The sequence below is a fragment of the Aegilops tauschii genome, chromosome 5 (assembly GCF_002575655.3).
Source record: "Aegilops tauschii subsp. strangulata cultivar AL8/78 chromosome 5, Aet v6.0, whole genome shotgun sequence".
In the NCBI taxonomy this organism is placed as follows: Eukaryota; Viridiplantae; Streptophyta; class Magnoliopsida; order Poales; family Poaceae; genus Aegilops; species Aegilops tauschii.
Genome location: NC_053039.3, coordinates 464,310,166 through 464,382,254, shown reverse-complemented (window position 1 = coordinate 464,382,254; position 72,089 = coordinate 464,310,166).

Sequence of the window (72,089 nt, the reverse complement as noted above, 5' to 3'; positions counted from 1 at the left end):
AAGCACATTATTATTATTACTGTTGACCCATAGTGTGACCGACACGAACTGGGCCCATATCCGCGGGCGCGGCTATCGATAGATTTAACACACACACGCACACTCTACAGAGGTAGCGCACTGTACCCACACCACGAAACCCATGGCCTCACACTCCCATTCGGGTGGACCAACGGCGTTCTGACAAATCCGATCTATTGCCATGGCACTCTCCCGGCCACTCCGACCAACACCCCTTTTGGGTTCAGTCCTGGGTGGCCCATGCCTACCAAAGGTCTTACGGCCACCGTCATGGCAAAAACGGTCCCAAACGGGGACAAAGCGTGCAAACAACTCGGGTTACCTGGCCAAGGTAGCGCCCGCGCATAACCTTCCCTACGTTGGAGGCACCAGCGAGAGGCATGACAGTAGACCCGTTAGGGCCTTTCCCATACACAAGGCAAATGTGGTTGCACTGGTCAGCTCGATCTGGTGGCACCATGACTCAGCCAACAGTTGTTCAAGTTCAATTTAATCCGGTTAAACTTGAATGCAATATGCTGAGCCATGATAAAAGTAACATGATACAACTACAATGCATGAACATGATATCAGCATGAGCATGGGGGTGCAACATAATCAACGAGCATAATAACAACATTTAATCATTTAACCAGATGAGCATGGCATACTAACGAGCATGAATATCACAACTAGAACACTACTCATAACATGACATGAACACTAGCATCAATAATAAATATCATGCAAACGATAAAACTACCATGCAAATATTTAACCAACTCGGTGCAAAATAACATGCATAACAACGGTACTCGGAACAGACGATAGTCATGCACCGAAGATCATCACCAACATGTATTATTACCAAGCATGGCCAATATTAAAGTAGTACTAGCATGAAGAACATAATAACATAGTGCAAGAAAAACAAAGCATGACGGTAAACACCGATCCATAAGCATAACCGAAATAACGACAATAGCAGCAAAGCAAACAAACAGTTATTTAAGATTCAAGTTGAAAACCAATGCTTCTGCATGGCTATCACGCAAATGGTGGTTGTGGCTTGCCTGGGGATGGAGAAGGCTCCGGGGAGAAGTGCGGAAAGATCGCGGAAGGAATCGCTGGAAAGGATACTCTCTCGGAGGGGGCTGATTAGGGGCAAGGGAAAAATGGTCATTTTCAGAATGTTGAAACATGGTGAAAATGGTACCAAAAGTTCGGGCTCGAAGAGACGAAGACGTGGGCGTTGGTTTCACCTCGTTTGGAGTTACGGTTGAAAAGATGTGAAGGGTTGAAGTTCAGGGACCATTCTGCAAGAATATCACCACAAATAGGTCCCTGAGTGGATAAGGCAGAGGCGCAAAATTAGAAATACGCTTTCTGACTAAGAAAACACATTCTAGGCTGAAACAGAGGGAAATACGCTTTCAATAAAGGAAAACGTACTTTGAGATGAAGCAGAGGGAGAATACACTTTCGTGTGGGCGAGACGTCTTCTACAGAATACGCCTCCACTTAACCCAGTCAGCAGAGGCGGGACCGGGGCGTGTGACGCTGACGTGCGGGTCCCGCGGGGCTGGGGCCCCTCACTTATCCACGTGGGCAGGCGGGGTCAACGCGGGGCTGGCTCCGGTGTGGCTGACTGGTGGGGCCCGCGCACCTCTCTCTCCTCCCATCTCCTTCTTCCTCTCCTCCCGACACCGCACGCAGAACAGAGGCGGCCGCCGGCGCTGGCGCTCGCCTAGCCAGCTCCGGCTACCGTTCGTCAAGCTCCGACCACTGGCATGCTCGAGGAAACGAGGCGCACCCGCCGGTGCAGAGCACGGGCATCGAGGAGCCCAGGGGAAGGAGGAGACGGGGCTGTGGCGGAGGGTGTCGTCGGGCTCCGGTGGACTCGCGGCTGCAGGCAACGGAAGGAGGAGAAGGGCTACGGGGTGGCTTCCTAGAGGTGGGTAGAGGCTCTGGTGGAGAAGAGGAAGAGTGAGGGGTGCTGGCTCGCTGGAATTTAGCCGGTGCCGAACGGCGGGCATGGCGGCCATGGAAGGCAGAGAGGGGCTCTGGTGCTCGGGCAAGTAGCCAGGGAGGGGTAGTGGAGTGTGGTGAGGGCGATGGAGTGCTCGAGAGGCGAGGGGAGTGGCTATATATAGCCGGGGCAAGGTGGTTCGCACTCGGTTGCCACCGCGGACGCGTGTCCGGCGCCGCGGACGCGTGTGCTCGCGGCCAAGCTCGAACAACGACGAGGGGGAAGTGGACGAGGGTCACGGAGACGAGAGGGGCTCGGGGACAAGAGAGGAAGAAGCCAACAGAGGAGAAGACGATGGTCGGCTACAGCGTGCGCACTGTGCGGCGAGGGGGACGGCTCACCGGAGAAGAAGACGGAGGGGGCAAGGGCTCAGGGCGACGCAGTCGATCACGAGGAAGCTACTGGACAAGGCTACGGGTCGAGACGAGGGGAGAACAGACGGGCACATCGCCAAGGTGGAGCCAGAGCGCTTTTTCTGCATCCAGAGCACGCGCAAACGACGTGGTCACCACTATGACCAGCAAGGAGGGGACGCGAGAGGCAGGGAAATGTTGTCTAGAGTTTAGTCCTTTCATACTAGAGGCCGAGGGAGGTGATAGATCACGCTGAAGTGCAAAGGAGAGATGTGAGTGATCGCCTGAAGTTTGCTGTATCAGTTTTGGCTGAGTACTGTTGATCAACAGGGAGATGATTGGGTTAAACAGAGTTGTCTGGGGTGTTTGACTATGGAAGGACTACGATCCTGGAAACTATGGAGGGATTTGGACCAATATTTGATATAGTTGCTTCACAACTGCCTAAATTGGTCCAGAATAGAAATCATGATGATGCACTCAAATGGTGAAGCCACTTGAGCTAAACTTGGGCAGGGCAGAATTATTTGGTCATATGAAGATGCTGAAAAAGGTTTCACACCATTTGGATAAACCAAAATGGTACTTTCTTCACAAACCTCCCCACTGACCAGAAGCTTCCAGAAACTCTAGAGGGAAAATGGCTAAATGGATTGAGCCGCAACTTGCTGGAGGGAGTTTATATGGATAGGAGAAGGCCTAGAAAAATTTACAGCCATAATGAAGCAAGATAAAATATACTTGCTTCACAAACTGAAATTTTGGACAGAATCAAAGATTTGAAGCTGTGCTCACATGGAGGCATTAAATGAGCTCAACTTTGGTGGAGGGATATGATTTGATGATATGAAGGACCATGCAAAAGTGCAACTCATTTGGATATGCCTAGCTTGTACCTCCTTCACAAAGTTTCTTTCTGGACAGAAACTTTGGAAAATCATAATTAAATGACTACTAGGCAAATGAGGTTGCATTTTGGCATGTGGCAATGATATGGATAGGAAAAGGTTTCCAAGGAGTTTGAGGTCAATTGGTCAAAGGAAAATAGCACTTGCTTCACAATGTTCCATTTAGGGTAGAATAGGAAATGAATTATTTGAGCATGATGATAAACATGGCAAATGAAATGTTTTGCTATATTTGATGAAGATATGACCCCAAACAATTTATGAGAATTATTTGGGAATTTTAGGGGTGATGGAAATATAGGTTGCTTCACAACCTAGGGCAAAAAGGATGATTCCTTTAATAGAAAAGGAATATTCCCAATAAAAAGAATATTGGGATTGGGCTAGGATGGAAATGATATGATCTAGGGAAGGATTTGAGGATGACAAGCCACTCTGGAAATAAAGAAGAGGTCATCTTCTTCAGTTTCCAGACCACAAAGCCACGGAAAAAGAAAACTCAAGCAAAAACCTCAGAAAATCAAATGAAAAAGAAAGGGCCAAAGTGACAAAAGTAGTCTTGAACGGGATAGAGCTGCAGCAATTACCCTTCCGGTCAGTACACGGAGGAACGCTCCAATGAAGCCCACACACCATCCTAAAGGTGTATATGAAGTAACCGAGATTGATTTAAAGTCCTGGGCTCCAACTAAACCAGATAAAGCACGCATGAGGTTCAGGAGTGTGTGTGGATTTGTTGGCAGGGCAAGGCTCAACATTAATCTGCCGGGGTTTCGGAAGGCTGACACAGAAACACGGCGAAGGATAGTCCAGGAGATCATGGATCACTTCAACGTTCCAGAGCAGTGGAGAATGCAGGTGGAACACGCTGCACTGAAGAAGGCTAGGGATGCTTGGAGAAACTGGAAGCACGTGCTGTACAAGAAGTACCTGAGTGAAGGCAAGGACCCAATCCCCGCATACCCCCAAATTACAAAGGCAAGCTGGGCAGAATTCAAAAGGGTCAGGGCGACTCCAGAGTTTGCTGCGAAGAGTTTCAAGCAATCGGAACTTTAGAAGAAGAACATACACCCCACCGTATGGGTGTGGCAGGATACTACGGCATGAAACTGATATGGGAACAGGAGGACAAAGAAGTAGTAGCGGTGGGTGGGAGTCCGTCCTTTAGTGAAATCAAGGGCGAACGCGCCAGAGACTACTTGTGGGCACGTGCAAAGAGGCGTGATGACGGAACTTATTACTTTGAAAACGCACGTGACGCCAAATTGTATGAAGTGATGGTAGAGGCTTCCAAGATCCCTGGAAGGTTCTATAGGAACTCAGGGCCATGTGACATTCTGTCCATTGCTCTGGACACAAAAGAGCCCCCTGGCCGTGCAATCGGTATAGGCGTTAATGTCCCGCACAAGAGGGCTTTCACACTCAGCAAAGAAGAGAGGCTCAGCTTGAAAAAAGCGAGGAGTGAAATGAAGCAGAATGCATTGTTTGAAAAGTTGAAGAAGGAGATTTATCCGGTTGTTCAAAAGGATGTTGAGGAGTCAATGATGATGATGCAGAAGACTCTAACAGTGACAGATAGCCAGCAGATGGGAGGGGAGGCGGGCATGGATGATGCTGCTTATTGTGCCACAACACTGCACAAGAGTAGCTGTGCATCAGCTGACCCCAGCGACACCGAGACTGCAGCTGCTCGTGATGATGCTATATCCGATCTATCTGGAATGAAAGAAAGACTGAAGGGCGTGCTTACACATTATGAAGGTACATTAAAATGTGCAACAGCCTGGGTTTGCCCACCCTTCTTAGAAGATGGCCTCTTCTTGGACAATGTGCCATTGAAGCCGGGTTGTGTGAAGTGCTACGTGACTGAAGTAAAGCCTGGATTCAATGAATTTGCCCTGAAGAATGTCCTAGGAGACTTCGATGAGCAAAGGACCTTGGGAGAAACACTGTTACATCACATCCAGTGGCCACGAAAGGAAATAGAGTTCATCGATGAGATTCCTGAAGCCCCACCAAGAGCAACCACTGTCGCCCCTCAACCGGTGAAGCTCTCCTTGCCAGAGCAGCTCTCGCGGGCTGATGCATCAACCTGTGATCAGCCGGACCGACTTTGTGGCGTACATGCCATGTCATCCTCCGCCCAAAGCAGCTAGTGGCAAGGCCTACAACTGCTGATGACGCACCACCGGTTCAGTTGCCGGCCGCTGAAGCAGCGGGGGGAGACCCAGCTGCAGCACATGCTCAGCAGACCAACCTGGTGGAACAGACTGCTAAGCAGTCTGATGCTTCGGAACCGCCTGCTAAGCAGTCTGTAGGTCCAGAACCAACTGCTCATCAGTCCGTCGGTCCACAGGCGCGTGATCAGCATACCAATGCGTCAGCACTTCCTGCTCAGCAAACCAACGCGTTGGCACGGCCTCCTCAGCACACCGACAAGTTGGCACCACCTGCGCAGAAACCCGACATAGCTTCAACGCATGGTCAGTAGTCCGATGCCTCTGCTCCTACAGCCCAGCAGTTTGTCATTGCAGCACTGCCAGCTCAGCGGTCCGGCATAGATAAATAGTCTGCTAAGAAGTCCGTCCAAGCTTCACCATCTGCTCGGCAGTCTACCGTGCAGGCAACCAAGACGTTCTGCCAGAAATGCTTCAAGTACCTGTTGAGTAACGTATTAATTTCAAAAAAATTACTACGCACACGCAAGATCATGGTGATGCATAGCAACGAGAAGGGAGAGTGTGTCCATGTACCCTCGTAGACCGAAAGTGAAAGCGTTATGACAACGCGGTTGATGTAGTCGTACGTCTTCACGATCCGACCGATCCAAGTACCGAACGCACGACACCTCCAAGTTCAGCACACGTTCAGCTCGATGACGTTCCATGAACTCACGATCCAGCAGAGCTTCGCGGGAGAGTTCCGTCAGCACGACGGCGTGATGACGGTGATGATGTTGCTATCGACGCAGGGCTTCGCCTAAGTACCGCTACGATATGACCGAGGTGGATTATGGTAGAGGGGGGCACCGCACACGGCTAAAAGATCAATGATCAACTTATGTGTCTTGGGGTGCCCCCCTGCCCCCATATATAAAGGAGGGAGGGGAGGCCGGCCGGCCTCTCTAGGCACGCCAAAGGGAGGAGGAATCCTCCTCCTAGTAGGAGTAGGATTCCGAATTTTCTAGTCCTACTAGGAGGGGAAAGGAAGGAGAGGGGGAGGAGAAGGAAAGAGGGGGCGCAGCCCCTCCCCTAGTCCAATTCGGACTAGGCCCATGGGGTGCGTGCGGCCAGCCCTCGTGGCTTCTCCTCTTTTCCCCCTAAAGCCCACTAAGGCCCATATGTACTCCAGTATTCCCGTAACTCCCCCGGTACTCCGAAAAATACCCGGATCACTCGGAACCTTTCCGATGTCCGAATATAGTCGTCCAATATATCGATCTTTACGTTTCGACCATTTCGAGACTCCTCGTCATGTCCCCGATCTCATCCGGGACTCTGAACTACCTTCGGTACATCAAAACACATAAACTCATAATACCGATCATCACCGAATGTTAAGCGTGCGGACCCTACGGGTTCGGGAACTATAGCGGAACCTGGATGCTCATATTGGCTCCCACATATTCTACGAAGATCTTTATCGGTCAAACCGCATAATTAACAACATACGTTGTTCCCTTTGTCATCGGTATGTTACTTGCCCGAGATTCGATCGTCGGTATCTCAATACCTAGTTCAATCTCGTTACCGGCAAGTCTCTTTACTCGTTCCGTAATTCATCATCCCACAACTAGCTCATTAGTCACATTGCTTGCAAGGCTTATAGTGATGTGCATTACCGAGAGGGCCCGGAGATACCTCTCCGACAATCGGAGTGATAAATCCTAATCTCGATCTATGCCAACTCAACAAGTACCATCAGAGACACCTGTAGAGCACCTTTATAATCACCCAGTTACGTTGTGACGTTTGGTAGCACACAAAGTGTTCCTCTGGTATTCGGGAGTTGCATAATCTCATAGTCATAGGAACATGTATAAGTCATGAAGAAAGCAATAGCAATATACTAAATGATCAAGTGCTAAGCTAATGGAATGGGTCAAGTCAATCAGATCATTCTCTAATAATGTGATCCCGTTAATCAAATGACAACTCATGGCTATGGCTAGGAAACTTAACCATCTTTGATTCAACGAGCTAGTCAAGTAGAGGCATACTAGTGACACTCTGTTTGTCTATGTATTCACACATGTACTAAGTTTCCGGTTAATACAATTCTAGCATGAATAATAAACATTTATCATGATATAAGGAAATATAAATAACAACTTTATTATTGCCTCTAGGGCATATTTCCTTTAGTCTCCCACTTGCACTAGAGTCAATAATCTAGTTCACATCGCCATGTGATTTAACACCAATAGTTCACATCACCATGTGATTAATATCCATAGTTCACATCGTCATGTGGCCAACACTCAAAGGGTCTACTAGAGTCAGTAATCTAGTTCACATCGCCATGTGATTAACACCCAAAGAGTACTAAGGTGTGATCATGTTTTGCTTGTGAGAGAAGTTTAGTCAACGGGTCTGCCAAATTCAGATCCGTATGTATTTTGCAAATTTCTATGTCTACAATGCTCTGCATGGAGCTACTTTAGCTAATTGCTCCCACTTTCAATATGTATCTAGATTGGTACTTAGAGTCATCTGGATCAGTGTCAAAACTTGCATCGACATAATCCTTTACGACGAACCTTTTGTCACCTCCATAATCGAGAAACATATCCTTATTCCACTAAGGATAATTTTGACCGCTGTTCAATGATCTACTCCTAGATCACTATTGTACTCCCTTGCCAAACTCAGTGTAGGGTATACAATAGATCTGGTACACAGCATGACATACTTTATAGAACCTATGGCTGAGGCATAGGGAATGACTTTCATTCTCTTTCTATCTTCTGCCGTGGTCGGGCTTTGAGTCTTACTCAATTTCACACCTTGTAACACAAGCAAGAACTCCTTATTTGACTGTTCCATTTTGAACTACTTCAAAATCTTGTCAAGGTATGTACTTATTGAAAAAACTTATCAAGCGGCTTGATCTATCTCTATAGATCTTGATGCTCAATATGTAAGCAGCTTCACCGAGGTCTTTCTTTGAAAAACTCCTTTCAAACACTCCTTTACGCTTTCTAGAAAATTCTACATCATTTCCGATCAACAATATGTCACCCACATATACTTATCAGAAAGGCTGTAGTGCTCCCACTCACTTTCTTGTAAATACAGGCTTCACGGCAAGTCTGTATAAAACTATATGCTTTGATCAACTCATCAAAGTGTATATTCCAACTCTGAGATGCTTGCACCAGTCCATAAATGGATCGCTGGAGCTTGCACACTTTGTTAGCACCTTTAGGATCGACAAAACCTTTTGGTTGCATCATATACAACTCTTCTTTAAGAAATCCATTAAGGAATGTAGTTTTGACATCCATTTGCCAGATTTCATAAAATGTGGCAATTTGCTAACATGATTCGGACAGACTTAAGCATCGCTACGAGTGAGAAAATCTCATCGTAGTCAACACCTTGAACTTTGTCAAAAACCTTTTTTGACAAGTCTAGCTTTGTAGATAGTAACACTACTATCAGCGTCCGTCTTCCTCTTGAAGATCCATTTATTCTCAATGACTCACCGATCATTGGGCAAGTCAATCAAAGTCCATACTTTGTTCTTATACATGGATCCCATCTCAGATTTCATGGCCTCAAACCATTTCGCGGAATCTGGGCTCATCATCGCTTCCTCATAGTTCGTAGGTTCGCCATGGTCAAGTAACATGACCTCCAGAACAGGATTACCGTACCACTCTGGTGCGGATCTTACTGTGGTTGACCTACGAGGTTCGGTAGTAACTTGATCTGAAGTTACATGATCCTCATCATTAGCTTCCTCACTAATTGGTGTAGGAGTCACAGGAACAGATTTCTGTGATGAACTACTTTCCAATAAGGGAGCAGGTACAGTTAACTCATCAAGTTCTACTTTCCTCCCACTCACTTCTTTCGAGAGAAACTCCTTCTCTAGAAAGAATACATTCTTAGCAACGAATGTCTTGCCTTCGGATCTGTGATAGAAGGTGTACCCAACTGTCTCCTTTGGGTATCCTATGAAGACACATTTCTCCGATTTTGGGTTTGAGCTTATCAGGATGAAACTTTTTCACATAAGCATCGCAACCCCAAACTTTAAGAAACGACAACTTTGGTTTCTTGCCAAACCACAGTTCATAATGTGTCGTCTCAACGGATTTAGATGGTGCCCTATTTAACGTGAATGCAGCTGTCTCTAATGCATAGCCCCAAAACGATAGTGGTAAATCGGTAAGAGACATCATAGATTGCACCATATCTTATAAAGTACGGTTACGATGTTCGAATACAACATTACACTGTGGTGTTCCAGGTGGCGTGAGTTGTGAAACTATTCCGCATTGTTTCAAATGAAGACCAAACTTGTCGGGGGGATGGACCCCGGGCAGGCAACGGAACCCGGATCCTCTTCAAAAACAACGGGGCTAGCACCGCCCCTCAATACTGGCGCGCGCCTGGCCGGGTCGCTCGACGCGGCCAAGCCCCGCAAGCCGGCCAGACTAGCCGACCCGGCAAGACACGTCGACTCGGCCCCAACAAATGGCGCAAGACAGCCGAACCCGGCACGGCCAAAGCCTCCTCACCAAGCCAGCGCCACCCATTGCATGCTACGCAATCCAGCCGCAGGTCAACTCCCGTCCCATCCAGGCCGTATGATGGGGATGAGACTTCAATCAACGATGACCAGGGCAACAGTGCCCCGCCCATGCCTCTGGTCAGCAGGAACGTGGCAACAGTGCTCCTCACCTACCCGCTGACCAGGGCCGGCGTGGCAACAGTGCCCCCACCCTCACCGCTGACGACAGCAAGCGGCAACCTGACGGAGAGCACTGTACGCGGCTCAACTCGGCCACGCCCTGACGATCGACAAGACGGCGCACAGTCCCCCTAGGCTTGCGGGGCCCGCGCCTAGGGGAACCCAGCGAACCACAAGCCCTCAGCGGGGCCCAGCCCGGGACCCCGGACACCGACAACACGGACCCACCGACTTGTAACATTACCATTGTACCCCCGGGGGGTTGGACTATAAAACCCCTCGGGAGCCCACGATCATTCAAGAGGCGAAGCAGGAGGACTAGCCACAAAATAGCAACACCAGAGAGAAGGAGCAGCCCAAGCCTTGGCCAGCTTCCTACCTCCTCCAGACAGCTCCAGGAGCAACATTGTACTATCGATCATCCAACTACACTCGGCAGGACTAGGGGTATTATCTCTCCGGGGAGCCCCGAACCTGGGTATGTCCGGCGTCCCGCGCCCGCTCATGCCAACCTCGCCTCTCGAGCCCACCAGCGCCCTCGAGCTTCCTTCTCTCTTTAGCTATCCCTTGGCATCTGCCGTGCGCCCACCATGACAGTTGGCGCCCACCGTGGGGCAGCTCGAGGAGCTGGCCGGGAGCATGCTTCGGACGGGGCCCTTCTCCTACGCCGATGAGTCCGTCGCGCTGGCGGACGACGTCGTCGGCGCGCTTGTCGCCTCCTTCGCCGCGCTGCGCATCTCTGATGCGTTCGCGATCGACGAGTACCCCAGCGAGGTGCTCAGCTACTCCGACTCTCCCCTCTCCCTCGGCGGCGGCGTCTCCGCCGGGGCAATGGATGTCCATGTGGAGGTTTTCGTCACCGGCGACGGTGCCTCCTCCTCGTCGAGCAAGACAAGGAAGGCTGCCGAAGCCAGGGCCGCAGCGGATCGGATCGAGCCGTCCGATCCGTTGCGCGCCGTGATGCAGAGCCTCCGCATCCCCATCGGCACCGACGTCGACGCCACCAACATCGCTGAGGCCCGAACCTAGCTCGAGGAAAGGCGCCAACAGATGCTGGACCTATCTGAGACGCTCGCTGCCACTCAGCGTCGCCTGGACGCCGCTCAGCTGGAGCGCGACGCCGCCTACGGATTCACGCCCGCTACGGCCGAGCCAAGCCGGGTCGCCGATGTGCGTGCCCGGGGAGGAGCGATCGGCCGGGCCCTCGGCGCCGTCCCGACCGTCTAGGAGACCCCAACGAAGAACATGCACGCCGCCCACGCAGCCGCAGTCGGCCTGGACCAGCTCGCGGGTGAGGAGCTGAAAGAGCGCATCGGGCGGATGCGTGAACTCCTCCACGCCGCCAATACCCAGCAGGACCGCCTCAACCAGCTCGCCAAGCCGGCGGGATCCGGCTCCGCCCGCCTTGGCGGGCCCGGCGAACTTCTGCACACCGCTTCCTCGCCACCTGGCGAGGCGCACTCCGGCCGAGCCCGGGCTCGGCGCGATCCGGCAGCCACAGCCGCCGGCGGATTGGGCGGCGAGCCCGTCCTAGAGACCCAGCGCGGACCCGGCCAGCATGGCCGGCGCCCGGCTCCAACCGAGCCGGGCCCCCGTGGCCTGGCCGCAAGTCGACTCGGCCCGCGCGCCATCGACGACACCGACGCTCGTCACCGCCTCGATCAGCTCACTCGCTCCCTGGAGGTGGAGGAGAGCGGCGCTATCGGGCCAGCGTGCTTCGGCCCGCGCATCCGGGAGGAGCCCTTCCCCAAAGGATTCATGCTCCCCTGCGACACCCCCAAGTACAACGGGACGGTGAAGCCAGAAGACTAGCTCACCGACTACACCACGGCCATTGGCATCACCGGTGCCAATCGTCGTCTCGCCGTGCGCTACGCACCGCTCATGCTCCAAGGGTCGGTCTGCACGTGGTTGAACAGCCTGCCGATGGGCAGCATCAACACATGGGTGGATTTCGAGGAAGCCTTCGTCCGCAACTTCACGGGGACCTACAAGCGACCCGGCCGCCCTAGCCAGCTCGCCATGTGCGTGCAAGGGCCTACGGAGACCGGTCGCGAGTACCTTGCACACTGGACCGAGCTCCGGAACGGCTGCGAGGGCGTCCTTGAAGTCCAGGCGATCCAGTACTTCGTAAGCGGGTGCCGAGACGACACCCTCCTCAAGCACAAGCTCTTACGCTCCAAGCCGGCCACCATGGCCGCGCTCATGGTGACGGCGGACAAGTACGCCAACGCCGACTCCGCCATGAAGATCCAGGTGGCGCTGGATAAAGCCGGCAAGGCGAAGCCGGCCGGCGAAAGCAGCCGACAGCAGCATCACCAGAACAACAAGCGCAAGGCCGACCAGCCGCCGCCGCGTCACGACAACCGGCTCATCGCGGCCATCGAGCCCGCGGCGGACCCGACGGCGAAGCGCCGGCAAACCGGCAAGACGGCATGGCAACCCGCCATGAGCTTCGAGCAGATGCTCGACGCCCCCTGCAAGCACCACAGCGGCGCAAGACCCTCCACGCACACGCTTCGGCAGTGCGCCATCACCAAGCGCATCATGAGGGGCGACGTCCCGCCCCCTCCGGCTCCAGGCGCGGGACAGCCGCCTCCGCCTCCACCGCCGCCTCTAGCTGGCGGCGCGATGCGCGACGATGCCTACCCGCCGGACCAGAGTGCGGCCTACGTCGTCTTCACCAGCCTCGGCGACAACAAGCGCAGCGAGCGCCTCCTTCGGCAGGAGGTGAACACCGTTGTCCCGGCCAAACCGGAGTTCATGCATTGGTCGGATCGCCCGATCACCTGGACCCGGGAGGATCACCCGGCAGTCATGCCGAGCCCGGGTGGTTACGCCCTCGTCCTCAACCCCACCATCGTCGCGCGGCGCACATGCAAGTTCTCCCGAGTCCTCATCGACGGCGGCAGCAGCATCAACATCCTCTACCGCGACACGATGACCAAGCTCGGCCTCAAGGCCGAGGACCTGGAGCCAACCAGAACGATCTTCCACGGCATCATACCCGGCCTCTCCTGCTCACCCATTGGCCGGGTCCGGCTAGATGTCCTGTTTGGTGACAGCAGCCACTTCCGGCGCGAACCGATCTGGTTCGAGGTGGTGGACCTGTCCAGCGCGTATCATGCATTGCTGGGCCGGCCCGCGCTCGCCAAGTTCATGGCGGTTCCCCACTATGCGTACCTGAAGATGAAGATGCCGGGTCCCAAGGGCCTCATCACCGTCGCCGACGATTACCGCAAGTCCCTGGAGTGCGCCCGAGACGGCGCCAAGTTGGCCGAGTCGCTGGTCATTGCCGAGGAGCGGCGCCAGCTCGACCGGATCGTCGCCCTGGTAGGCGAGGCCTCCACCGCGTCGATCCCGACCCCGGACCCGGCCGACGCGGCGGCCTTCAAGCCCTCCAAGGAGACCAAGAAAGTGAAGCTCAACCCAGAAGACCCCAGCTGCAGCAAGTACGTTGTCGTAGGCGCTCGCCTCGACAGCAAATAGGAAGGCGAGCTCGTCGACTTCCTCCGTGAGAGTCGGGATATCTTCGCATGGACCCCCAAGGACATGCCGGGTATCCCGAGGAAGTACGCCGAGCACAAACTTCATGTCCGCAAGGACGCCAAGCCTGTGCGTCAACCCCTACGACGATTTTCCGAAGAGAAGAGAAGAACCATTGGTGAAGAGGTCGCCAAGCTTTTGGCGGCCGGCTTCATAATGGAAGTGTTTCACCCCGAGTGGCTGGCCAATCCAGTCCTCGTCCTGAAGAAGAACAAGACCTGGCGCATGTGTATCGACTACACCAGCCTCAATAAGGCCTGTCCCAAGGATCCGTTCGCCCTCCCGCGGATCGACCAAGTCATCGACTCGACCGCCGGGTGTGAGCTCCTGTCCTTCCTGGACGCTTACTCCGGCTACCACCAGATCAAGCTGGACCCAGCCGACGCCCTGAAGATGTCCTTCATCACACCCTTTGGGGCGTATTGCTACATCACCATGTCGTTCGGCTTGAAGAACGTCGGCGCCACCTTCCAGCGCTGCATGCAGAAATGCCTGCTGCTGCAACTCGGCCGCAATATCCACGTATACATGGACGGCATCATGGTGAAGACCAAGCAACACCTCACGCTCCTCGACGATTTAAAGGAAACCTTTGCCAAGCTCCGCGAATACAAGGTCAAGCTTAACCCGGAAAAATGCGTCTTCGGCATCCCGGGCGGAAAGCTACTCAGCTTCCTTGTCTCGGAACGCGGCATTGAGGCGAACCCGGAGAAGATCAAGGCCATCGAGCGCATGCGCAAGCCGACTCGGCTGCGCGATGTCCAGAAGTTCACCGGATGCTTGGCCTCGGTCAGCCGGTTTCTAAGCCGGCTGGGCGAGAGGGCGCTACACCTGTACCAGCTGATGAAGAAGACGAGCCCATTCGAATGGAACGGCGAGGCAGACGAGGCCTTCCAAGACCTAAAGCTCATGGTCTCCACCGCACCAGTCCTGGCCGCGCCGACCGACAAGGAGCCGCTGTTGCTCTACATAGCCACGACCTCATGGGCGGTCAGCATGGTGCTGGTGGTCGAGCGACTAGAGAAGGGCAAGATCCAAGCCGTCCAGTGCCCAGTCTACTACCTGAGCGAGGTGCTCTCCATCTCCAAGCAGAACTACCCGCACTACCAGAAGATGTGTTACGGCGTGTACTTCACCGCCAAGAAGCTGAAGCAGTATTTCCAAGAGCACGTCGTCACCGTGGTCAGCACGGCGCCTATCGGAGAAATCCTCGGGTGCCGGGATGCCTCTGGCCGGGTTGCCAAATGGGCGATCCAGCTAGCCGGCCACACCATCCTCTATGACTTCCTCGTCGACTGGACCGAGACCCAGTACTTGCCACCGCCTCCCGACTCGACGCATTGGCGCATGCACTTCGACGAGTCCAAGATGTGACTCTGCTTGGGGGCCAACATCGTACTGTCGTCCCCGAAGGGCAACCGGCTCCGCTACGCGCTCCAGATCCACTTCGCCGCCTCCAACAACGTCACCGAGTATGAAGCCCTTGTGCATGGCCTCCGGCTTGCCAAGGAACTCGGCATCCGGTGCATCCTGTGCTACGGCGACTCGGACCTGGTGGTGCAACAATGCTCCGGCGAATGGGACGCCCGCGACTCCAACATGGCAAGCTACCGCTTCCTCGTCCAGAAGCTGTCCGGATCCTTCGAGGGCTGCGAGTTCCTCCACGTCCCGCGCGCGGAGAACAAAGCAGCCGACACGCTCGCCAAGATCGCCTCGTCACGACAAGCCATCCCGTCCGACGTCTCCCTCGAGCACCTGCGCAAGCCGTCCGTCAAGCCATCACCGGACTCCGAGTCCATCCATGTTCCAGACGACCCGGCCGCACCTCAACCCGGCCCGGGGACTGCTGAACCCGGCCCGGGGCTGCTCAGCTCGACTCGGCCACCATCGTCCCAGACCCGGCCATCGCCATCCCCGACCCGGGGGCTGCCGACTTGGAACCCACCCTGGTGGCCGTCTTCGCCGTGGTGACAGCTCCATCTTGGGCCCTCCCAATATCAGAATTTTTGGAGAACGGGGTTCTCCCCATGGACGAGACCGAAGCTCGGCAAGTGCAGCGCCGGGCGTCCGCCTACAGCATCATCAACAACGAGCTCGTCAAGCGCAGCTCCATCAGCATTTTCCAGTGCTGCGTCGAGAAGAAGCGAGGCATCGACATCCTCCTCGACATACATCAGGGCGAGTGTGGGCACCACGCCGCATTGCGATCCCTGGTAGCCAAGGCGTTCCACCATGGCTTCTACTGGCCCACGGCCCTCCAAGATGCCGAGTCACTCGTCCTCAAGTGTGAGGGATGCCAGCGCTTCAGCAAACGCAGCCACCAGCCAGCATCAGCACTCCGCACCATACCGATCGCCTGGCCCTTCGCGGTCTGGGGACTCGACATGGTAGGACCCTTCAAAACCGCTCGAGGCAAGACCAATCAAGAAACTGGACGGGCCAACAGCCGTCCGGTTCATCAAGAACATAGCGGTGCGCTACGGCATGCCGAACAGCATCATCACCGACAACGGCACCAACTTCGCGAAGGGCGCGCTCGAGCAATACTGCTCCGTCTCCGGCATCCGCCTCGACCTGGCCTCCGTTGCGCATCCGCAGTCCAACGGGCAGGTCGAGCGGGCCAATGGACTCATCCTGTCCGGCGTCAAGCCGCGACTTGTCGAGCCACTCATCCGCTCACCCGGCAGCTGGCTTGACGAGTTGCCAGCCGTTCTCTGGAGTCTACGCACCATGCCGAATCGGTCGACCGGGTTCACCCCGTTCTTCCTCGTCTACGGAGCCGAGGCCGTCATCCCGACCGACGTCGAGTTCGACTCGCCGCGCGTCGCGATGTACACCAAAGCCGAAGCCAGAGAAGCCCGTGAAGATGGCGTCGACCTGCTCGAAGAAGCACGCCTCCTGGCGCTCAGTCGCTTGCCATCTACCAGCAAGGCCTGAGGCACAACCACAGCAAGAAGATCAAGCCCCTCGCATTCCGCGAGGGCGACCTCGTCCTCCGACTCGTCCAAGAGCAGGAAGGCCAGCACAAGCTGTCCCCTCCATGGGAGGGCCCATTCATCGTAAGCAGGGCCTTGCGCGACCGCAACGCCTACTACCTCATCGACGCACGCAAGTCAAGGAAGCGCAAGAAGGACACCGCCGGTGAAGAAACGACCCGGCCGTGGAACGCGGAACTCCTCCGCCCGTTTTATAGTTATCCGCACGAGCGTATGTATCATCGCCTTTTGTAAACACATGAAACCATGGGGTCCCCGAACGAGACTCGGGGGCTGCCTTTTGTCGACCAATTTATTGCGTCCGTATTTTCTTGCATCACTATACCACTGAACCCGGTCACCGGTCCGACTCGCTTGACCCGGGGGCTCGGGGGCTGGCCGGCTCGGTCGGTACCCCGCCGCCTTACTTGGTGATTCCTGATAAAGTTAGGATGCCGCGGTCCCCCACTTCGCCCTAAAGCCACAGATCCAGCTTTGGCTGTTGGCTGGCAAGCACGACGGGCCAAAGCTCCTTTACGCTTCATACACTAAGCCAAGGTTGCCGGGTCGATCAACCCGGCCCACCATTCATCAAATGAACAGCCGCACGACCGGCTGCTCGCCAACCGGCTTCGCCAGATTGCCGCCAGCCGGCCCAGTGGGTGTTTCGCTCGCGCTCAACGTTTCGAGGGACCCAAGTCCTGTGCGCTCCTCTCAAAGAACCGAACTCCTTGTCACGGACCGGAGCCTCGGCCGTCTGACCCGCGGGGGGGAGATTTGAGAAAGGAAAAGCACACGAAATCGGTCCAAAAACGGAAGGCAAAAAAGCTAAAGCACCCACAACATCTACACAAGTACTTAAGGAAAGGCCCACGGCCCGAGTTCATTACACCCTAAAACCCCCAGTCGGTGGGTGGACCTGCTATTTAACAAATTTTACACAAAGTGTCTCAGGCATCTCTAGCGCCGCGTCGCGACATTGACGGCTCTCCCCTCGCGGCCTCCGGGTCCGGCGAGGTGCCGGTGCCCTCCTCAGCATCCGCGTCGCGGTAGACGCCCGTCTCCTCCGAGCTCCCCTCCGGGTCGTGGAGGAGCAAGCCGTAGTCGTCGCCGTCCACGGCCCCGCCGTCTTCCGTCCGCTCCGGATGGAACTCGTCGTGGAAGGCAAACCCGGCGATGTAGCTGGCCAGGGAGGCGATCCGGCCGGCCTGCTCCTGCAAGAGCTGCTCCGAACTGGCCCGCTGGCCCATCAACGCGTCCAGCTGCAGGTCCGGATGCCAGGACAGCGCGAACCGGAGCGCCATCTCAGCACCGGCACGAGCGGCGGAGACGCGCCACTCGCCAAGCCGGTCCGGCCCCATCTCCAACCAATGCGCCAGGCGCGAGAAGCTGCTCGGTTGGACGGAGTCCGGCCATAGGGCCGCCGTCATTGCGGTGCCGGCCTGGGACAGCCGCCCCAACTGCGTTCCCAAGACCTGCAGGTAGGCCTCAGCGACGGCGATGATCTCCGGGAAGGTCCAGGCCACCCACGGATCCGTCCCGGACCCAACGACGCCGGTCGGGTCACGCTGATAGCAGATGGCTTCCTCCGCCAGCCGCTGCGTCTCTGGAAAGGCCCCTTCCACAAAGGAAGAAGCGAGTTAGAAGAAGAACAAGAAGGAAGAAAGGCCGGATCCCGGCCCGGCAAAAAACAAGAAAAAAGCACTTACTGGAGAAGGACTCTTCCAGGTGCTGCGCCTCAAGCAACGTACCACGCCGCTCCCGCTCGATGGCGCGGTCGCGCTCCTCGAGCGCCTTCTCCAGATCGGCCGCCTTGGCAAGGGCCGCCTTCAGCTCGGCGTCCTTCTCTTCGGCCGCCTTCTCGGCCGCCTCACAGCGACGGGCCTCGTTCTGACGGGCCCCCTCAGCCGTGGTGACCTGCCCCCGCAGGCGATCCACCTCGGCCTGGAGCCAGCCCTTGTCGTCGGCCAGCTGGCCGCGCTGCTGGTCCGCCTCCACCAGGGCCTGCTGCGCCTCTGCCATCTTGGCGGCTTCCGCCTTAAGGAGCCCCACCTCGGCCTCGAGGCGGCTCTTGTGACCCGCCAGCTGCTCATGCAGCCGGTTGGCCTCATCAAGAGACCGCCGAGCCGCGGCCGCCTCCGCCCTCGCCTGCGCCGCCTCGACGCCAAGATGGCCGGTGTCGGCAACGAGCCGGTCGTAGTGATGACCGGCCTGGAGCAGACGAGTCCGCCAGGACAGCACCTCGGCTGCGAAAAAGAAGGACTCAGCAGAAGAAAAAGCAAGACTTAAGATTTGGCCCAACTGTTACACAGTTGTCCCGAATCTCGGGGGCTACACCCAGTGGGTGTGCTAGCGCGCCCCCACTAGAAAAGAGCACAAGAATACCTGCGGCGACGCGGAGCTCCTCCTCCTTGGCGAAAAGCCACTCAACAAGCTCCCGGTGCTTGCTAAGGAGACGATTGTAGGCGGCGACCCGGAAGGCGTCGAGATGCTGAAAAAAGCAGAAATCAGAGCAAGGCCAACACTCTAAAGATTCGACCCAACTACTACGTGGTTGGCCCGAACCTCGGGGGATACACCTAGTGGGTGCGCTGGCGCGCCCCCACAAAGAATAAAATTGCAACAAGACTTACCAGAACGGCGCGCTCCAGGTCGCGCGACCGCTCCACCTCGGCCTAGGCGAAGGCCTCGAGCCGTTCCGTCCGGCCTCGCAGGCGGCGACTGACGGCGTCCAGCGCCGCCTCCTCCTGGGTCTGAGGCCCGATGACAATGACGCCCCCGCTCCGCGCCGGCTGCGGCACGGCAGCTCGACGCTCTCCCTCCCGGGGCACCAAGGCGTACTCCCCGCTGGCCGCTCGCGACGCGGCCAGCACCTCCTCCGGGACGCCCTGCGTCGCCATCTCCGACCCGGACGCCGGGACGCCCTGCGTCGCCGTCTCCGGCCCAGCTGCCAGGGTGACCTCCGGCACCGCCGCCCGCGGTGCCTCCTCCAAAACCGACGGCGCCTCCGACGCCGCCGCCCGCAGCGTCTCTTCCAAAACAACGCTGCCTCCACCACCATCAGTCCCCGCTCGCTCGGCCACGTCGGCCCGCGGCGGGCTGTCATCCTCCACTTCCACGACCCCCCGGTCGGGGATCACCACCTCAGCCCGGCCTCCACGGCCGCGCTCCCTCACCGACGAAGGCTCAAAGACCGTCGCCGCCACCACCGTGCCCTCCGGCATCTCGCGCCAAACCGGCTCCGCGCCGGGTCGCGCCCATGCCGCCGCCGTGTCGGTCCAAGCCCGGACCGAAGCCGCCTCCAGCTCCGCCTCGGCCCGGTTCCTGTCCCGCCAGGCCAAGGCTTCGGCGTCGTTCGGATCCAGGCCGAGGGCCAAGTCGGCCCGTCCCTCCACCTCGGCCTGGTCGGCAAGGTCGGACCGACTCCTGTGGAACACGGCCCCTTCGGCGGTCGCGGCTTCCGCTGCCGCCCTCGCCAGCGCGATTGGCGACCTGGAGAAGAAGACAGAATGAGCAGAAAGGAAACAAGACTAGCTCAAGAAAAAATCTGAGCGCAAACGAGAGATGAAGCTTACCCTGCCAAGACCGGGACAAGGGTTGGCCTCCCGTGCCCGCCGCCGCGCTTCCTCTTGGCCGGCCTCCCGGCCCCGGCCGGGTCCACCGTGCGCTTCGGGGCCCGGGGTCGCGGCGCGACGCTGTCTTTCCCATGCGGGCGGCTCGGCGCCGCCCCATGCGAGGACCCGGCTCCGCCCGCGTCGCCGTCTCCCCCGCCCAACGCCACTACACCAACAACTGGCGTCAGCACCGACCGTTCCGTGCCGCGGTCAGAAATTCAAGACACATGAAGAAAAACACAAGACTTACCCGCGCGACGCCTAGCGCCGGCGTCGGACTCGGCCTCCTCCTCCCCGCTATGAGCCACGGGCTCCTCTGGCGCCACCGGCTCCACCTGCGATGGGGCCCGGGCGTAAGGATGCCGAATCGCGTTCAGAAGTACCCCCGCGTCGCGTCAGGACGGTTGAGAAGGTGCACGGCAGCAAAGTGAGAAGACCAGACACTCACCTGCGGCGCCGGGTTCGACTGGCTATACGGTGCCTTTCCGAACCGCCAGTCCTCCCCAAGGTTGGCCTTGAAGATGTCGTTCACGCCGCGCGCGACCTGCTCCGCGGACAGCAGCGTCGACCCCATGCGGTTGGGGTCTTGAAGGCCGACCATTTCACTGATGAGGCAGGAGCGCCCCTGAAGCGGAAGGACCCGGCGCATGATGAACACGGTGAGGAGGTCAGTGCCGGTGAGCCCCTCCTGCGTCCTCATCACCGTCACCCGCTTGCAGAGATTAACGATCTCCTGCGATGGGCGCTTGGGCGAGTAGCCCCAGTTCGTCTTCGCCCGCGGCGGTGCGGTGGCGAAGGCCGGAAGATTGATGCGATCTGCTCCAAGGTTGCGGACGTAGAAGAAGGAGTTCTGCCACTTCTTGGCAGAGTCCTCCAGCGGGATCTTGGGGAAATCCGCCCCCGACCGCTTCGAGATGACGGCGGCGCCGCAATCGGCGAACTCCCCGGCCGACCGGCCCTGCTGCTTCAAGGAGAAGAAGCGCCCAGAGGTCGATCGTAGGCTCGACCCCCAGGTACCCCTCGCAGAGGGTGACGAAGCCGGAGAGCTGGACGATGGCGCCGGTGCCAAGATGATGCGGCTGGAGCCCGAAGAACTCCAGGAACGCGTGGAAGAAGGTGCTCGCCAGCAGCCCGAACCCGTGCTCGAAGTGCGTGAGGAAGACCACGCGCTCCTGCCCCTCGGGCCGAGGCCTCTGCTCGCCGCGCGGCAGGCGGACACCGACATTCGTCTCCCGCGGCAGGCGCCGCGTCGCCCGGAGCTGGACGATGTCCTCGGAGGTGACGCTCGAACCCATCCAGGAGCCCGATGGCAACGACATGATCAAAGGAAGAAGAAGGAAGATGGACGGCGAAGGAGTTCTGCTCGGAGCAGCGGGCGCCGCAGTGCGTCGGTTGCAAAGAGCGGAGCGAGAGCAAAGGGACGGGAGGGCGAGCGAGAATAATGTCCGCTGCCCCTGCCCCCCCCCCCCCCGGATTTATAACCCTCGGTTTGAACGTGGGGAACTGGGGAAGTGGGATCGTCTACATGCGCCCGTCCCACTACCCCACAATAAGTGCGCACGTACACGCACAGTAACTACCCAGGGAAGAGCAACTGGCCTCCGGACGCCGCAATAAATCCGCGCTTGGGCCAAGGGCGCGCGGCGGTGGGCCCCAGCCTGTCGCCCGGTCCCGTCACGCGCGTGGCCTGTCAGGCCCCTCCGACTTCCGGGCACCACGTGGCGCCCGCGCAAAGCCCGAGGGATTGCCCCAAGATTCGGCGGACTTCTCGGTCCCCGCCACGACCGAGACGCCGCGATCCAGTTTCCGAGAAAACCGGCACACAGTGGGTGTTGTCGGACCCGGCGCTCGCGGAATCCACCTTGCTTAAGGGGGAAACTGCGAAGGCCCACTCATCCGAAGACGGCGGACCTTCACAGCTTCGAGGACTACTGTCAGGGGGATGGACCCCGGGCAGGCAACGGAACCCGGATCCTCTTCAAAAACAACGGGGCTGGCACCGCCCCTCAATACCGGCGCGCGCTTGGCCGAGTCGCTCGACCCGGCCAAGCCCCGCAAGCCGACCCGGTAAGACACGTCGACTCGGCCCCAAAAAATGGCGCAAGACAGCTGAATCCAGCACGGCCAAAGCCTCCTCACCAAGCTAGCGCCACCCATGGCATGCTACGCAATCCAGCCGCGGGTCAAATCCCGTCCCATCCAGGCCGTATGATGGGGACGAGACTTCAATCAACGATGACCGGGGCAACAGTGCCCCGCCCATGCCTCTGGTCAGCAGGAACGTGGCAACAGTGCCCCTCACCTACCCGCTGACCAGGGCCGGCGTGGCAATAGTGCCCCCACCCTCACCGCTGACGACAGCAAGCGGCAACCTGACGGAGAGCACCGTACGCGGCTCAACTCGGCCACGCCCTGACGATTGACAAGACGGTGCATAGTCCCCCTAGGCTTGCGGGGCCCGCGCCTAGGGGAACCCGGCGAACCACAAGCCCTCAGCGGGGCCCAGCCCTGGACCCCGGACACCGACAACACGGACCCACCGACTTGTGACATTACCATTGTATCCCCGGGGGTTGGACTATAAAACCCCCCGGGAGCCCACGATCATTCAGGAGGCGAAGCAGGAGGACTAGCCACAAAATAGCAACACCGGAGAGAAGGAACAGCCCAAGCCTTGGCCAGCTTCCTTCCTCCTCCAGACAGCTCCAGGAGCAACATTGTACTATCGATCATCCAACTACACTCGGCAGGACTAGGGGTATTATCTCTCCGGGGAGCCCAGAACCTGGGTATGTCCGGTGTCTCGCGCCCGCTCATGCCAACCTCGCCTCTGGAGCCCACCAGCGCCCTCAAGCCTCCTTCTCTCTTTAGCAATCCCTGGGCATCTGCCGTGCGCCCACCACGACAAAACTCGTAACTCAAATATTCTCCTCCACGATCAGATCATAGAAACTTTATTTTCTTGTTACGATGATTTTCCACTTCACTCTGAAATTATATGAACTTTTCATATGTTTCAGACTTATGTTTCATCAAGTAGATATACCCATATCTTCTCAAATCATCTGTTAAGGTCAGAAAATAATGATACCTGCCGTGAGCCTCAACACTTATCGGATCGCATACATCAGTATGTATTATTTCCAATAAGTCAGTTGCTCGCTCCATTGTTTCGGAGAACGGAGTCTTAGTCATCTTGCCCATAAGGCATGGTTCGCAAGCATCAAGTGATTCATAATCAAGTGATTCCAAAATTCCATCAGCATGGAGTTGCTTCATGCACTTTACACCAATATGACCTAAACGGCAGTGCCACAAATAAGTTGCACTATCATTATTAACTTTGCATCTTTTGGCTTCAATATTATGAATATGTGTATCACTATGATCGAGATTCAATAAACCATTCACCTTGGGTGTATGACCATTGAAGGTTTTATTCATGTAAAGAGAACAACAATTATTCTTTGACTTTAAATGAATAACCGTATTGCAATAAACATGATCAAATCATATTCATGCTTAACGCAAACACCAAATAACACTTATTTAGGTTCAACACTAATCCTGAAAGTATAGGGAGTGTGTGATGATGATCATATCAATCTTGGAACCACTTCCAACACACATCGTCACTTCACCCTTTACTAGTCTCTGTTCATTCTGCAACTCCCGATTCGAGTTACTAATCTTAGCAACTGAACTAGTATCAAATACTGAGGGTTTGCTATAAACACTAGTAAAGTACACATCAATAACATGTATATCAAATATACTTTTGTTCACTTTGCCATCTTTCTTATCCGCCAAGTATCTAGGGAAGTTCCACTTCTAGTGACCATTTCCTTTGCAGTAGAAGCACTCAGTTTCAGGCTTAGGTCCAGACTTGGGCTTCTTCACTTGAGCAGCAACTTGCTTGCCGTTCTTCTTGAAGTTCCCCTTCTTCCCTTTGCCCTTTTTCTTGAAACTAGTGGTCTTTTCAACCATCAACACTTGATGTTTTTCTTGATTTCTACCTTCGCCGATTTTAGCATCGCGAAGAGCTTGGGAATTGTTTTCGTCATCCCTTGCATATTATAGTTCATCACGAAGTTCTAGTAACTTGGTGATAGTGACTAGAGAACTTTGTCAATTACTATCTTATCTGGAAGATTAACTCCCACTTGATTCAAGAAATTGTAGTACCCAGACAATCTGAGCACATGCTCACTGGTTGAGCTATTCTCCTCCATCTTGTAGGCAAAGTACTATCAAAGGTCTCATACCTCTTGACACGGGCATGAGTATGAAATACCAATTTCAACTCTTGGAACATCTGATATGCTCCGTGGCGTTCAAAACATTTTTGAAGTCCCGATTCTAAGCCGTAAAGCATGGTGCACTAAACTATCAAGTAGTCATCATACCGAGCTTTTGTCAAAACGTTCATAACATCTGCATCTGCTCCTACAATAGTTCTGTCACCTAGCGGTGCATCAAGGACATAATACTTCTGTGCAGCAATGAGGATAATCCTCAGATCACGGATCCAATCCGCATCATTGCTACTAACATCTTTCAACTTAGTTTTCTCTAGGAACATATCAAAACTAAAACAAGGGAGCTAAACGTGAGCTATTGATCTACAACATAGATATGCTAATATTACCAGGACTAAGTTCATGATAAATTAAAGTTCAATTAATCATATTACTTAAGAACTCCCACTTAGATAGACCTTTCTCTAATCATCTAAGTGACCACGTGATCCATATCAACTAGACCATGTCCGATCATCACGTGAGATGGAGTAGTTTTCAATGGTGAACATCACTATGTTGATTATATCTTCTATATGATTCACGCTCGACCTTTCGGTCTCCAGTGTTCCGAGGCCATATCTGCATATGCTAGGCTCGTCAAGTTTAACCCGAGTATTTCTGCGTGTGCAAAACTGGCTTGCACCCGTTGTATGTGAACATAGAGCTTATCACACCCGATGATCACGTGGTGTCTCGGCACGACGAACTTTGGCAACGGTGCATACTCAGGGAGAACACTTGTACCTTGAAATTTAGTGAGAGATTATCTTATAAAGCTACCGCCAAACTAAGCAAAATAAGATGTATAAAAGATAAACATCACATACAATCAAAATATGTGACATGATATGGCCATCATCATCTTGTGCTTTTGATCTCCATCTCCAAAGTACTATCATGATCTCCATTGTTACCGGCATGACACCATGATCTCCATCATCTCGATCTTTTATCAACGTGTCATCACATGGTCGTCTCACCAGCTATTGATTTTGCAACTATTGTTATCGCATAGCGATAAAGTAAAGCAATTACATGGCACTTGCATCTTATGCAATAAAGAGACAACCATAAAGCCCTTGCCAGTTGCCGATAACTTTAACAAAACATGATCATCTCATACAAAAATTTATATCTCATCACGTGTTGACCATATCACATCACAACATGCCCTGCAAAAACAAGTTAGACGTCCTCTACTTTGTTGTTGCAAGTTTTACGTGGCTGCTACGGGCTGAGCAAGAACCATTCTTACCTACGCATCAAAACCACAACGATATTTCGTCAAGTTAGTGTTGTTTTAACTTTCACAAGGACCGGACGTAGCCACACTCGATTCAACTAAAGTTGGAGAAACTGACACCCGCCAGCCACCTGTGTGCGAAGCACGTCGGTAGAACCAGTCTTGTGTAAGCGTACGCGTAATATCGGTCCGGGACGCTTCATCCAACAATACCGCCGAATCAAAGTATGACAGGCTGGTAAGCAGTATGACTAGTATCGCCGACAACTCACTTGTGTTCTACTCGTGCATATAACATCTACGCATAAACCTGGCTCTGATACCACTGTTGGGTAACGTAGTAATTTCAAAAAAATTCCTACGCACACGCAAGATCATGGTGATGCATAGCAATGAGAGAGGAGAGTGTGTCCACGTACCCTTGTAGACTGAAAGAGGAAGCGTTATGACAACGCGGTTGATGTAGTCATACGTCTTCACGATCCGACCGATCCAAGTACCGAACGCACGGCACCTCCGAGTTCAGCACACGTTCAGCTCAATGATGTCCCACGAACTCACGATCCAGCAAAGCTTCACGGGAGAGTTCTGTCAGCACGACGGCGTGATGACGGTGATGATGTTGCTATCGACGCATGGCTTCGCCTATGCACCGCTACGATATGACCGAGGTGGATTATGGTGGAGGGGGGCACCGCACACGGCTAAAAGATCAATGATCAACTTGTGTGTCTTGGGGTGCCCCCCTGCTCCTGTATATAAAGGAGGGAGGGGAGGCTGGCCGGCCTCTCTAGGCGTGCCAAAGGAAGGAGGAATCCTCCTCCTAGTAGGAGTAGGATTCCTCCTTTCCTAGTCCTACTAGGAGGGGAAAGGAAGGAGAGGGGGAGGAGAAGGAAAGAGGGGGCGCAGCCCCTCCCCTAGTCCAATTCGGACTAGGCCCATGGGGTGCGTGTGGCCAGCCCTCGTGGCCTCTCCTCTTTTTCCCCTAAAGTCCACTAAGGCCCATATGTACTCCCGTATTCCCGTAACACCCCTGGTACTCCAAAAAATACCCGGATCACTCGAAACCTTTCCGATGTCCGAATATAGTCGTCCAATATATCTGTCTTTACGCCTCGACCATTTCGAGACTCCTCATCATGTCTCCGATCTCATCCCGGACTCCGAACTACCTTCGGTACATCAAAACACATAAACTGATAAAACCGATCGTCACCAAACGTTAAGCGTGCGGACCCTATGGGTTCGAGAACTATGTAGACATGACCGAGACACGTTTCAGGTCAATAACCAATAGCGGAACCTGGATGCTCATATTGGCTCCCACATATTCTACGAAGATCTTTATCGGTCAAACCGCATAACAACATACATTGTTCCCTTTGTCATCTGTATGTTACTTGCCCGTGATTCGATCATCGGTATCTCAATACCTAGTTCAATCTCGTTACCGGCAAGTCTCTTTACTCATCCGTAATGCATCATCCCGCAACCAACTCATTAGTCACATTGCTTGCCAGGCTTATAGTGACGTGCATTACCGAGAGGGCCCAGAGATACCTCTCCGACAATCGGAGTGACAAATCCTAATCTCGATCTATGCCAACTCAACAAGTACCATCGGAGACACCTATAGAGCACCTTTATAATCACCCAGTTACATTGTGACGTTTGGTAGCACACAAAGTGTTCCTTCGGTATTCGGGAGTTGCATAATCTCATAGTCATAGGAACATGTATAAGTCATGAAGAAAGCAATAGCAATATACTAAACGATCAAGTGCTAAGCTAACGGAATGGGTCAAGTCAATCACATCATTCTCTAATGATGTGATCCAGTTAATCAAATGACAACTCATGTCTATGGCTAGGAAACTTAACCATCTTTGATTGAACGAGCTAGTCAAGTAGAGGCATACTAGTGACACTCTGTTTGTCTATGTATTCACACATGTACTAAGTTTCCGGTTAATACAATTCTAGCATGAATAATAAACATTTATCATGATATAAGGAAATATAAATAACAACTTTATTATTGCCTCTAGGGCATATTTCCTTCAGTACCAAGAAGGAAGTGGCCAAAAAGGCTACACCCACGACCACGAGGAAGCGCAGCGGGAAAGTGAAGAGGAAAGAGAACGATTGCCTCTTACTTAAAGCACTCATCGCCCAGAACCAAATTAACAGCAGCTTGTTCGAATCGGGGTGTAATATTATTTCTAACGCCATGGATGATGAATAAGTAGAATTATTGCTTGCTAAAAGAAAAGCAGACGTACTTGAAGCACGCAATTACGTCCATAGTCAGCCATTTCTTGTTGCCGAATACTTTGATGAGTGCAGCTCCAGTTGCCGCGAGTTACATGAATATTGCATGGATCAAATGTCAGAAGGTCATCACCATTTGCTAGTCCACTACAAGAGAGATCATTTCCGACACGATGTTGGTTCCATCATTGTGAGTTTCGAGGAGTTACATCTCTTCTTCAACTTCAACGTGCTCGATGCCACTCTTGTTAGATGCGTGATTTTGTAAGTACTTAACAAACTCTGATCAACTTCTCCATACAAGGTTGTAAATGATAAACAGGTAACTGCATTTTATTCCTCGAGGGGATTGAACGCGCAGAGAAGACAAAGTGAGAGTGTGTATTTCATAGATCCTGCATTAGCAAATGGCACAACATTACATGAAAAGGACCAATGGGACTGGGCCGTTAACACGGTCGTCCGTATATTCAAAAACATGTCCCATGCAGAATCATTTCTCTGGCCACATCATGAAGGGTGAGTCAAGTAAACAACCACGCATACACTGATTGTCTTTCAGATTTCGACATCATTCGTAAGTTCATGGCTTTCTTAATATGTAGCAATCACTGGATATTGGTATTCATTGTTCCAAACAAGAACACTGTTTACTACATCGGTTCTCTCAGAGAGTCAACAAACGCTCAGGATCTGACGCATCTTCAGCAATTCTTGGATAGGTATTGAATTCTATGATGTTGAAATTAATTTGCATTCATATCTGGTTCAATAATTGATGTTGTCAAAATTCATCATCATTTGCAGTGCGCTCACATTGTGGGAAACTAAAACAGGGAACCTGTTCAAGAGGAAACTACCTCTGCAGCACGAGATCGTTTCTCTAGTAACACACCGAAATCCATTATTTTCAGAAAATTTATCCAACAGTCTGCAAATACCTTTCCTTGCGCTAGTCAAATGTTCAAGCTTCTAAATAAACCTCTTTCTATTTTGTCCAAAGAAAAAATAATACATCTAACACCGGTTAGGTTGTTCCTAACAGGACAAATACATGACTAATTTTGTACAAAAAAAAATCAGTGTCCTCAGCAAGAAGCAGGGACCAACCTTTGTGGATACTATGTTTGCAGACACATGATCTCCATCTGCAAATCTGCTGATAGTTGTGACGATCCTCGCGAATTAGTACCAGTAAGTCTATCTTAATTAATATCTTCTACTCCACTCATATGGCACATTCTGATCTTAAAAATACTGCAGCTCATCTTAAAACCGAGGACCCCTGAACCGCTCCCGGCTGGTGAATTGCTGATGGTTCGGAGATTTATCAGCGACTTCTTCCTGGATCACTACATCAATCCCACTGGTGATGATGAAGATTTCAGCATGGTTTCTCCTGAAACATTGAGTACGAGTTAGCCGCTAAACATATAACGCATGGATCCATTATTTTCCATCTGATGAGGTCTTCGTATTTCGTACACTATGATTAATTATGTAATGCATATATGTGTGGACAAATCATTGGAATTTAGCTATCATATGTTCAATTGCAATTGTTGCGAAATCTGATGAATGTTCTTCCTGTGGACACTATTTGTTCAATTCAATATTGTGGCAAATTTGCTTTTTGCGTGCCGATTCAAAATGGGATATTTTTGTTTATTTGTTCAATTGAATATTATGGTGAATTTGCTTTTTGTGTGCCGATTCAAAATGGGATATTTTTGTTTTAACCTGGCAATTGCTCCGCACACGGTTCAACTAAATGAGTGTGTGCAATCCACATCGGAAAGCATACGTCAATCGTATTGGAACCGTCGGTGATACACAGCAGATCACAAACGATTCGCAGCGCTACTACGTGTGCGTAGGTTCTCCGGAATCGTTTGTGATGTCGCGTTATCGCACACGAGAACTGGGAGTAAACCGTGCCCAATGCAAAATACAATCCCATTCGTATTTTTTTCAGGAAACGTGTGGGATCCCAAACGAAAAGCACACGTCACTATTGCGGCAACCGTCGGTGATACCTAACAAATCACAAATGGTCTGCAGCACTTGTATGTGTGCGAAGGGGCTCCTGGACCATTTGTGATAGAACATTATCGCAGACGGTAATTGTTGGAAAACGTGTGCGATGGAGTCTAGCATGGCAGACGGGTTACGCAGAAAACTCGTGTGCGATAGGGCACAAATCACACACAGTTCTTATGTTGGCACGTGTGCCTTACATACTGTTTCCCAAGCGGTTTGTTACGACAGACCGTAGGGTTTCACTGCGTCATTAGAAACGCTTAATCACCGATACCACACGTGCGAAAGAATTTAGTGTGTGTTGCATCGCACACGATTACATTTTGGAAGGCCTCTGGATCATTGTTCCATATCCCCGATGGTTTCTGGGTCGTGTGGGAAGGACCCCCTATCGCACACACTCACTTGGTGATGGTTCCGAAGGCCGTCGTGAAAAGGGGTAAAAACCATTTGTTTAGGACCGACGCGCACTAGTGCCCCTAAACCCGCCATTCCGATGGAACAATATGAACACAAAAGTGATGAAATTTCATCAGAGGATGACGAGGAAGCACCTGTTAGGAGCAAGAGACAAAGGACTGCAAAGTCTTTTGGTGATGATTTCCTCGTGTACCTCGTGGATGACGACACTCCCAGTTCCATTTCAGAAGCTTATGCATCTCTGGATGCTGACTACTAGAAGGATGCAGTTCGTAGCGAGATGGACTCCATCTTGGCTAATGGGACATGGGAGATCACTGGTCGTCCTTATGGTTGCCAGCCATTGGGTTGTAAGTGGGTGTTCAAGAAGAAGCTTAGGCCCGATGGTACGGTTGAGAAGTACAAGGCTAGGCTTGTGTCTAAGGGTTATACCTAAAAAGAAGAAGTGGATTTCTTCGATACTTACTCACCCGTGGCTAGACTGACAACCATTCGAGTGTTACTCGCATTGGCTGCCTTGCATGGTCTTCTCGTTCATCACAAGGACGTTAAGACGGCTTTCCTTAACAGAGAGCCGGACGAGGAAATTTACATACAACAGCTAGATTGCTTTGTAGTAAATGGTCAGGAAAGAAAGGTGTGCAAGCTAATGAAATCTTTGTATGGCCTGAAACAAGCGCCTAAGCAATGGCATGAGAAGTTCAATACTACTCTGACATCTGCTGGCTTTGTTGTTAATGGAGCTGACAAATGTGTATACTATCGCTATGGTGGGGGCGAAGGAGTTATATTGTGTCATTATGTCGATGACATACTGATTGCTTGTATCTGCGTTGGTATTTCCCCGAAGAGGAGAGGATGATGCAGTACAACAACGGTAGGTATTTACCTCAGTTATGAAACCAAGGTATCAATCCAGTAGGAGGATCCACCAAACTATGTAAGCAGTACCTTCACACAAATAACAAAAACTTGCAAGCCAACGCGTAAGAGGGGTTGTCAACCCCTCCTCGGTATTGAGATAGATTAGATTGCATGAGATTGAATAAATAGATCTAACAAAAACAAAAAATAAAATAGGTAAAGAAAAAGTGCAGCAAGGTATTTTTTGGATTTTTGGATTAATAGTTCTGAAAACAATATGATAGAAAATAGACCCGGGGGCCATAGATTTCACTAAAGGCTTCTCTTGAGAAAATAGCATACAGTGGGTAAACAAATTGCTATTGGGAAATTGATAGAAAAGCAAATAATTATGGTGATATCGAAGGCAATGATCATGTATATAGGCATCACGTCCAATATTAGTAGACCGAAACGATTCTGCATCTACTACTATTACTCCACACATCGACCGCTATCTAGCATGCATCTAGTGTATTAAGTTCACGAAGAAACGTAGTAATGCAATAAGAACGATGACATGATGTAGACAAGATCTATTCATGTAGGAATAGACCCCATCTTTTTATCCTTAATGGCAATGATACATGTGTGTCATATCTCCTTCTGTCACTGAGATTGAGCACCGCAAGATCGAACCTATCACAAAGCACCTCTTCCCATGGCAAGAAAAATCAATCTAGTTAACGAAACCAAACCAAAGTTTCGGAGAAGAAATACGAGGCTATAACAATCATCAATATAAGAGTTCAACAAAGACTCAAATAATATTCATAGATAGATCTGATCATAAACTCACAATCCATCGGATCCCAACAAACACACCACAAAAAAGAGTTACATCAAATAGATCTCCAAGAACATCAAGGAGACCATTGTGTTGAGGATCAAAAAGAGAGAAGAAGCCATCTAGCTACTGCCTACGGACCCGTAGGTCTGTGGTAAACTGCTCATGAATCATTGGAGGGGCACCAATGGGGATGATGAACCCCTCCGTGATCGTTTCCCCCTCCGGCAAGGTGTCGAAAAAGGGCTCTAGATTGGATCTTGTGGTTCTGGAACTTGCGGCGGTGGAAACTCTGATCTCTCGAGTCCCTTAGGGTTTCTGGAATATTTGGGTATTTATAGAGCTGAGAGGTGCTGGAAAAGCCTCCCGTGGGCCCCACTACCCACCAAGGCGTGCCTAGGGCCTCCAGCACGCCCTTGTGCCTAGTGGGCCCCACGGGCCTCCTCTGGTGCACCTCCTTGGCCTCCTGGGTGTCTTCTGGGCAGAAAAAATCTTCAAAAAGTTGCGCTGCATTTGGACTTCGTTTGATATGGATATTCTATGAAGTAAAAAACAAGCAAAAAACAGCAACTGACACTGGGCACTATGTCAATAGGTTAGTCCCAAAAAATGATATAAAGTTGCTATAAAATGAATATAAAACATCCAAGATTGATAATATAACAACATGAAACAATAAAAATTATAGATACGTTGGAGACGTATCACATACTTATATTTGGGACCCACCTCAAAGTCATTGAGGAGGTCAAGGATTTTCTATCTCATAAGTTTGAGATGAAAGACCTGGGTGTGGCTGATGTTATCTTGGACATCAAGCTACTGAGAAATACTGAGGGTGGAATTACACTTTTGCAATCCCACTATGTTGAGAAGATTTTGAGCTGCTTTGGATATTCGGACTGCAAACCTTCTGCAACACCATATGATCCTAGCATTCAGATTCGGAAGTTTGAAGGTACGACTGTAGATCAATTGAGATATTCTGAAGTGGTTGGTTCACTCATGTACCTAGCTTGTGCTACTCGTCTTGACATCTCATTTGCTATGTGCAAACTAAGCCAGTTTGTTTCTAGTCTGGGAGATGTACATTGGCATGCTGTTAAGCGAGTGATGCGTTATTTTCAAGGTATGAACTACGGAATTCACTATTCCGGGTACCCGACGGAACTTGAGGGGTATAGTGATTCTAATTGGATATCTGATGCTAATGAGATGAAAGCCACACGTGGATATGTCTTCACACTTGGTGGTGGTACTGTTTCCTGGAAGTCTTGCAAGCAGACGATCTTAGCGAGATCGACTATGGAAGCAGAACTCACAACATTAGACACATCATGCATCGAAGCAGAATGGCTTCAAGAGCTTTTGATGGATTTGATTGTGGTTGATAAACCAGTCCCGGCTGTCCTTATGAACTGTGACAATCAAACGGTGATTGCCAGGGCTAAGAGTTCAAAGGACAACATGAAATCCACAAAGCACATAAGAAGAAGATTAAAATCTGTCAGAAAATCAAGAAACTTCGGAGTCATAGCGTTGGATTATACCGGACGGCTAAGAATCTGGCAGACCCTTTTACGAAAGGGCTATCACAGATTGTGATAGAAAATGCATTGAGGGAGATGGGCATGAGACCCACGTAAGTTGCCATGGGGGTAACTCAACCTATGTGATCCGAGATCCCGTGAATTAGGACCTAGGAAAACAATCCAGCGGTCAACTTAGGAGGGTATCCTTAATTAACCCACTTCATTGGAGATGCAATAATACTCTCAATTATGTAAGGCAGGCTGACTTTTGTCTTAATGTGTTCCAAAGCTTGTGTAAGCAAGATGCTAATCTACAGAGCATTCTTTTGAGGAACACACCTATGTGAGACCGACTGGTGGTCACAGTCTATGAGATTGGGTAGTCTCTAGGAAGCTCATGAGAAGGTACGGAGTATGACTAATAAGCTCCACCCGTGGGGTTTAGCCTTCGGTAGCCACGTATCAGCTGACAATAGGAGAAACTTATGCACGCCAAACTGACAATTCATGGCATAGTCCATTGTTCAGTTGTGAAGAAGTCTAATCCTATTGCTCTAGGTCGAAGTTTAATTTAATAGTCTCCACTGAAAATTCTGGTATATCAAACATTGTTTGGAACAGTTGACAAACTTATGTGCCTCGAGATGTGGGGGGGGGGGGTTGATGGATTATGGATGGGCTTAGGCCCATATAAGACAATAATCCTTGGTTAATCTCTAAGGCCCATGAATGTGCACGGCAAGTGGTGGGAAGTTTAGTACCATACTGCTATATTAGAAGAGTGAGACCTCTTTATAAGGGTTGCTCTACACTTGCCATTGGGAGCTTGGGAATAGGAGTTGAACACGCGTGCTCCTTCTTCTCCGCCGCCCGCCTCGCCTCGCCACGGCTCGCCTCGTCACGACACACGCGCGCATCACGGGTTGTGGGAATTAGCCGAGCCGAAGCTTATTTTTGCCGGTCAGGAATGGTTAATTAATCTCGGATTAATTAACGAGTTGCTTACGAAAGTGCCACTGTCCGAGACGTTGGACCGTGGGCTATTCGTGGACTCGGTCGTGGGCCTCAGCCCAGGCCCATCTACCCAACGGCTTATATAAGAAGACGCTGGCCAGTGGAGTGAACCCTAACTCAGTTCACTCACTCCCTCTCGCACAACCCTAGACGTCATATATTGTTCCTCTCTCTGTGCTGCCTCCGGCGACCCCATCCCGACGACCGCGTGCACGGTTGGTCGGGAGAGCAGGTGCCTTCGGAACATGTTGTTTGAGATCCTACCCGGGAGAACGGCAATAAGGTTTTTGGGGAGCGTCTCGACGCGACTGCTCCCGATCCGTCCCCGTCACCGACTGCCTCTTCTTCCACTACTTCTCCTGCATCAACTCCATGGCTGATGACGAAGCCGCCAAGAAGAAGGCCTCGACCGATGCCGAGGCTGCTGCTGCCGCCACCGCGTTGGCCTGGCCAACCGAAGGGTATGACTCGTTCACCCCCTATTTGCTTGTTCACGTGCTAGCCGTATATATGTTGTTCATAGATGTTTCGGTTCTATGTACTGTACGTGCTCACATGCTTAGGTATTGGTATGAGATGCATACCGTATTTGTCATGTTTACTATATACTCGTGGATTAGATTAGTCAAAAAAGTGCTAATATTTTCAACAGGTTCGCGCACAAGAAATGGTTCTTGTCGTGGCTGAGCAACCTCTGCGTGATTTGTATCTCCCTGGCTGTCTCTATGCATCAGTATAAAAATCGCTATTTTTTATTATCATGCAATTGCTTTGCTAGCCACCTGAATGATCTATGTATTCTGTTGAATATCACAAATTCAGAAGATACGCCTCTCACGCAAGGTTCTGCTAGAAGAGGTGGTAAAATGCCTCGGAGGGCCCCAACCTGCCTACAATGCAGATGAAAGACACGGAGAATATCATAAGAACATATGTGAGTTTTGCTTTGGTTCAGTCGTCTAGCTGTTCATTATTTCGGTCCCATGCTGGTTGGTCTAATTTCCTATTTAGATTAGCATCATTATAAATATTGATTGCAGTATTGTTGGTAAACAAGGGAAAAGATACACAACCGAAATGCATTCTGGCATGAAAAACTGCTATAAATTAATTCTTGGTATTTTTTTATTTGCCCAAAGAGAAAAGCTTATTTGCAGATCTCAGTTCTGAATTTTTCTATAAAACCAGTTTGTCCACAATGGCAACGTAAAAATCATCCTGCAGTAAGCCAAGGCGTTGTGGGCACCACTTTCTCAATCGGATGAAATGAATCGATCAGGAAAAACTTTTTTGTGCTAGAGAAATTAAAAGGGTTCTGTAATTTCACGGATGCTACTGACAGTAGAGTACGCGTGCAATGAGCACCATGGAGAAATATTTTTTGAGGGGAAAAAGGGATTGATGGCCGCTGTAGAATCTGATTATAGGACAAACGTTTCTTCGACCCACGGGCCGTGAACAAATATACATAACGGGCTACCAACAAACTTCACCTAAAAAAAACATTTGTAGTATGTGCGTTACAATGGTCCACGCTGAAACATACTCTCTCAGTCCCATAATATAAGAGTAGTGTAATGTCAAAAACACTTTTATATTACGGGACGGAGGGAGTAGCAATTAAAAAACATGTACAACTGAGGACAGCTTACCATCCCCCGCGTCGCCCTCCTCTGGCGACACGGGGGGAGGGGGGCCCTAGCCGCCGCTGCTAGGACCTTCCCCCACCGCCCTTTCCCGCATCGCCGTCGTTGGAGGGCCGGCCGGTGAAGCTGCGCCGGCCCCAGGAAGGTGGCGGCGGGGCAGATCTGGCCTCCCGCGCACTCCTCCACCCCCGCCTCGCACCCGAACCCCTCTGCGCCTCGATCCCTGCCCCCTCTGCGCCGGCTGGCTTCGGCAGGGCTGCGACGTCCCCTGGCCACGCTCCGGTCCCTCTCCTCCGCCATCCCCTCCCCCCTGGTGCGGTTCCGGGATGACCGCATGGTCATTCCCTGGTCGTCTTGGGTGCCACCCCCAGCGGCTGCCATCACTCCTGCCAGTCCGGCGGGGGATGCGGCGTGCCTGGCAGCAGCCATCGGCGCCCATCCACGTGACACTCCCCTCCCCCCGGTGGCGAGGCCCTGCCTGCCGCTGGTGCTTGGGTTGGGCGCGGGCTGAGGCCGGTTGCAGGGGTGCTCGTGGCCTGCCTCGTGCAGGCCTCCCTCCTTCGACGACCCTTCCTCCTCGATTCAAGATGATGGCTCTTGCGCGACGGTGCCGAGGCTCCAGTGGTAGTGGCAGGCGCGGGGCGCCTAGCGGCAGGTCCTCGCTGGCGCTGCTCCAGTCTCGGCGGCCTCGAACCTGCGTTCTCCAGTGTCCAAGGCTTGCCAGCGTTCCCTTCCGGGCAGCTTCGACCCCGGTGACCAGTAGTTGCGTCCCCTCCAGCTTGTCTGGTTCGCTGGTGTTCCGACGGTTATGACCACGACAGCTTAGATTTGCGTCTCTCCAGTCCTGGCTTGTCGGCGTTGCCGGTCACCGTCGCCTCCCCCACACACTGGTTTTTGCTTCGCTGTCAGCCCTACTATGTACACCTCAAAGCCTCGCCTTTTGCCTGATCCTTTGTTCGTGGGTTTGGAGGCGGTGCCACCCTCCGGTGGCAGGTGCAGCCCAACCAACCCGACCAGTGTTGGCCTCCTCATCCTCGGCTTGCCAGCGGCTATGGGATTGCTCAGCCTCTGGCCAGGGGTGAGGGAGTCCCGGATTATCGGGTCCTCGGGCGTCCGGACTATGTAGCATGGGCCAGACTGATGGGCCGTGAAGATACAAGATAGAAGGCCTTCCCCCGTGTCTGGCTGAGACTCTCCTTTGTGTGGATGGCAAGCTTGATGTCCGGATGTGTAGTTTCCTTTCTCTGTAACCCGACTTTGTATAACCCTAGACCCTTCCTGTGTCTATATAAACTGGAAGGTTTAGTCCATAGAGGCTAACACAAATCATATAGGCTAGACATCTAGGGTTTAGCCATTACGATCTCAAGGTAGATCGACTCTTGTAACCCCTATACTCATCAAAGTCAATCAAGCAGGAAGTAGGGTATTACCTCCATCAAGAGGGCCCGAACCTGGGTAAACATCGTGTCCCCTTTGTCTCCTGTTACCTTTGATCCTCAGACGCATAGTTCAGGACCCCCTACCCGAGATCGGCCGGCTTTGACACCGACATTGGCGCTTTCATTGAGAGTTCCACTGTGTCGTCGACGGCGGGATCGATGGCTCTCCTCGTCATTAAAGATAACATTACCTCTAGAGGGGCCCTAGCTCCGGGACAAGTCCTCCAGCTCGACGGTTTCACCATTGGCGCCCGCTTGGCCGTTAAGCCAAAGGCAACCCTCGAGATCGCTAAACATCGTCTTCGCATCGGCCTTGAATGCCCCGAAAAGATGGATCCAGCAGTTGTCTCGTCCTTAAACGAGCTACTAGATCGCATCGCCACCCTGGGAATTGCAACAAACTACGGTCGGATTGGGCTTAAACCCGATCAGAGGGAAATCAGGTCCCTGCCGATCACCCATCTGGTAGCGGTCATGGAGGAATAAGCCGAGAATACTTCTCCCCCTAAGTTGCAGAAAAGCTATGTTCGATATCCGAGTCCTGCGAGCCGGATACCCATCTTCGGGAAGAGACCTCATGTCCTCCGAACACAGCACCAAGCGTTGAAACCAACAGCCGCTAGGACACTCCGGATCCTGGGCCGGTGACCTCGCAAACTCTTCAAACTCCGGATACGATAGTGGGTCAGGGGTCGGATTTTAACCCGCCCACCCACCACAAACAATATTCTCCAAGCAAGTCAGGTCCTCCAGATGTATGTGACCTAATGTACGTACGACAGCAACCTCAGGAAACAGTCCATCACTTCTGGGCCAGGTTCCTCCTCGTTAAAAACAAGATTAAAGATTGCTGCGATGACGACGCGATTTCAGTTTTCTGCCGCAACTGTACGGACGAGGGAATCCTCAATGCCTCAACCGCCGCCGCATACTGCACTTCGCAGATTTGGCACACATAGTGTAGAAGTACTGCGCAATGGAAAGCGCTTGGAAAGCTCAGACAGCCCGGTGGGATCCTCCGGCCTTCAAGCAACCCGCCGGACGGGCAAAAAGGATGTACCCTCACGGGCCACCTGATCATCACCTCATTGACAAAAGAATCAGATCCATAGGTCATAGAACCGTCCTGGACGCATTACTCGACAAGCCCTGTCCAATTCATACTACGCCGAATACGGAACCAACACATAGCCTTCGGGCATGTTGGGTACTCCGGCAGGTGGCTAAGAGCGGCGAGGCCATCCTCTCTAAAATTACCCCGGAGGCGCACTCTTCGGAGGACGACGACCTCAACATCTTTACGGTCTTCGAGACCTTTTCTTCAAACAACCGGCGCAAAAGGGCGCTCCGCGACCTCGCCAAAGTCAACCAAGTGGCCGCTGTAAATCCTTGGAACGATATGGCAATAACTTTTAATGCTGAAGACAAACCAAGATCCAGACTGGTCCGAGCACCTGCCGCCTTGGTCTTAAACCCAATTGTAGATGGCTTCGGACTTACTAAAGTGCTCATGGACGGTGGCAGTGGACTAAACCTCATCTACGAGGACATGCTTCACAAAATGCAAATGGACAAGAGCCGCATCGAGCAGAGCAATACAACCTTTCGAGGTATTCTCCCCAGCCAAGAAGCGCGATGCTCGAGAAAAATTAAACTTGATTTAGTATTCGACACGCCGGAGAACTACAGGTCTGTGATACGTCTCCAATGTATCTATAATTTTTGATTGCTCCATGCTATTATAAATTCTGTTTTGGATGTTTAATGGGCTTATTTATACACTTATATATTATTTTTGGGGACTAACCTATTAACCCAAGGCCCAGTGCAAATTGTTGTTTTTTTGCCTATTTCATTGTTTCGCAGAAAAGGAATATCAAACGGAGTCCAAACGGAATGAAACCTTCGGGAGAGTTATTTTTGGAACAAACGTGATCCAGAGGACTTGGAGTGGACGTCAAGCAACCAACGAGGAGGCCACGAGGCAGGGGCGCGCCTACCCCCCTGGGCGCACCCTCCACCCTCGTGGGCCCCTCGTGGCTCCACCGACCTACTTCTTCCTCCTATATATACCTACGTACCCCGAAACCATCGAGGAGCACCACGAAAACCTAATTCCACCGCCGCAACCTTCTGTACCCATGAGATCCCATCTTGGGGCCTTTTCCAGTGTCCTGCCGGAGGGGGCATTGATCATGGAGGGCTTCTACATCAACACCATAGCCTCTCCGATGAAGTGTGAGTAGTTTACCTCAGACCTTCGGGTCCATAGTTATTAGCTACATGGCTTCTTCTCTCTCTTTGGATCTCAATACAAAGTTCTCCTCGATTCTCTTGGAGATCTATTCGATGTAATCTTCTTTTGCGGTGTGTTTGTTGAGATCCGATGAATTGTGGGTTTATGATCAAGATTATCTATGAACAATATTTGAATCTTCTCTGAATTCTTTTATGTATGATTGGTTATCTTTGCAAGTCTCTTTGAATTATCAGTTTGGTCTGGCCTACTAGATTGATCTTTCTTGCAATGGGAGAAGTGCTTAGCTTTGGGTTCAATCTTGCGGTGCTCGATCCCAGTGACAGTAGGGGAAATGACACGTATTGTATTGTTGCCATCGAGGATAAAAAGATGGGGTTTATATCATATTGCATGAGTTTATCCCTCTACATCATGTCATCTTGCTTAAAGCGTTACTCCATTCTTATGAACTTAATACTCTAGATGCATGCTGGATAGCGGTCGATGTGTGGAGTAATAGTAGTAGATGCAGGCAGGAGTTGGTCTACTTGTCACGGACGTGATGCCTATATACATGATCATACCTAGATATTCTCATAATTATGCACTTTTCTATCAATTGCTCGACAGTAATTTGTTTACCCACCGTAATACTTATGCTATCTTGAGAGAAGCCACTAGTGAAACCTATGGCCCCCGGGTCTATTCTCCATCATATTAATCTCCCGTCAACAAGCTATTTCTGGCGCCGTTTATTTTGCTTTCTTAACTTTTAGTATTCATCATAAAAATACCAAAAATATTATCTTATCATCTCTATCAGATCTCACTTTTGCAAGTGGCCGTGAAGGGATTGACAACCCCTTTCACTACAAAAAAAAGACACATCCGTGACATTTTGGGCCGAACGAATTTTTTTTCTGTCATACATATGACACTTCTATGACGTTAATTGTGACAAAACCCGGTATCATCATAGATGTGGTGGGCTCCTACTTCTATGACAAAAAATCATAGAAAATTGGCTTTTCGTCTTGGGCGGGCCGGAGACGCAGCTGCATGACATTCTTTGGGCCGTCCATGACGGAAAAAATCGTGGTAGAAGCGAGGGCGAGGAAAATTTCAGGGAGTTCCCGGTTACGGTGGGAGGTCGGGGGCCGAGCGATGCGTGTTTCTCTCGTACACGTACGCGCGTGTGTGCGAGGCGTTGGCCCTAACTGAACCCGAGCGAGGCGTTGGGCTCTAACTGAACCCGAGCGATTGCACTGCAGGCTACGCGTTACTGAACCCGAGCGATCGATCGATGGCTGTTAACTGAACCCGATCGAGCGATTCCTTCGCTACTGCTGCTAACTGAAGCCGATCGATGCTGCCTCTGGGATGAACAGTGAGCGTTGCGGGGGGGGGTTTGGATGAACAGTGAGCGGTGGCGTTGCCTCTGGATGAACAGGACCCCGTGGTGTGGTGGAGGGCTGGATGAACAGTAGACGGTGGAGGGGTGCCCGTGGAGGGGTGGTTGAACAGGACCCCGTGGTGTGGAGGGCTGGATGAACAGTAGACGGTGGAGGGGTGGTTGAACGGTAGCCGGTGGAGTAGCGCGCGGTGGAGGCTGGATGAACAGGAGCCCGTGGAGGCTGGAGGAGGTCGACGGTAGCCCGTGGAGGCTGGAGGAGGTCGACGGTGGAGATGAACAGTATCCCGTGGAGTCCCGTTTTGCGGTACGCCACACCCCTCCCGATGAATAGGACCCCCGTTTCGACCGTAGGAGGTCCGTTTCGTCCGTTTTGCGGTACGCCACACCCCGCCCGATCAACAGGACCCCCGTTTCGACCGTAGGAGGTCCGTTTCCTCCGTTTTGCGGTACGCCACACCCCTCCCAATCAACAGGACCCCCGTTTCGACCGTAGGAGGTCCGTTTCGTCCGTTTTGCCATACGCCACACTCCTCCCGATCAACAGGACCCCCATTTCGACCGTAGGAGGTCTGTTTCCTCCGTTTTCCGGTACGCCACACCCCTCCCCATGAACACGACGCATTCTGTTGCCTCCCAATGAACACGACGCATTCCGTTGCCTCCCCATGAACACGACGACGACGCTGTTTCTCCGTTCTGACCCAGCCATGTACACGAGCCCTGGCCGTACGTATGCGCAAGTAGGCGTTCGAGACCCCGCCCATATGTACACATACGTGGCCGTATTTTCTTTCTTGCACCCTGGCCGCTATACGTACGTGTACATGCTACGTGCGCGCCTCTACTACGACACGTACGCGCCTCTACTACGACACGTACGCGCCTCTACTACGACACGTGCGCGCCTCTACATCCACTAGTATATATGTACGTACACGTTCGTGACCAGAATGACAACGCTACGTACGCTTCGACCAGGTGGGTCCCGACTGTTAGGCACTTCCTTGCCTGCGAAGATGTAGCTGGTGGGTCCCAGCAGTCAGGGGGGCGAATCATTTTTTTTGCCCGGACGCACTTCCTTGCGTGCGAAGATGTAGCTGGTGGTTCCCAGTAGTCAGGGGAAATGTTTTTTTCGCGAAATATAGTGGCCCGTCCGGTGGGTCCCAGCTGTCAGGTGGAGGAATAATTATTTTCCGCGTAATAAGAAGGCACTTCCTTGCTGCGGTCGTGGACCCAGCTGTCAGCCTCTCCACATACAGTCCACGTCCGCTGGAAGTCGTTCCTTGACCACGTTGACCACGCCGCGCCAAAAGCACCAGGGCGGTGGACGACGGCGAGGCCTAGGAAGGGGACGACGGGGAGCCGGGGAAGACGCGGCAGTGGAAGCCCGCGCGGAGAGGAGTACGAGGGTTCACTGGTTCGGCTGCGGTGTGAGGCTGCCGTCGCCGCAGGGCCTGGCCAGCGGTGGGAATAGTAGGGGGCGGTGAGGCCTCCGCGGCAGCACAGCCGGCCACGGGAGGCAGGAGCATGTGGCACGACCGGCGCTGCTTTGCGCGGCTGGAGCAAGAAGACCAGAGGTTGAAGAAGCACTAAGGCCGTTGAATGGACATCGTACGGTCACTGGAGCTAGAATCGTTCATATTGACTAAAGTTGACAAAGGCCCCCGTCCCAGTCAACTTAGTAGGCCCACAAGTTAGCCTCCCACCATTGTGGGTCCCAGCTAGCAGGGGGAGTATTCATTTTTTTGTGCGTATAAGGAGGCACTTCCTTGCGTGCGAAGATATAGCTGGTGGGTCCGAGCTGTCAGCGGCGGTAACGTTTTTTTCGCGAAATACAGAGGCCCTTTCGGTGGGTCCCTGATGTCAGGTGGAGGAATCATTATTTTGCGCATAATAAGGAGGCATTTCCTTGCATGCGGTCGTGGACCCAGCTGTCGGCCTCTCCACGTACAGTCCACTTCAGATGCATGTCGGTCGTTGACCACATTGACCAGGCCGCGCCGAGAGAACCAGGGCGGTGGACGACGGCGAGGCCTAGGAAGGGAACGACACGGAGGCAGGGAAGACTCGGCAGTTGTTTCCCACGCGGAGGGGAGTACGACTGTACGAGGGTTTACTGGTTCATCTGCCGTCGCCGGAGAATAACAGCAGGTGTGGGTGAGTAGAGGGATGGCTAGGCCAGTGATGGGAGTACGGTGGGGCAGTGAGGCCTGCGTGGCAGCAGAGCCGGTCGTGGGGAGGAGGGAGCAGGCAGTCCCGTCGGCGCTTGTTTGAGCGGCTGGAGCAAGAAGAGCAGAGATTGAAGAAGCACGACGGCCGTTGGATGGCCATCCAACAGTCACTGCTTGTGCGTCAACCTTTTTTTTTAGGAAAGCCTCAAATCTGTGGAAAATAGCATACAACCCATCTGCCATTATTTCTAATAATTTACAGCCCATTTGCTAATTATTAAGGTTTTTTTTGTAGCCCACATTCTTTTTGATAGCATTACAGCCCATATTGTGGCCACGGTTAAAAAATTATACGAAATTTTGCATATTTCGGTGCGGTCCGAACTGTTTTTAATCCCGAAATTTGGACTCACATTCAAACTGATTTTAAAAATAAATGTATATCAATATAAAATCCAACAAATTCTCCACGCATAAAAATTAATGTAATTTAAAATCTCGAAATGAAAAAAAAGATATTTGAAACTAATTGCTGGTTTGATGTGTTTTAAAAATGTACAGCCCATTTCTCATTACTGATGGGCCATTTTCTCGGCCAGCCGAATGAAAGCTCTCCTCGTCTTGAAAGATTTGCAGCCCAACAGGCCTGACAAAGCGACTTACTTGGCAAATCACAAAAAACTGGGCTGTGGTCGTGGACCCAGCTGTCAGCCTCTCCACGTACAGTACTCTTCCGATGGAAGTCGTTCCTTGACCATGTTGACCACGCCGCACGGAGAGCACCACGGCGGTGGACGACGGCGAGGCCTAGGAAGGGGACGACGCAGAGCCGGGGAAGACGCGGCAGTGGAAGCCCGCGCGGAGAGGAGTACGAGGGTTCACTGGTTCGGCTGCGGTGTGAGGCTGCCGTCGCCGCAGGGCCTGGCCAGCGGTGGGAATAGTAGGGGCGGTGAGGCCTCCGCGGCAGCACAGCCGGCCACGGGAGGCAGGAGCATGCGGCACGACCGGCGCTGCTTTGGGCGGCTGGAGCAAGAAGACCAGAGGTTGAAGAAGCACTACGGCCGTTGGATGGACATCGTACGGTCACTGGAGCTAGAATCGTTCATATTGACTAAGTTGACAAAGCCCTTCGTCCCGGTCAACTTAGTAGGCCCACAAGTCAGCCTCCCACCAAGGTGGGTCCCAGCTAGCCGGGGGAGTATTCATTTTTTTGTGCGTAATAAGGAGGCACTTCCGGTGGGTCCGAGCTGACAGCGGGGGGAACGTTTTTTCGCGAAATACGGTGGCCCGTCAGGTGGGTCCCAGCAGTCAGGGGGCAAACATTTTTTTTCGCAAAATACGGTGGCCCGTCCAGTGGGTCCCTGCTGTCAGTTGGAGGAATCATTATTTTCCGCGTAATAAGGAGGCACTTGCTGCGGCCGTGGACCCAGCTGAGACTCTCCACGCACAGTATACTTCCGATGGAAGTCGTTCCTTGACCACGTTGACCTCGCCGCGTTCCGTTGCATGCATGCATCCATGGGCGTGGTGCGTCCCCACTGTCAGCCTCTCACGTACAGTCATCTTCCGATGACTCTCGGTTGTTGACCACGTTGACCACACCGTGCCGACCGCACCCAGACTGGAATGACCCGGAGATGGGGAAGACGGGACAGTGGAGTCGCAGATGGAGAGGAGTGGGAAACTTCACTGGTTCGGGTGCGCGGCAGCACAGCCGTGGTGCCGCCCACGGGAGACAGGAGCAAGAACAGAGGTTGAAGAAGGAGCACGGCTGTTGGATTAACATCCAACAGTCCATCTGCTAGAATCATTTGTTGATTAAGTTGACAAAGCCGTGCATACATGTCCGCTTAGTAGGCCCACAAGTCAGTCACCAAATCTAACGGGTCCCAGCTGTCAACGGGATGAATAATTTTTTTCGCAAAACAAGGAGGCACTTCCTTCCGTGCGAAGATACAGCCGGTGGGTCCCAGCTGTCAGGTGGAGAAATAATTTTTTTCGCAAAACAAGGAGGTCCCTCCTGTAGCTGGTTCGAAATCAAACCTAGACTATGACTATATATGGTGCTATGCTACTCTGCAAGTAATGAAACTGACATATCCAACGTTCGCTTCTCCTCTTCTCTACTTACTCTGCCTAGCATCAGAAGCTCTGGCCGCAGCAACCATGTCCGCTGGCTGCTCGTCCACCTGCTCTTCAGCAGGCAACAACCAGATATGCGCCAAGTCGCCACCCGTACCATCACCTGTGGGTCTCATCACACCCCCGCAGGCATGCGCACCGCAACCGATTGCTCATTGCAACCCGCTGCCGTTGGTGTGGTGCCACTGCTACAAATCACGCAGAGTCATTCGTCGCGTCTCAACCACACTCCGCAACCCTGGCCGAGTCTTCTACAGATGCCCGAATCATGGGGTAATAATATGTTTACGTGTTGTTCTGCTGCTTTCAGTTGCTGATTTTTTTAATAGTTTGGTTGATGATCTTCCAATTTGATTCGTGCAGAAAAGGGAAGATTCGTGTGATTTGTATTTCTGGGAAGTTGCTGATGTGGGGGAATGCAACTACGCTGATTATTTGGTTAGCCGAGGAATCCCAATACCAGCAGGTTGGGGTGTTGGACAAGTAACTGAAGGAACGGTAGAAGAGGAAGATGCAGAGCAGAAGGTTAAAGATGCAGTTCCTCTGATCATGGCCAAGCAACAGCTGCTGAACGGCCTTGACAGCAATGAGGAGATGAAAGAGCTTGTGAAGATAATGGGAAAAATCGATGTGCTCTGTAGGATGATTGTCTCTTTATTTGCAGTGTATGTAGCACTCGTGATGTATTCAGTGGCTACGACATGAGCACTTTGCTGAAACTAGTAATGAATGAAACCTGTGTAGCAGGCTGGGCGTAGTGTTGTGAACATCTAATGATTTCTATTAACGGAAATCAGGGGGTATCCCCTTTTGCTCATATAAATAAATAAATAGCAGAGGCCCTGTCGGGTTAGCTTTGTTCTCATTCGAAGATGTCGAGCAAATTGCAGTCCAACAGCAAACTATGTCATCAAATTCAAGTTTCACAGCCAAATATGAGTACAACTAAACAACAATGTCATCATGTTTTAGTTGTCATACAATCAGCATACATAACAAGTGATGTTCTCACAACAAAATACTAAACAACATGTTCATCAGGTTTCAGTTGTCATAGCAAACACAATTTCACATAGTAGATAAAAAACGTCTTTTGACAGGCAAATACGACAAAAGCAATGTAATCATCATCCGCAGCAGCAGCAGCGTCAGCATCTTCTCCATGTGTATCAGTATGAATCGTAATTCCCCACGGTGTCATCTTCTTCTTCGTCCTCAACGTCCTCGAACGTTAGCTTCTTCTTGATCAACTCTTGTATGTCCACAGCACGACAGGCAATCTTTTCGCCGGCGTCATTGACGTGATGGTTCTCAAAGATATTAGGAACATCTGTGTTATCTTGTACATCAGGAGCAGTGTAAGCATCATCTTGTCGTGCAACTTCATTAAACAAATTCCTCTGCTCAAACCTTTGCAATACTCTCCAGTCATCGCTACGTGCAAATGTGTCTTCCAAGAAAAATATCTGTGTTGCTTGATTTGCCAAAATAAAAGGCTCGTTGGTCTGGTACGCCGCCTTGACATTGATGGATTTGAAATAATCATTAGCTCTGGGTTTTGCAATCCTGGAAAACAGGTTATACCAACGACAACACAACAGAACCACACACCGATGATCCTCGAAACTGGAGATATGCTACAACTGAACAATGTCTGTTATGTTAGCATACATTTCAGTTGTCTCTTTGTCATACGTATCCGTGCTCATGATGGCACTGTTTTGTGTCTTCCTGCCTTCGTCTCGTGCAAGGGTGTTGTAGCGCACATCTCCAACAACGCAAGATTCATAATGTCTTACCCGAGTATCAGGACCCATTGCTAGTGAGTAAAGGGCATCATCAACTGCCTGCCCATCCTCCCGCATCTTCTTAACCTATGGTTAGAAAATAGACTAGTTGATCATCTTATGTACTCAATATATTAAAAAAACTGACAGTGCACTTCAAAAGCTTACATGGTTCTTGAACCATTTCGCAAATCCTGCCATAACCAGTTTGTCAATGTTTCTTGGATTTTGCGGCAGTAACTCCTCTTTGTAGATGCTGCACAACACAGTGATCGCGTCAAACATCTAAATATATAAGAATGTGCTGCAAGTTTAGTAGATTACGATGTATAAGCTGCAGTACTGCACTTACTTGATATAAGGTAGTATCTCAGGACAGTTATTCAACACATACCAAACCATTTTGTCCAAATCTTTAGGTTTGTCCTCTTGTCGACTCTTCCCTGTAACTCGAACAGAATAATCGAAAACATTGAGCCCGGGATTGTCTTCACCCACCTCTTTGCTAAGCTGATCAGCTATTTCAATGTATTTTGAGCAGAATGTCAACGCTTCTGTAGCAATGTAGGCCTCTGCAATGGAACCCTCGGGTCTAGCTCTATTCCTAACATCGCCCTTGAAAGTGCCTAGCCGCCTTTAAATAGGGTACATCCAGCCATACTGTACTGGACCTCTAAGTAGTGCCTCATCAGGTAGATGAACAGCCAAATGCACCATCACATCAAAGAAGGCTGGAGGATATATCTTCTCAAGGTCGCATAGGATAGTTGGTATCTTGTCTCTTAAGACGCTCCAAAGCATCTATCCTGATATTCCTACTGCAGAGTTCCCTGAAGAATTGTCCCAACTCTGCAACTGCTCTGTATAAGTCAGGGCGGCCCAATCCTCTAAGGATAACAGGTAAAACCCTTTGAAGTAGGACGTGGCAGTCATGAGTTTTCAACCCTTGTACCTTGTTTCCATATGCACTGACTCTCCTTTCAGGGTTGGAAGCAAATCCATGTGGGAATCTCACACGTGACAGGACCTCACAGAATTCTTTTCTTTTTACCTTGTCCAAGACGTACACAGCTGGTGCCATATCCCGTGGTTTACCTTCATCTTGCACCGGCGAATCCTTTCTGATACCCAGGTGTGTCAAATCAATCCTAGATTTTAAGGTATCTTTCGTCTTGCCTTCAATATTAAGAAGTGTGCCGATAATGCTGTCACATATATTTTTCTTGATGTGCATCACATCAAGATTATGCCGCAGATCCAAATCTTTCCAATACTCCAAGTCCCACAAAGTGGACCTGCGGGTAAACAATAATCTCTCTTCTACCCTGCCACGCTTCCTTTTCCCGCTACCATTACCAGGATGGTTTCCTGGTGTAATATGCCTGACCTTCTCTAATTCCACTTGCAACTCATCGGCGGTGAGCCTCTTTGGCGCATCACGGTTTTCATGCTTTGCATTGAACACATGTCTTCGGTATTTTCTAGGATGCGGCTTGTCCTTGGCAAGGAAACGGCGGTGTCCAATGTAACAGATCTTGCTAAGTAATGCGTATGACAGCGGATTCCTATCACAGCGAACACATGCATTGTAACCATGTGTCGTTCGCCCTGACATAGTGCCCAAAGCCGGATAATCATGGATGCACCAAATTATAACAGCACGCAGAAAGAAATCAGCTGGTGGGCTGCTATATAGGTCTCGAGTGAGAACACCCTTCCATAGCTGTTGAAGTTCCTCCACAAGAGGCTCCATGAACAAATCAAAATCCTTTCCAGGACTTTTTGGACCTGGGATGAGCAAGGCCATCATGTAGTTTGATTCTTTGGTGCAGACATTTGGAGGCATGTTGTAAGGGATAACAAGCACTGGCCACATGCTATATGTGGCGCTCTGGTGGCCAAATGGGTTAAATCCATCTGAAGCTAAGCCAAGTCTAATGTGTCTCGGGTCAGCAGCAAACTCTTTGTGTTTATCATTGAAGCTTTTCCACTCACTACCATGAGATGGATGGCTCATTACATTCTGATCTCTGTACTCCTGGTTCCTACAATGCCACAGTACATCCTCTCTTGTTTCAGCATCATGAAACAACCTCTGCAATCTTGGTATAATTGGAAAATGTCTCAGAACATTATGAGGAATCCTCTTCACAGCATCGCCATCTTTCCATCTTGATGATTTGCATTTCGGGCATTCACTTAAGTTGGCATAATCCTTCCAGAACAAAACACAATTATTCTTACAAACATGGATCATATCATATCCAATTCCAACTGCACGAAGGAAATTCTTCATTTTACTGTAGGTGTGTGGCAGCTCAGACGCATCTGGGAAAGATTCGCGGAAAGCAGCCAACATCGCATCGAATGATTTGTTGGTCATCCGCTCAGATGTCTTCACCTGAAGAAAGGTGACCATAGCTGAGAATACTGACCGCTTATTTCCTGGGGTGACAGCAACATTGCATTGTTCCAACATGCGGGCCCACCGTTTTTCTTCTGCAGGTGAAAGTTCACGGAATGCACGAGCATTTCGTAGCATTGTTTCAATGTTGGTCAAACTCACTGGCTCCGCCACCACCACCTCCTCCTCCTCTTCCACCTGAGCATCGGGCAGATCAAGATGGTGATCTGTTGCTTCCACGTAGTCAATAACATTGACGTTCACAGCTTCACCATGATGAACCCACCTAGTATATGTGACCGACATCCCATACAGGTGTAGATGATTTTGCACAGTTGACTGGGGTCTTGTAACTGAATTCATACAACTTCTACACGGGCAGAGCACATCTGATTTCGGACCACCATACTCAGCTCTGATAAAGTTCATGAAGTTTTCAACCCCCTCGACATATGCAGCGGAGAATCTTCGAGCAGAAGTTATCCAAGTCATGTCCATCTGTTAGACATACAAATTAGTTCTTCTACTAGATATTACAGGAAAAACATATATGCTTTTTTATGAAGTCCAGAAAAAAAATACCTAGGTCGATGTCTAAAGCTATGGCAAGATATTTGGACGAGCAAATCTAAGTAACGAAATATATGTAAAGCTAATTCAGCAAACAGATTTGAGTGCCAAATTATGGCAGGCTGTTTCAGCAGTCAATGAGGCCGAGCACACAGCCATCGAACTATCGAAGGCCATCGCAGCAACAAAGATCGAGTATAAAACGGTGTAGAGCTATTTCACCTAACAGATTGGCTACTAGACCATGGCAATCTACGTCACAATAAATATATGGCAGGATATTTTAGCAACTAATCGGCCTTGGCATGCCATCTCAGCTAAGCAGATTGAGTGCAGAACAGGGCAAGGAAGCTTCTTAAGCAGAGCATATTGACAGTAAACTACTTCGGCAAACAGTGAGATTAACAGCGTCTATCAGCTAACATTCAGCGCTACACCGACATGAACGGGGCCTCAGTCTAGAATGCGCGTACCGTGGGAGAAGCTGACCGCCGTGCATCTCCACACGAACGTCGCCAGCGGTGGCGGCGCTGACCGCCGTGCGCCTCCACAAGAACGTAGCCAGAGGTGGCGGCGCGGCTAGAGGACGGCAGTCTACGAGAGCGTACTGTGGGAGCGAGAGGATCGCCGAACCGCGGCGCCGACGTATCGGCTCGGCGGGGAGGGCGGCTTTGGCGGAGCGAATGGAGTGGAGGGGGACAGGGGGGAGGGGGGTTTGGGGAATATTATTGGCTAGTTGGCCGAAGGGCGGTTGAATCGGATTTGGTGGGAATTTTTGGGTGTCGGGGGGAGGATTTTCGTGCGGTGGGCAGGGGGAGTTTGGCGCATGGTCGGTTTCTCCAAGTGCAGTCCCACATGTCAGTGAAGAGGCAAGCCGAAGCGCGTTCCGTTTGCGTGAGCCGTGTGTAGGACCGAACGTGTGTGGGGTGCAATGCGACCACGACAGGAGTGCTGTGAGTGTACCGCCTTTTTTCCTTTTAAACTAGGTGCTTCGCCCCCTCAAAAAAAATTGTTGCTTCGCGCGATCCATCGATACTACTACTAGTAATCCGGTAATCCCGACTAAAACGGCACGGCCGGGTCTTTTAACGCGCGATATGCTGGGAGGTTGGCTTAGTTGGGTTTTTTAGGATGAGTAATGCTACACCTACGTAATCCCAGTTACGTAATTAACGTAATGTGAAACATGTGAGCTGTTGATTGTAGATTGGGGGGAGGGAGGGGCCCACCACCATGTATATTATTGTGAAAGTTCATATACACCGGCTGAGATTAATGCAAACACGGCAGATTTTCATTACATTTGGAACTTTTATAGGACAGAAAAATAAAAGAAACCCGACCCTAAACCTATTCTACGTCGGCGACCGACGTCCTCCATCTGCGATCTCTATGTACGGGGGCGGGGTTCAAGACCCGTGAAGTAAGGTGCGGTCTCCGATGAGGAAGAGTAGAACATGGGATACGGACCGGCCAGTTGGCACACCATGCCCTGCCGCCTCCCATGCCCTACTCATCCTCGGAGGAGTCCCCGACCTCGGCGGTGCCGGACGTTGGATGGCGGCAAGTAGGACGCGTGGCTGACGATGCTCCCGTCGTCGGCCGCCAGCGTGGCCACCGCTTGTGCGGTCGCGTCCGCGTCCGGCTACGCCGCTATTGCATCGCGAGAGGCGACTTGAGCGAGGGCGGCGACCTCGAGCTTCATCCCCGAAGACAAGCTCTCCCGCAGAGCATTCGCACTTGCGGTCATGGCGGATGTGGTGCCAGGTAGGAGGACGATGCGCTATGGTGTGGAGGTTAGCTGGGCGTTGCCGCTTTAAATAGCGCATTCCGGTGAGGCCAAGCGCCCGGGTGCGTCATTAAGTCGCCGGAGTTGGTTCCTCGGGCACCGAGCCTCTTAACAACGACATACGAACGGACGACATGAATGTGGGCAGCTGGCGCCGGCTGGGAACGCATCGCGCGACGGCGCGAGGGACGAGGGTTTTGGTGTGCCAGGGTAGTCAGCTGCGGTCGTGGAAACGTTGGAGATGCCCTTTGCTCACATGCGATCCCCGCATGTCATCAAAAAAGCAAGACGACCCGGCATGGTCTCAGGTCCAGAGGATGCAGTTGGCCGCGCTATACCACTCCGCGGACGCGTCGCGGCGCCCCGTGCATCCTCGACAAGCCGGGTGTTGGGGTGTGTTTGGATTGTGGCCAAAGTGCACCTTACCAAAATTTTGGTCATGACCCAAAGATTGGTCTTTGTTTGGATGGTTGCCATTTTTTTGGCATGCCAATGAACTCTAGCCAACTCTAGTTCATTTTTCTTGCCAATGTCGGCCAAATCATGGGCAACCAATACCTCAACCAAAATTTTGGTCATGACCCAAAGATTGGTCTTTGTTTGGATGGTTGCCATTTCTTTGGCATGCCAATGAACTCTAGCCAACTCTAGTTCATTTTTCTTGCCAACGTCGGCCAAATCATGGGCAACCAATACCTCAACCAAAATTTTGGCTACCCAATGCTTTGATGGGGCAACCTTGGGCACAAACCAAACATACCGTTGGTCGTGCACAGCACTAACGCCACCCTCGGCACACTGAAACCGACCGTGTCTAGCGACGATATGAGTGTGTCGCTCACCGCGGTCGCCGTGTCCAGAGGCGGTGCTGGAGCTGCGCCCCGTTGTTGGCCCCAACGACCCACATGAACGGTTGTCGGTGGCGAGGAGGTCGTGGGCCAGCTCCTCCATTGGACTAGTCTGCGCTACGTCGTCCCGAGGGTGTGCCCCACATGTCGGTTTCCCTGTTTTCCCAGCCATATTCGAGCGTCAGTGCTCCGCGTTGCGCATTAGGCCTTTCACTATGTAGGCCAAGCGAGACAACTTATTGTTTATTTGAGCCGTTCAAGTATAATCATGTGGCGTGTGCTTATTTCTCATTCCTCTCCAACCCTCTTCTCCATCGATCATGTCGCCCTCCAGTCGAGTCCATCCTCCCGCATGCCTCATTTGAACATTCCGCCGAGTATCATTCGCATGTACCCACCCTAGTCCTCTTTCAATAGATCTCCGGACCCCGAGATGAAATCGAGAGGGAACGAGTGGGGGCACGTGATACCTAAGGCGGATTCAAAATTTTGAACTGGTGATCATAGCATCCGCAAATCATATATAAAGGGTATTCAATGTTCGTTTTGTTTTTGAACGTACAATATACTCCCCCTATCCTTTCTAGTTTACATATAAGTTTTATGTGTAGTCAAAGTATCTCTACTTTGATAAAAAAAAGGTATCAACATTCAACAACGCCAAATCAATATTGTTAGATTCATACGTACTCCTAGATTTGTACTCGAGATGGTTTCCAATTTGACTATTGACAAGATTAATAGTACATGAGATGTATAATGTGAAAATTATATCATTGGAAACTCCTTTCACATACGAATTTGACCGTATGCTTTGTGTAAGTTGCATGTCATATATTATTACTCTAACATTTGGTCAAAGTTAGCCTCGAAAAACGCATTAGACCCTGTATGCTTTGTGTAAGTTGCATGTCATATATTATTACTCTAACATTTGTGTAAGTTGCATGTCATATATTATTACTCTAACATTTGGTCAAAGTAGTATAGTGGAAGTGGATCCTCTGACGTAGGTATCCCTGCCTTACCCTCCCTTTCGGTCACTTACTGGCGGACCCCATGCTTGCTAGGCCCCGCATGTCAGTTAGTCAATGGGTTCGGCCACGTCAGGGATCCTCATTCATAGTATACTCCCTCTGTTTTTATTTACTCTGCATAAAACGGAGGGAGTGGTGGTATAATAAATGACGCAGGCGGGATAGGGGAGGGACGTCGGTTTGCTCTCGACTGCGGTCCCACAAGCGAGCGAAAACGCAAGACGAAGCGTGTTCCATTCGGTGAGCGACGTGGAGGGTCCAGCGTGCCGGGCTGCAACGGGAATGCGACAGGAGCGATGTACAGTCAAAACCGATTGACTGGTTGTCACCGGAACCACTATTCACACCAGAACCTTCGCTGCTCGGCCTATGCCAGCCACTGCCCTAAAACCACACCAAATCTCCAGCCATTCCCCACCTTTCGATCCCCTAGCCCGCATCAAGTGTCCCCTAGTTCGCCGGAAAGCCATGGTGCGCTGCAAGATCACTTACTACAAGATGTTGACGCCGGAGCGCCGCGCAGAAATCGCGGCGGCGGTCGGCGCCACAGACCTCTGTTCCCAAGCTCGCTTTGTAGCGGGCCAATCCCCGAGTTCTCTGGAGCCAAGCTACGAGGAGGAGGAAGCCGATCCAATGTTCATGGCGGAGGTCACGGCGCAGAAGGCCCCCGATGGGTATGAGACGATGGACGTCGACTTCGTGCCGGCGTCCGAGTCCCCCATGGTGCAGGCGGACCGGCGGTTCAACATGGCTATACTAAAGGAGGACCGGGATGTAGAGGCTCAACTCGACGCGGAGCGCGCGCATGCCGCTGCCATCGAGGCTCTCCTGCAGGCGGAACCGGATGTCGTGGATGTGAACCGGGCGGCGGAGGCTCAACTTGAGGCGGAGCGCGCGGATGCCGCTGCCATCGAGGCCCTCCTACAGGCGGAACCGGACGTCCTGGACTTGAACCGGGCGGCAGAGGCTCGACTCGACGCAGAGCGCGCGGATGCCGCTCTCATCGACGCCCTCCTGCAGGCGGAACCGGACGTCCTGGACTTGAACCGGGCGGCGGAGGCTCGACTCGACGCGGAGCACGCGGATGCCGCTGCCATCGAGGCCCTCCTACAAGCGGAACCGGACGTCCTCGACTTGAACCGGGCTGTGCTCTCGTCCGTGCAGAGCGCCCGCACGCTCCGCTTGAACGAGTAGCTGGAGGCCGAGGACAACCACGGTGCGGAGACACACGTCGACAGTGACGGCTGGTTCGTGCCGGCAGCCAAAGACGACGAGGTCGTCTCTTTCCGTGAGCAGTGATAATTTTTCTTTATGTTGTTGTTTTTATGGATCTTTTGCTGTGTAAAAACATATATTTGTTATGCAAGTCGCCTGACTTGGGTCAGTCTACCATTTCAGGCGGTTGGATGAATATCCTACGTCTCCTAACCCTTCTTTCCTTCTTCCTCACCTCTTCTTCTTCCCCAACAGACCACCGCACGGGCCGTACGGATACTCCCCAACATGCCGTTGGATAAACATTCTATGAACGAAAATTATGTGTCAGCGATAGGATGGCTGAGTTTGGTTTGTTCACATGCGACAACACGTGTCAGTGAGGGTGCGTTCCCTTGGTTGGGTTTGCGGCGTGCAGGAGCGACTGTGTGAGGGTGCGGTGCGACCGCGACGTGCAGGAGCGACCGTGTGAGGGTGCGGTGCGACCGCGACAGCCGTGCGCAAGTGTACCTGCTTCTCATTTTGAAAACTTTAGGCAAGCTTGGCAAAAATGTGTGGCGAAGTTTGGCAATGCAAGGCATAGACCCAAACAGGATAAGTACGTACGTACTAGGAGTACTAGTGTTAAAAAAGAAAGGCGGGGTTTTCCTTTGCGGGATTTAATCGATACAAATCCTCGTTTCACGTGTCAATTAATGCATATTTTTTTCTCCAAAGACCAAAGAGCTAACCATCTCACTCCTCATCGCTTGATTAATGCAGCGCCATGCAAACCAACCTTCTCACTTCCGCATGCATGCAGGGGATATTAATGTCCTTGGTTGCTAACCCCATCAAGTGTTAGTGGCCCTTTGCAAATTGTAATTTTGATATACTGGCCTTGTGTACAAAAAAAATGGAGGTAGTAACTATATTTGACTTCCTTCCCCATTGCGGTGACGTCGGCGATATCTTTCATTTTTGGTGGTTTGGCGAAGTGCGTTCGACGGAGAACACCATTGAGGGAGACCACGGTAAGTCGTTCACAAGTGCCGCCTGCAAGCCAAGACAACCGCCTTATTTGCATCCAGGAAGTCCTTTACTAGTACTACTAGGAGTACTAGTGCGGTGAGATGGTTTCTCGAAGAAGACGATGGAGAAGCGGAGTCAGCGAAGAGTGAAATGATGGTTGCTTCGTCCATGCTTTTGTGATTTGACGCCTCACTGCTTTGTGATTTGTGATAGAAGGGACAAGGGAGTAGACTCTGTGCTCTATACTGTACTACATGCGTCCAAGCATGGGAGAAAGAGGAGAGACATTGCATTTTTCTATTCCTTCAATCAATCAATCAATCAGGGAGCTTCGGTTCCATCTTTTTGGCTTTGGCAACACCGTCCACAATGGTTCCCACGATGCCAAAAGCTATTTTCACATTTGGCTACACATTGTGGATGCCCTTAACCGTACCACTTGGTTTTGCTCCTGTGTGCTATCTATACAAATCTCAATTATATTGATCTAAAAAATTATAGAATCAAGATTAGTAAAAAGGAGGTGATTTTGCCGCGCGGATGGCGGGGGAGGTTTCTTATTTGAGCAATGCTACATCCACGTAATGGTTTACGTAAAGTTACGAACTGATGTGATGTGGGACTATTTGATTGGATTAAAGGAGAGGATTAGGCCCACCCCACCTGAAAATCAGGGGGGCATATATAGATTAGATGGAAAGTATACGTAGCAGCTATGTAGCCCTTTGTAAGTCTAGGATTAGGCTTCTTATTTTCGGAGGACGTTGTCCTGGCGGTTTGCTAACATGCGGTCCCATGTGTTAGTGCTTTACCAAGCCGATCCGCGTCCCACATGAGGCAGAACAACGGCAGAAGCAACACGTGGTTAAGTTGAAGAAGATGAGGCAGAAGCGGATTCAGCAACGAGTGAAATGATGGTTGCTTCGTCCCTCCAACTTAACTGCGGGAAAGGTGTAGCTTGTGATTTGACGCCTCATTGCTCATTACTACGCCGGCGCCATGACTGGGGTGCTTCACCCGGCTGCTCTGCACTGTATTCCGGTATGGCACTTGGACCCGGTAGCTTGATGTCCCACATGTCGGCGAAAGGGACTAGAAGATTTATGAAAGCGAGCGCTCCACTCTTACGACGGAGGAGTAGACGACACGACGGCCCAGTGAACTGTCACTTGTAGTACTGTATAGTACTATAGTTTTGTTGTTTCGCATGATCCATCGATACAAACCCGATTAAACAGGAAAGGGCGGGATTTTTCCCGCGCGGTAGATGATACTAGCCATACATTTCAAAGGCAATTTTAATGTATGCAAACTGAATAATTATAAGTAACAATATGATATCTAGTAAAACTAAAAACACATATGATTTATTGTGTTAGAGTGTAGTAGTAGTGTTGTATTGCATAGTTGTTAGATGTAACATGCGAGAACGTGTAGAGATGTAGTTTTGGAGGGCCTACAGAGAGAAAAGCGTAATACGGTCACCGAACTTCAGAATAAGCTGATTACGGTCACTATATACGTTTTGCGGTGATTATGCGGTCACTTGCTCACAGTTCAGCATCGGATTGCACTCTGTTGACCGGCCAAATAGTCTGCGTGGCGCCATGTTGACTAGTTAAATTGACCACATTCCTTGTGGGTCCCACCTGCCAGTTCGCATAGGCAAAAGGTCAGATAAACACAAATTTACGCAGGCGCGACAAGGCTCCAACCCGTGCGCGGGAATCACCTGGTTGTGTATGTGTCTGTCAGGGCCTGATGTGTGCGCATGCACGTGTAGGTTGAGCACTTGAGCGTGAGAGTGTGTGTTGGTCGTGTGGTGTGCTGGTGTGTGGATGCATGCGTGCGTGTGTGCGTGTGAGTGTTGCGTGCGTGCGTGTGAGTGCTGCGTGCGTGCGTAGTTGCGTGTGTACGTGTGAGTGTTGCGTGCGTGCGTGGGTGCATGTGTTTGTGTGAGTGTTGCGTGGATGCAGTTCGTGTGCATGCGTGCGTGTGTGTATAATCACCACACCAGCTCCTGTGTGTTAAAACAGACGGCTCAGCATACCAATACAAGGCCACCTTGTCCGCTGTGCCCACGGTCATGACTTCGAACCACCGTTCAAATATATTTTTGTCGTTTGTTTTCATTCTTACTAGCAAGATGCCCGTGCGTTGCACGTAACATCAAGATGCATTTGTATGACTTGTTTATCTTGTGAGAGAAAAGGATGAACGAGGGAAGGCCTTATTTGCAAATGTGGAGAGGTGTGTGGGTACCTTTTTGCAAAATTGCCATAGTTTCTTTCCTATCCGTCAGATATAAATCGGACGGCCTATATTGCAGGATGGCAGGCACACCATCATCACCAACTCTGTTTTTTATAAGAGTGTATTTTATGTATTTTATAAGAGTGTAGATGTAGAGTAGATACAAGTCGACAGGTGGGCACGATGGTAGTGAGATAATGTGATGCAACACTAGAGGTGCCACGTGGAGCATTTAACTGGTCAACTAGTCATGTCATGAGCAAATACAGAGTTGTACGGTGAGCCCGTGACTGTATAATAACCACTAAAGGTAAATGGTGACCGTAATGAGTGGATTCTGAAGTCCAATGTATGTATCGTGCTTTCGCTTCAAATATAATGATCGTCATTGCATATATCGCGAGAGAAAGATGAAACATGCGTGAATTCTCTGGGGGCTTACTTTTAGAGGACCTGGAGATAGTTTTGTGTGCATACGTGAAAGGGGCGTATAGGGGGGGTATGCGATGGAGAGAGAGATGCTCTTCGTTTCTCTTTATTATGACTAACTTTGTATATAGTATAAAAATATACAAATTCACAGTGCGGAATAAATATCATTGTGGGCACCATGCAATGCAAATTAGCGTTCGTACTCCTCCATATAACTTTGTAATGTTGTATATATGTAGAAACTCTAAATTAATTTTTTGGCCACACTTTATTCAAAAGGAATGTTGTATGCGAAATAAACATGAAGAGAGGGCTGTTTAGATCAATGGGGTATGTGATGTAACATGTGTGAATGTGTAGTTGATGCATTTGGCGGGGCCTAGAGAGGTATGTGTGTGTATTACGTATTCGAGAGAGGCATGGATAGAGGGGCCGACGGGGGGGGCGTGGGAGAGATAGCATGAGAAATGAGAGTGGTCTAGAGAGAGACGAATATGACGTCACGACAAGAGATTCCATTCCCTTGAGTGTGTATATGCAAGGGGGGGAATAGAGGCACCAGGAGAAATTTCCTGTGTGTGTGATGTTTGTGTTGGTATGTGTGGGTGTGAGAAGATAATGAGACGTGGGGGTAGAGGGTGTGTCACCGCGTGAGGTCCGGTGGGTCGAGCTGAGGCCCTTCGTTCAGTTCCGACCTGCGCCACATTGGTCGGCCCGTGACGCATTTAGGAAGACCCATGGATGACTAGTCGTACAAGACAAAGATAGCAGAATTGTGAAGGACTCTATGTCCACTGACAAAGCCGGCTAGGATTTGTAACCCTAGGTTCTCGGACTAAGGTAACCCCTTTATCTCTGATATTACTATTCATCCAACCTAACTTTAAGGGGCATCCTACAGAATGCTCTGCTAGAATCATACTCGTCGATTAGGAAGAGAGGTGTGAGACAATGCGTGAGAGACAGGCGTAAAGATAATGTGTGTACATGAGACACGTAGGCAGGTCCATGTATATAGAAAGGGTCGATGAGGATTATGCGTGTGTATGTTTGCGAGAGGAAGAGTGCTTGTGATAAAGGTTAGTGAAAACAGTTGTAAATGGTTACGAGAGGGAGGGAGGGTTATATCTAGAGCATGTGTGCGAGAAAGACACCTCGGGAGAGAGTGTGTGAGCATGTGTGAGAGACCACCGATGGAGAGTGAAACTACACGTAAAAGACTGCTCTACACATTGATTAAAGATATAAATTGTATCCAAATATTAGGATGGGATCACGATATTTGCAATTCGCGTAAGGAGCGGTCATTGATCCATCAGACATCTAGATTCTATCGAATTTGAGCATGTCTATGTTATTATTCGACACAATTGATCCACATAGTTAGTATTTTGAACTCCATACAATGCATCGCTTTAGCAATCGAATATAAACGTGAGTATAGTTCATGTTGTGTGTGTAAAGCACATTATACATACGAAAGTTACACAATGGGCATTATAAATAGCTACCTATGAACTAGCATACATTTGAATTCAACTTAAGGTGGTTTAAAAAATCGAATCAACATGAAGTCCATTCAATTATTTGAATTTGATATCATGGCATTTGTAAACCATACCTAAATTATGGGGGCACCAATCTTTGCTCTGATTTTGTACATAATAGCATATGTAGCCGTGTACAAAATAGATTCAAATTTAGCTCCTCCATTCCAAAATAATCATAGTTATAGGATTTTTAAGTGTCAAAATTTCAAAAAGAAGCGGATAATTTAATGAGGTTTTCAAACATACAAGGTCAAATATAACGTTGTCTATTTAGGTCAATCCTCATAGTTCAAGAGTACTCTAAACGTGAATGCTTGTGTTTCAAAATTTCGAACGAAGCGCCAAAAGAGCCTGTACTCGCCCGAAACCGCGTGAGACCAATGTTTGGTAGTACAAGGAAATTACTTTTCTAATAACTCCAACCCGTGAAACCTACCGGCCCGACGTCCAAAGGTCTAAACCGGGGTAGGTTTGTAGCTTCATCTAGACGCCACGCAACCGCATTCGAAAAACATTCATACACAATGGCCGCCTAAGCACACATGCGCGCGGCCGAAATCGCTCCCGCCCACTATTTGGGACACCTGGGATTACCATCCTACCCCCGACCCGTAGTAGGTCCGAAATTTAAGAGGGGGGCAAAGTTTGTACTTTCCCCAAATTTCAAACAAGCGCGTCCCATCTTCTGTTCAAAAAAGCCAAAAACAAGCGCGTCCCAGACCGAAACATGGTTCCCCCCCACCCGTCTGATTCCCCATTCGTACTCCGTGGGCGCCAAAACTACCTCTCCACCAGCCGCGAAACCTCGGCGTCCTCCGTCCGCCACCCCATCCCACCCATCAACCGCCGCCCTCCTCCATCACGCCGGACCCGATACCCCGACATCGTCGACCACCGCAACCTCAACCGCAACGCCCTCCACGGCTAGTAGTTGAAGCCGAGGCCGAGCCGTTCGTACCCGAGCCAGTTCAACCACGCCGTCCTGCGCCTCACCACTGCCGCTCCAACTTCACCACCCTCCACCGCACCGGAGCTGTTCCTGCTACGCCGTCCTTCGCCGCCTCGGATCTGCTTCCCCTCCGCCGACATACGGCCACGGCAACACAGTCAACAATTTGGCCATGGGTTCGTCCAAGCCTGCACCCTCCAGAACATCAGTTTCCCCGGTAAAAAGAAGAAGATCGGCGCGACATGTGGAGGTGACCACACCGGCAACCGGAAAAGGTACTCCTCTTCCCTTATTCGTGCAAATCTTACGTCTCTGCTTGCATGGTATTCATCTCACAGAAGACACTAGTTGACCGCTTCTTCTTGATACTAGATGTTCCTAGTAACTCGCGATGCACAAGGTTTCTCCTCATATACTATTTCACCTTAGCCAGAGGTCCGTCGCCCCCCTGAATTTCAATTTCTGGCCAATTGATTCCCAATTAACGGAAGCATTCCCCGGCGTAACAGGCGCTAGTACGCCTATTACGCCGGGGAAGCAGCGCCTTGGTGTTTATCGTAGGGGCGTGTGCGGCCTAGATCTACTGGGCCCGATCTGGAGGTCGGCTGGGATTAAAGGGATGGCCTGGGGGCGCTGCCAAGCACGGCGGTGGTGTGAGGTCGATGGGAGGGTGGGGCGGCGGAGGCAGGGGTCTGGGCCGGTGGTCGCTGGCGGTTCGAGAAAGATCGTCAACAGTGATTGGCGGGAGGTAGACGAAGGCCATCTGCCCGTTCCTTATAGATCGGACGGTTCATTAAAAAAATCGACTGACCTATTTATTTTCAGTCACTGTTATCTTAGATATGACCACATGTGGTGGTGTGCTGGAGGAGTACCTGCATTTCCTGTGCTCATATATTACAAAATCATACGGAGTAGAATCTAATTTTGTTTGCCATGCAATGTTGTAGAGCTATCATATGTCTCCTGTCATTTATTTTTCAGCCACCTGCTATCTGCTACTTTTACAGTGCACTAGTTCTGCACACACTTCACCCTTACTCTCACTATTGTGTTTTTATGCAAGGGTATTTCAGACTCTGCTGCCAAGAGAGAAGCCAAAAAGAAAAGAGAGAAGTTGCTCCAGCTTCGTGTGCGGGTAGGCAAGACACGTTACAGCGCTACAAAGGGTGCAGTGTCAGCAGATGGAGACGGTAAACGTAGCTCTGGAGTTGATGACCTCGCTCGCAATGAACCACCATCCCAGGTGCTTGCTTTAACTTCGCGGTGTCATATGTGGTTGCATGTTCCATATGGTGTCTAGCTTGTATTCGAAAGGCCGAAGTCGGTAAGATAAGGAAAGATATTTTTTTACATGAACCACCATCCCGTGAGCACCAGAAGACAAATAGCTAGTCAGGGCACTGGTCGAGCCAGTGACAAGCCCAGCAAAGATAGGCATCACCTGGAAGCCAACTAAAAAGCTGCGATGGTGGCGAAGCAGCCCGCCTCCCACCAGGCTCTCAGGTCCTAGATGATCATGCTCACCACTCCAGCCGGATGTCTAGCTTGTATTGCTTCCAATTTGGTTAAATTGCATCTGCTTAGCTTACACATTATACCTTTGAATATGACATGCCTTTCTGTTTTTGGTACATACTAGTACATCTGTGTATTAACCATGTTCTTACATCAAACTAATGTTCTTGTGTATCCCTCATCAATCACTTATGACGAGGCAGGCAGGCAAGGGGACTACTCCTCATTTAAAGAATGCAGCGTCAGCCTCCCGACATGATTCTCAAGAAACAGAAATGCTAGATGAAGATAGTGAACGTAGCTCTGTAGTTGATTACAGCATTTCCCCTACACTAGCATCGCAGGTGCTTGCTCTAACTTGGCAGCATGATATGTGGTTGCATGTTGCATATGGTGTCTAGATTGTAATTCTTCCAATCTGGTTAAACTGCATGTGCTAGTCTGCTTAGCTTATACATTATACCTGTTAATGTGACATGCCTTCCTGTATTTAGTACATAGTACATCTGTCTATTAAGCATGTCCTTACATAAAACTATTGTTATTTTTGTATCCCGCATCAATCAACATGACGAGACACCTTTAGTATATGCAGTGTGATATTAGTTGCATCTTTCATATGATTTATAGCATGCGCTGCTTCTAATTTGTTGAAATTCCATTTATGATGGGACGCTTTTAACTTGGCAGAGTCATATTGGTTGCATCTTTCATGTGGTGTCTAGCTTGCATTGCTTCTTATTTGCTGGAATGGTTTCTGCTTAGTTTACACAAACAGTTGTGAACATGCCATGCCGTCCTGTTTTTCGTACATATTCCATCCTGGTATCATGTGTTTGCCTTACATCAAAGTAGTGATTGTCAGTATCATGCATGAATGAGTTCTGAAGAGAGAATTTTATTGCTTTTTCTTGTCGATTTTACTTGACAATTCAAAATCAATAAAGCGGAAGGAAGTTAGCAAGGCAGCGGATAAAGGTGCTCCTTCCGAACGGAGGGCCTCTACAGTTTCTACTCCTCCACACCCCAAGATGATTTCCAAGACAACACATGCATAGACACTCAACAAAGCTGTGTTTATGATGAGCATATCTCCCCTAGTGCAGCATCACCGGTGCTCCCTCTAACTTGGCACTGTTATATGTGGTTGCATGTTATGTGTGATGTCTAGCTTGTATTGCTTCTAATTTTGTTGAATTCCATCTGCTTACTTTACACATTATACTTGAATAAGACACGTGTTCCTGTTTCTAGAACATACAATATCTGTCTATCACACCATGTTCTTACATCAAATTACTACTATTGTGTAACCTGCAACAATCACTTATCATAAGACACGTTTGACTTCGGAGTGTGATATAGGTTACATCTCACATTCTTTTCTAGCTTGTACTACTAATTTTTTTAAATGGCACTTATGACGAGATAGTTTTAACTTGGTAGAGTGATATTCGTTGCATCTTTCATATGGTGTCTAGCTTTCATTGCTTCGAATTTGTTGAAATGCCTTCTCCTTAGTTTACACATCATAAGCTGTGAATATGCAATGCTGTGAATATGCAATGCTGTGAATATGCAATGGCACTAATGACGAGAGACCTCTAACATGGTAGTGTGATGTTGTTTGCATCTTGCATATGATTTATTTCTTGTACTGCTTCACATTTGTTTAAACGACATTTATGATGAGACACTGTTAACTTGGCAGAGCGATATTTGTAGCATCTTTCATATGGTGTCTACCTTCCAGTGCATTGCTTCTAATTTGGTGAAATGTCTTCTTCTTAGTTTACACATCATAGTTCTAGTTATCTCTTCCGTCCTATTTTTCATACATATTACTTCCTCCTATCATGTGGTTGTCTAACATCAAAGTTCAGTTCGTCTGCATCATGCATCAATTTGTTCTGAAGAACTAAATTGTTATTCATTTTTCTTGTCGGCTTGACTTAACATGGCACAGAGAGAGGAAGAAACACAGAATGGCAGGGAATGAGAACCGGATGAATCCTGCAGATTCTGCTGGTACTGATGGTGCAATAGAAGGTCAAAGTCCAGCGGAAAATTCTACAAACACGGCATCCCATGCTACACGAGTTGCAAAACAAGCCAAGCAGAAACAAATAGCTGCCACCAAACAAGCAGAGACAGCCCTAGTTCTTGCAACACCTACCACAGTACTACCAGCTGCACGACTTACTCGTGCGTCAACTAAGCTAGCAGCACGTTCCCAAGCTCCCTTGCCACCTGACACTACTTCCCAAGCACTCTTGACACAAGACGAGTTGGCAATATCAGATGAACCTTGTGAGCTTCAACAGCAAGAAGGTAGTTGCTGGAGTCAAGTTACAGTTGCATGCTTCTTTATATGTAGTCTCAAAGTTTGATGTACACTAACACTTCCTATGTTCGTTGTTGGACTAGCACCTAGGCGCAAGAGGAAACAAACATCAGGGATAATGCTCGATAGGTTAACTAAATCTAGAGGAGGAAGAATGGAGATCCATTTTGAGGCAGGTTTAAAAAGGCCACGTGATGCTACAGAGTCAGCCAAGTTAGTATCAGAGGCAGCGGTTGCCGTTAGGTGTCATGTACCTATCCTCCCAACATGGATTCAGTACAGGAATGACAAAGATGAAACCCAGTTCAACACCTTCCTCGACCATTTATCTATAAGTATGGTTATGTATGGAAACTAGTAATATCGTCTTGCTCTGTCCCATACTTTCTAGGTTGCTGATAATGAGACTCCCATAATTTTCAACAGATGAGGTTCAAGTTGGATAGCCAAGATGATGCAACCAGACAAGCTTGCACCCATGTTTTCAAGTCTGCTCTGCGACAGTATTGGTATAACTTGAGGAAAACTCACTTTGAAGGCAAGGCTAACAGTGAACTTTCCCAAACATCTCCAGTGGAAAATATATCGGATGAAGACTGGAGGGGCCCTGTTAAACACTGGTCTGATCCAAAGTATCAGGTACATTATACATATGTGATCAGATCACATGTTGAAGTCCTATTTACGCATGTGCCACACAAATCTATCTTCTTGTAGGTGAACTGTTCAAAGAACAAGGCCAACCGTACGAAAGTGAAATTCCAACAGACGATAGGATCTCATAGCTATATTGCACACTGCGAGGCTCTTGTAATTAGCTGCTGATTCACTCTTTTCGCTGTACCATATTATCAGATCTATATTGACTTGTTCGAAATGCAGAGGAAAGCCCGCAAGGACCAAAAAGTACCTGAACCAAATGCTGTGGAAATCTTCAAGGACTGTCACACCAGCAAGAAGAAGGGCATGACTACACCAGTCAAAGCCACTGTTGTAAGTCCTTAATCCTCATGCCTTTTAACTACTACTTACTCTGACTTGTGCCTTGAACTGCATGGTTTGCAGCCAATGTCTATTACTCTTTTCAATTTTATACACAATTGTCTTAGCGTATCATTGCACCTTACAAGGTTTAAAAGAGAGGAGTGATGTTCCTTTGATCTTGACCTGTAATCTAGTTCCGTGCTGGACTTGCCCACACAATGTTACAATTGCCTGTTTGTCTGTTCTCAGTTGTTTTGTGATATGAATGATGTCATACTATGCTTACCGTATTATAAACTTCGTCTCTTTATCCTTAGCCCTCAATACAATGTGAAGAAATAGACAATACATTAGCGATGGTACATGGTCATATGTTTGGAACCTGATTTTATTATTACTTCGCAATAAAATACAACTAATATTTACATGGGTTCACCAGAATAAGTTCTGTATATAGACCAAAGCTATTTTGTTTGGTTTTGCTGCCTCCTTAATATCTTCTGTTCTGGTACTACTAATGTAAAACCTCAACTTTTCAGCAAGCTATGGAAAAAATGGTGGAACCGCCACCTTCTGAAGGTGGCGAGGCAACTATAACCGCAATGTCAACTCTTGCTGCAGTGGGTCAGTACCTGTCCACTAACAGTGCCAAAAGCACGTTCCTGCGTAATACTGGCTTGGTTGTTAAGGCAATATCCTCCAAACTGCCTCATGATCAAGATATGCAAGCTCAAAGTAATGTTGTATCTGCGCTCCAGACACAAGTCCATTCCCTAACAAAGACCCTTTGTGAAACAAGGAGAAACATTGCTCAATGTCGTCAAGATATGCATGGTTTTGAAACCAGACTATCAGACATTTGCTATGTTGTTCAGGAGCCTAGGGGAAATGAAGGCGAGGGTTATGGTGCTCCATCGGACAATACAGCATGAAAACGTAATAGTCAGGTCAAATGAACTGAGCTTCTGAACTTCTGGTGGTGCATTTATCTGCTAGACTCTTAAGTTTTATGCCAACCTTCCTTTTATTATATAGTTGTAATTTGTTTTGGTGCGATACAAAATTTATTCTTAACGTGCAGCCACCGGCTGAAGAAAACAGCAAGCCATTTTTGTATAGTGTAGGGTGTTCCCTATATTTGCACTGGTGGCGATCTTTGATGCCGAGTGGATGTAATCTGTGCAATCGCCTTAATAGCCTAGCGTTAGTTTCGGCCTTATTTATTTCCTAGTCTTCTTTTTCCCTGGTTTGCTAGTGGCCGCAACTACCATGGGCCATATACGGGCCGTAGGATCCATGGGTCTCCTACGGGCCGTCGATAAATGGGCCTATAATCGGTGGGCCTCGGGCCGTCGGATAAATGGGTCTACATGGGCCATAATCGGGCGTAATTAGTATCGGCCCAGCACGGTAACAGGCCGTTAACAGGCCGTAGGACAGCAAAGGCTTAATTCTGTCACAGGCATAATGGGTCGTTAATGGGCCAGAATATAGGACGGGCTGGAAACGGCGCAACGGGTTAACAGGCCAGAAACGAGCCGACTCTTGCCATGGGCCGAATTTGGCCCATTAGGGTAACAGGCCAGTAACGGGCCGACTCTTGCCATGGGCCGAATTTGGCCCATTAGGGGAACAGGCCAGTAACGGGCCGACTCTTGCCATGGGCCGAATTTGGCCCATTAGGGGAACAGGCCAGTAACGGGCCGGAAGTAATCGAGGGCCGAAAAGGAGCCCAAGAACGTATGGGCCGTCAATAGGCCGAAAGCTAACACGGGCTGGAAATGGCCCATGTAAATCACGGGCCGTTAACGGGTATAAAGAAAATTACTGTTCATTATGGCCTAGAGTCACCGTGGGCCTGTAAAGGGCCAAAAGATACAAAGGCCTCATATGGGCCGAAAGACGTCGTGGGCCATACATGGGCCGAAAGTGAAACGGGCTGGTGTTATATTCGACGGCCCACATGACGTTGTTGGGCCGATTTCCTTTAGGGCCTAACGGGACGTAAAATGGGCTATTTGCGAAGAGGCCGTTAACAGGCTTTTCATGGGCCAGCCCGTTAACTTTTGATCAAGTCAAACGGGCCGGCTTTGTAAGCTAAATGGGCCAGTGGTGGGCCATGGCACGTGTCGACATATCATAGGCGCCTATCTGACCCACTAACGAGCTGACACGTGTTTCGTCCGGCCAATAAGAATTTTACACGTGGAAATTTCCCATTGGTCGGGGCTGTTAACGGGTTATCGGATCCAAAACCCGACCCGATAGCTTAACGGCGTTCCGTTACGGTGGATGCCACGTGTCGGTCACCCTTGACGAAAGCACTTCTGTGACGCGCGATTTATCGTCATGGAAGTGGACACTTCCGTGATGATAATTTTGGTAATGTCATGGAACACTTCTACGACAGCACAGGTATGACTATCTTGATTCTGTCATAAAATCGTCATGGATGTACATGCATGATAAAAAACGCGACCTACTGTGACAAACACGTATCATCACGGAAGTGTCTTTTTTGTAGTGTTTATCGCGTTGGTTGCGAGGTTCTTATTTGTTTGTGTACGTACAAGGGACTTGCGTGTGGCCTCCTACTGGATTGATACCTTGGTTCTCAAAAACTGAGGGAAATACTTACGCTACTTTGCTGCATCACCGTTTCCTCTTCAAGGGAAAACCAACGTAGTGCTCAAGAGGTAGCAGTCTGAAGAGTTACTCTTCCACGTGGCGCCTTTCAACAGTGGATATCACGCCTTGTTGGGGCGAGATGCTTTCACACACTTCCAAGAAATACCCCACTACGGGTACATGAAGCTCAAACTGCCAGGGCCCAATGGAATCATCACCATCACAAGTGATCCGGATATAGCACTCCGTGCCGAAAATAAAACCGCATCCCTGTCCCTCGAGGCACTATCTGAGGCCCTCGCGGCCGAGGATTTAACCACTCGCAAACAACGGTGGACAAGGATGATGTAATCCTCGATAAGAGATCCAAGTCCACCTCTTTCAAACCAGCAGACGAAATAGTTAAATTTCAAGTGCACCCGACAGATCCTAACAAGACAGCCTCCATCGGAGCACAACTGGATCCGGCGATCGATGTTGCTTTGTGAGCATTCTTGCGCGAAAACTGGGAAATCTTTGCTTGGCATCCTTCGGACATGCCAGGAATCCCGCGCAGACTGGCCAAACACAGCCTCAACATAATAAAGGGGTTCAAACAAGTCAAGAAAACACTGCGACGATTCTCCGAACCAAAACGACAAGCCATGGGGGAGGAGCTTGCCAAGCTACTTGAAGCCGGGTTCATTAGAGAAATCAAACACCCGGATTGGCTGGCAAACCTGGTCATGGTACCAAAGAAGGACAAATCCTGGCGCCTTTGTGTCGATTTCAAGGACCTCAATAAGGCTTGCCCTAAGGACCCCTTCCCACTACCTCGCATCGACCAAATCATTGACGCTACCGTAAGACACAACTCATTGTGTTTCCTCGACGCATACTCCGGATATCATCAAATCAAGATGAAGGAGTCCGACCAAGCTGCAACAGCATTCATTACCCCCTATGGGCCTTTCTGCTTCAACACTATGCCTTTTGGGCTCAAAAACGTCGGTGCCACTTACCAACACATGATTCAAACATGCATAGAAGAACAAATTGGCAAGACGGTGGAAGCCTACGTAGACGACGTCGTCATCAAGACTAAATATGTCGAATCATTGGTGGACGATCTACGACTCACATTTGACAACCTCCGGACATACGATATCCGACTCAATCCGGAAAAATGTGTCTTCGGCGTCCCAGCCGGAAAACTGCTCGGGTTCATCGTGTCCAACAGAGGAATTGAAGCAAACCCAGCAAAAATCCGGGCCTTGTCACAATTGGCAACGCCAACAGACTTAAAGCAAGTCCAAAAGCTAGCGGGGTGTGTGGCAGCATTGAGCCGTTTCATCTCCAGACCAGGAGAAAAGGCACTGCCACTTTATCGCCTGCTCCGACGCACCGGCCACTTTGAGTGGACGGATGCGGCAACAGCCGGATTGGAAGAAATAAAAACCTTGTCAGCAAGCAACCCAATCCTTGCCGCACCAAACGTCGGCGAGCCTATGTTGCTCTACATATCCGCAACTCATCAGGTGGTGAGCGTTGTGCTCGTCGTCGAACAAGAGGAAGAGGGACACAAATTCCCACTCCAAAAACCAGTGTACTATGTATCAGCGGTCCTTACACCATGCAAATCCCGATACCCGCACTATCAAAAGATAGCCTATGTGGTCTTCATGGCATCTCGGAAGCTGCGGCACTACTTTCAAGAGTGCTCAATCACGGTGGCTTCCGAAGTTCCACTCAACGACATTATAAACAATTGAGACACCACCGGCCGCATTGCCAAATGGGCTATCAAACTCTTGCCATTTGAAATAACATACAAGCCATGCCGAGCTATTAAATCTCAGGTGTTGGTTGACTTCGTCGCCGAATGGACAGAGGCCGAACTCCCTAAAGAGTACAACACATACTCCAACTGGGTGATGTACTTCGACGGCTCTAAAATGTTAGCTGGATTGGGGGCTGGTGTCATCCTAACATCCCCTACAGGGGACACAGTCCGTTATGTACTACAAATCATGTATACGGACTCCAATAACGTGACCGAATATGAAGCACTACTGCATGGACTTCGGATGGCCGTTTCTATGGGCATACAACGCCTCGAGGTGCGTGGGGACTCGAACCTCGCAATATCCAAAATAAATGGAGAATTTGATGCAAAAGATCCAAAGATGGTGGCCTACTGTAACGCTGTACTCAAAATATCATCTCGGTTTGAGGGGCTCGAGTTCCATCACGTAGCTCGAGACAGTAATCAGGCAGCGGACATCCTTGCTCGGATGGGTGCTAAGCGCGACCCCGTCCCACCCAACACTTTTCTTGAAAGGCTTTTCAAGCCATCCGTGGTATGGCAGGACGAGAGCGGCAATACTAGTCCGGCGCCGATCATACCCTCAGATGCCGAACACAACTCTAATGACATCGGGGGCTCGGAAACCACAGTAACACCTTCCTCCCATGTAATTATGGTGGTTATTGCTCCATGGACCAAACCCTTCTTAGCCTACCTAAATAGGCAGGACCTCCCTGATGACCAGAACGAGGCCCGTCGCATAGTTCGATGCTCTAAAGCCTACAAAGTTCATGAAGGAGAGCTCTACAAGAAGAGCACTACTGGAGTCCTTCAAAGATGTATCTGCGAAGAGGAGGGTTGGCAGCTCTTGGCCAAAATACATGCTGGCCTCGGCGGCCATCATGCCGCAGCTCGGGCCCTTGTAAGCAAAGCCTTCCATACAGGCTTCTTCTAGCCCACGGCCCGAGCAGATGCACAAGCCCTTGTACAACGTTGTGTCGGATGCCAGCTCTTTGCCAATCAAAGCCATATGCCGCCCACTGCCCTCAGAACAATCCCCATTACCTGGCCTT